Raw genomic sequence first — 72,089 nt, forward strand, 5'->3', positions numbered from 1 at the left:
ATGTGCATTTGAGAAGAATGGTAGTCTGCTGGTTTTGGATGGAATGTTCTCTCTCTCTATATATATCTATTAAGTCCATCTGGTCTAGTTTTTCATTTAATTCCACTATTTTCTTGTTGACTTTCTGTCTGGATGATCTATCCATTGATGTAAGTGGGGTGTTGAGGTCCCCTACTGTTATTGTTTGCCGTTAATTTCTCCCTTTAGATCTGTTAACAGTTGCTTTATATATTTTGGTACTTCCGTGTTAGGTACATATATATTCATAAGTGTTATGTCCACTTGGTGGAATGTCCCTTTTATCATTATATACTGCCTCTATTTGTCTCTCATTGCCTTTTTTATCTTGAAGTCTGCTTTGTCTGATGTAAGTATGGCAACACCTGCTTTCTTTTACTTGCAATTTGCTTAAAGCATCATCTTCCATTGCTTCACTCTGAGCCTCTGTTTGTTTAGAACTGAGATGTATTTCCTGGAGGCAACGTATTGTTGGATCTTGTTTTTTAATTCGTCCAGGCACTCTGTGTCTTTTGGTTTGAGAATTCAATCTGTGTACATTTAGAGTGATTATTGATATCTGAGGGCTTAATACTGCCATTTTATCTCTTGTTTTCCAATTGTTCTATATTACCCTTGTTTCTCTTCTCGTATACTTCTGACTGCCATTTCAGTTTGGTGATTTTCTATGATGGTTTTCTCACTTTTGTCTTTATTTATCATTTGTCTCTCTGTTCTAGTTTTTTATTTAGTGGTTACCATGAAGTTTGTATAAAAAATCTTGTAGACAGGATAGTCCATTTTCTGATAGCCTCTCGTCTCCATTAGCCTAAGCACGTTCCATCCCTTACCTTTTCCCCTTCTGAGTTATTTTGTCACAAATTATTCCATTTTGTGTTGTGAATTTGTGATAAAAATAAAGTGTTTATAGTTATTGTTGATGCTTTCTTTCCCTTTATCTTTAATGTTATGGTTAAGTGTTTGCTATCCTCTTCTGATAGAGAGCTGCACTTTTCTGATTTTGTCTGTCTATTTATCTCCTTGATCAAGGCTTTATAAATCTTTTCTTGTTTGTTTCAGGTGTGAGGGCATTCTTGATAATTTCTTGTAGGAGTGGGGGGTTTTGTGGCAATGAACTCCCTCAGCTTTTGTGATATCTGGTAAACTTTTTGTTTCTCCATCATATCTGAAGGATAGTTTCACTGGATAGAGTATTCTTGGCTGTTTTTGACTTTCAGCATTTTGAATATCATTCTATTCTCTCCTAGCCTGTCAAGTTTCTGCTGAAAAGTCTGCTGAAAGCCTGATAGGGGTTCCTTTGTAGATTATTCTCTTCTGCCTTGCTGTCCTTAATAATTTTTCTTTGTCATTGACTTTGCCAGTTTTGCTAAAATATACCTTGGAGAAGATCTTTTTACATTGATTTTATTAGTAATTATATTGGCTTCATTTACTTGTAATTCCAGTTCCTTCCACAGATGTTGGGAAGTTCTCAGCTATTATTTCTTTGAACAAACTCTCTGCTCCTTTCTCCCTTTCTTCTCCCTCTGGAATATCTATAATCCTTATGTTGCATTTCCTAATTGAGTCAGATATTTCTCAGAGAATTTCTTCTTTTTTTGTTTTTTTAAGTCTTAGTTCTCTCTCCTCCTCCACCTAAAGCGTTTCTATATTTCTGTCCTCTAAATTACTAATTCTATCCTCCATAATATCAGCTCTGTTTTTTAAGGTTTCTAGATTGTTTTTTTTATCTCATTCATTGTGTTCTTCACCTCCAGCATTTGTTTGGGTTTTAGTTTTTTTATTTTAAGAGTTTCAATCCTTTTTATGAAGAATTCCTTCTGCTCATTAATTTTATTCCTGATTTTGTTGAACTGTCTTTCTGGGTTCTCTTTTAACTCATTGAGTTTCTTTATGATAGCTATTTTGAATTCTCAGTCATTTAGATTGCAAATTTATGTGACAACAGGATTGATTTCTGGAGACCTGTAATTTTCCTTTTGATCTGAAGTGTTAATGTATTTCTTCTTGGTGTCTAATGAAGTGGACTTTTGCTCATGCATGGTGGTAGTATCTGGTCACAGATTCCACCTGCCACCATTGTGGGAGTCAGGAGCTGTTTTCTGAACATACTGTGTTCACTGGCACTTGTGCCCTTCAACTGGAAGTTGTGCCAATAGGGCTTATCTGCATCTGCCCACTGGCCACCAATGCCTGGTGGATCACACACAGATCCACTGCGCCGGCCAACTGGCTGAGCTGGTGTACTAGGTGGGAGGAAAAGGAGATTTCTTTCATGTGTGTGCCCACTCTGTACTCACTAGTAGACTGCCTGAGCTGCTGGGCTTGGTGGGATTACCCATGTGGTGGCTGAGGTGCCTCGGTGTGGAGTATTCTCATGGGCTGGGATGCAACTCCAAAAGCAAAAGCATTCACGCCGAGGCCTGCCTGTTCCCCTGCATCCTCTTAGAGTCATGCATCAATCACTGCATGAAGTCCTGCACTCTAGGTCGCTGCCACAGGGGAGAGGAAGGAGAACTACTGACCTCCTTCCACTGCTTCCCAGGGATCCAGTACCACCACTTTCAGATGTAAGGCTGTGTGGACCTCTCAGACTTCCTATTGTGCTATATGGATATCCTCTGTTGGTTCATGAATGTCCTATTGGTTGTATCTTAGAGGGGAGAGACTAAGGGAACAGCTCACTCCACTATGATGCTGACATCACTTGACATGATTGTAATCATAAGTAAGGATGTTTGGAATGGTGATTTGGGAAGAAAGAACACATAGATGATAACAAATTAAGTGAGTAGCTGAGGTAAAGTAGGTTATTGGAGCTCAAGAAATGGGGAGGTCAAGGAACAGAGAGTCCAGATTATGGAAAGGTAGTCTGCTAGAATAATGATAATAATTCTAACATGATGATAAAGTTCCAACATGATGATAGAACTTGAAGCATAAAGGAAGGCTGTGTATTCAAATGTCTAATTTTTAATAAATGAGGGAGAGTGATTAGAATGTCAGTAGTTGACAGTTACAAGGATGAAGGAAAAGTGATACAGGCAAATGGCATGAGCCTTTTAAAAAGTACATAAGACTTTTTACAGAAGCCAGTTGGAATAATGATTTTGAGTAAAGGAGAGTGTCAACAATGATATTTGGATTTTGAAAGAATAAACAGTCACCACTTGAAAGTGATAAACCTTTTTTGAAGAACCAGGTTTCAGTAATAGCAAAGATGTGGAAGGAATGCTTGGAGAAGAGTTTGGAAATAGAGGCAAGTATGCTGCGTTTAGAGGGGAAGGGGAAGAGGATGGGAATGATGGTGCGGTGGAGTATTACGGCAAATGGCAAGTTGGGAGTGGGCAAGTAGTACTGAGTGGGAAGAGTTACAGGGAGCTGTCACTTTGGATGTTGACTGTGATGAATGCAAAGTTAAGAATTATTGCAGATTTAATCTCAGTGTTTTTGAGGAGTTTGGATTCTGGGTTCAATGATCAGGGGACATGGCTCACTCAGCCTGAGTGAGTAGCTATTGCACTTGCTATAAGTTTTGATAGCTGCACCTATATGGCTTGGAGTTAGGAAGGGGCACGGGTAGTGACGCCAGCAACTAATGACATCAAGGCTAGGGTGAGAGCATAACCTATACTGAGTAATGAACTTTATACACTCAGCCTTACATTCCAGGGATAAATCCAACTTGGTTGTATCTTATCTTTTACATATACTGTTGGAGTCAATTTACTAGTATTTTATTTAAAATTTTTGCACCCATACGAATAAGTGACATTAGCCTGTAGTCTTCCTTTCTCATTTACTTTCCTTGTCTAGTTTTGGTATCAAGATTACCCTAGTTTAATAAAATGAATTCATGATTATTCTCTCTGTTTCTGTTGTCCGGAAAAGCCTATATAAAATGATCTGTTTCTTGTTAGTTTGATAGAATTAACTTGTAAGTACATCTGGACTTTTTTTTTTTTTAATTTTTATTTTTTATTGCATTAAAATTGGGTAGTAACATTATATAGCTTTCAGATGTAAGGACCTTGGTTTGTTGAAGGTAATATTTTATAACTACTTTTCTGGTTTCTTTGCTTGTTACAGGATTCTTCAAACTTTCTATTTTTCTTAAGTCAATTCTGGTAAGTTATATTTTTCCAGAAATTTTTCTATTTTGTCTGTTTTCAAATTTGTTAACATTAAGTTGTTCATTGTGTTTCTTTTTAACCCCAGCCGTCTGTATATATGTTTTTTAAAAATTTGAAATGTTATTTATTTATGCTTCTCCCCTTGCCATCAATCTGGCAGACATTTCTCTCTTCTCTTAGTCTTTTTAATGAACCAACTTTTGACTTTGTGGATTCTATCTATAGATCGAATTTATATTTTATTTATTTCTGCTCGTATCTATTTCTTCATTTTTCTATTACATTGATTTACCTTATTTTTTAACTTATTAAGTTGGATACATTTATTTTTTCTTTCTTTTTTTGTAATTTATATTTTTAAGAATATAATTTTCCCTGATATAGCCTTTTGCTCTATCCCAGAAGTTTTGACGTATTTATTATTTTTCAGTTTTAATAATTTTGAATTTCCAGTATAATTTTATTCCTTGACACAGGAGTTATTTAGTAGTATATGTATACATTTGTCATTAGTAACAAATATATATTTGTTATTAATTTCCACTTAATTGCGTTGTGGTCCTAAAATGTAGTCTGTCTTATAATGTCCTAGTTTTATTAACTTTTGAAAATCTTCTTTGTGTGCTAGAGTGGGAAAAACGGTAAGTTCACTAATGATTGGTTGTAGCGTTTTATGCATGTCCCTTAGCTCAAGCTTGTTAATTGTATGGTTAATATCTACATAAATACTAATTTTTTGTTACTTGATCTATTAAGGGTTGAAAGAACTGTACTGAATTCTCTGATGATGGATTAGTCACTTTCTTCCTGTATTCTATCAATTTGTACTGTGTATATTTTATGACATTTTTTAGGTATATATAAATTTAAAATTGATAGATCTTCCTAGTGAAATGTACCATTTTATCATTATGTAATGACCATTTCTATATTATTAGATGTAATAGTGAATATTAGGTGTAATTTTTTTCTCCTTAAGCTCATTTGTCTGATATTAATTTAATGATACTTGCTTTAAAAAATTATTTGCTTGTTACAGCTTTTTCATCACTTTACTTTCAACTTTTCTGTATTCTTATGCTTTAAATGTATCTCTTTTAAACAGCAAGTACTTGGATTTTTAAGTCTATTTCAAAAATATATTCCTTTAAACTAGTGAGTTTAGGTCAGTTATGTTTCTTGTTACTGTTGTCACATTTGGAACTATTTCTACTTCAAATTTTCACTGTGGAACTGAGAAGAGTAGTAAAATAACTCTAGTTTCAAATGGATAGCAATTCTCTGCTGCTCCACCTCAGGAAAAGTCAAATGGAGATTTAAAATTTCTCCTCATTTCCCCACCAAAATAAAAGCAACAATAAAATAAAATGAAAAATTCCTTTTCTCCTGAAATGCTCAAAGTAGGAAAAATGATGAGCAAAAATGGCATCTGTATTTATTTTTAAGAAAAGGTAAATGTAATGGATAGCCATGGTCTTGTGCTTCTAAACTTCTATGGGACTTAACACAATGTTTTATGTAAGCCTCTAAATCTCTGTAACTCAAGTTACCTGGCAAGTTCAGTTTCAAGTGTGATTATCATTGCCTGTTGAAAGTGCATTAATTTGTTAGAACAGGAACCCTGTAGGGGAGATAATTATGTGTGTCAACAATGAATAAATGACAGACTTTAAAAATGAATTATTGTTTTTGAGATAACATGATTAAATCAAGCTAGTATGTGCTCAGGGATTGGGAGTGGGGAGGGACTCTCTGAGAAATAAAATAGCCTAGAGTGAAACACCTGGTTTTATGAAAACTAATTTTTAGAAGTATATTATGGCAAAAAAGAGCCCGGAAAGATAAAACGACTTTGATACTTGTTATAGCTGAGAGCCTCAATTAAAGATAAAAACCATGTTTTCCTTAAATGCTATTGCCCAAATAAGGAAAATCCATAATTGACAATTGAGATTACTGTATACTTAGCTCTGTTGTCTCTGCCAGAGCTGTGGCCACTGCATTAGTTGTTGAAATTTTAAGACTTACTGAAGCTTCATCTGTATTCCAGGTAACTTTGTTGTTGTTCTTTTTTCTACTGAATTGACATATGGACATGAAATATATTAAAGACAGATCTTCTAATCTTAAAGAATCACAAATTTGGTTGTTAATATATTCTTTGTGTTGGTGACTGCTAGGTAAGGAGTATGATGTAATGAGAAGTGTAGGCATTGGAATTGGGAGGCCCAAGGTTAAGTTCAAGCTCTACATCTTACTAGCTGTATAAACCTGGGCAAGTCACCTAACCAGAAACACTTCAATTTCTCCATCCTCTGTGTTAATTAATTCAATTGTGGGGCAGGGGCGATCCTTTCACAATGTATATGTATATCTAATCATCACATTGTGCACTTTAGGTGTCTTACAATTTTATTTGTCAATTATACCTCAATAAAGCTGAAAAAAAATGTTCTCCATCCTTGAACGGCACGTATTAAAACCATTGCTCTGCCTACCTCATAGGCACTTGTGAGAATCAAATGAGGTAATGTATGTGAAATTGTTATATTTCATAACACACATAAAAATGTTAGCTATGTTATTTGGGATCTCCAAAGCTACTCTTCCACAGCATGGGTGACATTGCCTCCACAGGAATTCTTTAATTATCATGACTTACATTGTGTTTTGCCTTTATACATGTTCCAGAAACTTAATATATAACTTCTTTGTGAAGTGTTTTATTTTCATAACAGGATATACAACCAATGCCTGTGACAAATGTATTTTTTTAAATAGCTGTTCAGAATTTTCTTATTAAAGGCACAAGTGTTATTGAAACAGCATATACATATATATAATTTTTCCAAGTCTAATTGCTGTAAAAAGTAATAACTTTTATTATAAAACCAGCATATCTTTATCTAAATTTATGTCAGTACCATAGTAGTCTTTATAATCTTTTTAGGTTTCAAACTTGCAATTAAAGATCAAACTCTTGAAAATTGACTAGAGAGAGATTGCTGTTAAGTTTATGTTCTTTTGAAAGAATATGTTTTTCTAGTAATTGGAGGTACTGTCTTTCTGCACACACAACCACTTCAACCCTAAAAGTCATACGTCATTAAGAAGAGTGTCTATAGTACTGACCCCGTGGCCGAGTGGTTAAGTTTGTGTGCTCCGCTGCAGGTGGCCCAGTGTTTCATTAGTTCGAATCCTGGGCACGGACATGGCACTGCTCATCAAACCACGCTGATGCACCATCCCACATACCACTACTAGAAGGACCCACAACGAAGAATATACAACTATGTACCAGGGGGCTTTGGGGAGAAAAAGGAAAAAAACAAAATCTTTAAAAGAAAAAAGAAGAGTGTCTATATCCCCAAATGTTATATGTAAAGAATCTTTACAATTATACTTCTTTTTATTTGTCTCACAGATGTTCTAAGAAGACTTTCAGTTGCATGGCCTGAGAGCCTTGGGATTCCGTCACCCACCCACCATCCTTTATGGATCATTTTTGTGTCAATGTGAAGTCTGAGAGTCATGGAGCCCAGTTAGAAAATGAGTCAGTGGTCCAGGTGAATGATGATGGATAAATAAACTTCCATCACCATGGAACTCAGGAGACAGAAGGTATATATTTTGTATGTAGAGGTAGGTGGTTCTTGGCTAGGGGTAATTTTACTTTCCAGAGGACACTTGGCAATGTCTGGCAATAGTTTTAGTTGTCTAACTGGGGTATAGGTGCTACTGACATCTAGAGGGTAGAGACGAAGGATACTGCTAAACGTCTTACAATGTATACAACAACTCCCTACAAGAAAGAATTATCTCACCCAAAATGTTAATGGTGGCATCTTTGAACAGCTAAGTATATGATCATAAGTATATTCTGCAATAAATTCAGTTATAAAACTCCTAAAAATTCTGTAGATCTCCTTCTTATTTGTATGTTGTTTATTCTGCATTTTGGTTTTCAGAATTAATTTAACTTATGTTTATTGTGGTTTCTACAGTCAGTTTGGAATGGCAGTTTTTAAGGATCTCTCTTTCAATTCAAATATGTAGAATTCTTAATATGGTCCTTATATAGAGGAATATGAGTGGTGTGTTTGGGATGGATGAATTTCATCCTAACTTTTTCATAAATTAGCTTCTATTTACATAAGCATATCTCTAAGATCTTATATCTAAGTACTATATGCACTATTTTACTTTATATATTTCTATTAGTAATGATAACAATAAAAACTGACATTCGAGTAATACTAATTATGTGACAGGCACTGTTCTATGTAGTTTACACAATTTACTTACTGTTTCCTCATAACAACCCAATGAGGATATGCTATTATTATCCTTATTTTACAGTTGAGGAAACAGGTACAGAGAGGTTAACTAACTTGCCCAAGATTACAAAATTAGTGAGTGGATTCAAACTTAGGAAAGCTGGCACCAGTGCTCAGGATATTAACCACTACTGTTAATATAGACATAGATATAGATAGACATATAGATAGACATATAGATGCATTTATCATCTATTGCTGTTTAAAAGTCTATTTTCTTTACTTTGAAGTCCCTAAGGTCAAGGACACTGCACGGCACATTGCAGCTGATCAATAAATATTTCATTAACAAACGACTGAATGAGTTTCTCACTTTCCAAGATAATTTTTCTATTCCCTAGAAATTTTCCTATTATTTTCATATTTTACAGCTAACATTCTTGTCTTTTCTTTCAAGTCTATTCTAGTTATTATTGTTATGAAACATGTTAAGACATTTTAAAACCTTTCCACTTAAAACTTCATTTTTTTGCTGAGACAAAAATCGTCTCTTCCTCTCCTCCTGTCAAATATAAGAACAGATTAAGTGTTTACATGAGGGGAGTTTATAATCCTGGATTTCTGCAGCAGCAGGTTTCAGATATTCTAGTCAAATCCTGCCTTTTGTCTGACTCTTCCTGATGAGTGTTGCCATCAAAGCTTCATTCTGGCATCCATTAGTCACCAAGTGCTTATTTTGAGAATGGTTGCTATCATCACTTATTCCCTACACAGGTGCCACCTAGTTACTTTTGTTTTGGCAATTATGGGTTAAATACATTCCTGGGTTTAGTCCTGCTTAAGCTTGCTAGCTCTCTATTTTAAATTAAGGCATTATGGGTTATTTCTTATAAGAGTTAAACTTTCATTGAACAGGAATCTTTCAAAGCAATCATTTTTATTCTTCTTTTCCATAGATGAGTCTTTTTTTCACTGTTTCGCTATGCTTTTCTACCCCTGCCCTACAAAACTGCACTACATTGCAGCTAATAATGACGAGTGATGGAAAAGTAATTATATTTTATTCTTAAAATATTGTTCTCTTTGAGATACATGTTTGACTATCATTCCTCACAGCCTTGCCATCATTTTTTTAAGTATTTACTTCCAGTCCATGGAATTAGTGTCAATCTAGAGTTGTTCCACTAAGGAGTTTTAAATTATAACTATCTTGTATAAGGATCCTGTCTTTTGCTATGGTTTTTTAAATTCAGTAATTCCCTAGCAGAGAACTCTGTGTGGGATTAATAAATTTGTTAAAAATTACTGGATAGGAGAAAACATGTTAAAGTATTTTTTTAAAAGCTCCTTATTTTATGTATAATTACCCTGCATGTCTCCCTCCCAGCACTTTTTCTCCTTGTGATGTGTCTAGTATTCATCAACCTAGAAATAGGCCATAGGGCATTTAAAATGCCTTTCCCAGTTCATAAAGAGAAATAGAAAGTGGAATTTTAGATTCATGAGCAGAAACAGCACCTGTTGCAGCAACTAGATGTTAAGGACTGGTCAATGTAAGCTGGCCATAGTTAGGAATTCTGTCTCACCCATCTTTGTATCACCAATATCTAGCACAATTGCAAACCTTCTTTTTCTTTCCCATTCTTTTCCTTCTTTCCTCCTTTTCTCCAGTTGAGACAGAGGATTTTTGAGTCTAGGAGAGAGGTAAAGCTAGAAATGTGAATTTGAAAGTGATCTGAATATAAATGGTATATAAGACTGTGGACATGAGGGGATTAGGGTGAGTGTTTAAAGACGAAGTCAGCAAAGGAGACTTATAAGGAATTGTCAGTAGGATAGAAGTCAAGCAAGCAGAGTGTGTTTTCAAAGAAGCCAAAAGAAGTGACACAAAAAGAGAAGAGGTAGTCAGCTCTGATCTATGCTTATAGGAGATAGAATAAAATAGGGAATGAGAATTGGCCACTAAGTTTGACAGGATGACTACAGCTGTAATTAGAGTGCTTGGAACAAAGGCCTGATTGGAGTGGGATGAAAAGAATTCGAAATGAGGAGTAAAGATGATGACTTTAGATACTTCTTTTGAGAGATATGATTGTAAAGGGAAGCAGAGGAGTGAGGGATAGCTGGAAATTTAAAATTATAGGTGGGCATATTTTAAGTAGTGGGCAATTTAAAAACTATTTACAAGCAGTATGAATAATATGACAGAGAGAAAAGGAGAAATAGATGATACAGAGAGAGGGAAAATAATTGCAGGAGAAAAATTACTGTGAGGATGAGAAGGATAGGATCCACAACAGAGCTTGATCAATTGGCCTTAGACAGCTGCATGGTCATTTCTTCCGTTGTCACATCAGTGGAAACAGTGTTTACATGCAGATGCACATTTTAGGTTGGTGACAGAAGGATGAGGTAGGGCTCATCTGATAACTTCTATTTTCTCAATGAGGTATGAGCAAAGTGAAGTGTTTGGATCAGGGAAATAGGGTATAAAAGGTTTAAGAAAAGAAAAGAAGCTATCAAATAGTCTTTTAGGAGAGTGGAGACTAGAACTTGTGACAAGCGTTTGGTTTTAGCATTGGTCCACCGGGGGAAAATGTGCAGACCTGTTTTAAGCACCCTTCTCACAGGAAGCCCATTTTTAGTTACTTATCAAGGACCATGTCTTCAAGGCCAAAATTCAAGCAATCAAGGCCAGATTGCTGCAGCTCTAACTCACCATTATTTTCCACTCTGATTCAGACGCCTAGACATTTCTTTTATCGCACTCTTCAGCTCATTCATGCATTTAAAAACACTTTTCAAATTATATTGTATTTTGCATTTCCATGTGTTTGTGTAGGAGAAGTGTTTTCAAGGGAAATAAAAGTAGAACGTATGCTTCGCTCCTCTTTTTTTGTTTCATTATTTATAAAATGGGAGTAATATTATCTACTTGGAGAATTGTAGTTAAGAATTAGAATGATATGTATAAAATACTGGCCCATCATAGGCCATCAATAAATGATCGTTGTAATTATTGTTACTACAAAATATTATTTTGTCCAAAGAATAAAAAGACCTTGCTTATATTCTGCCTTTTTTCCTAGATAAGGTTAGCTTTTGAAATTGTACTTTTTAAACAAATACTCATTTTTTTCCAGTAATTTTCTTGAGATCATAATGGTTTATAGCCTTGTGTAATTTCGGGTGTGCATTATTATTTATCAATTTCTGAATAGACTTCATCATGTCACTACCAGTAATGTGGCACAATGTTTTTGTTTCTTGTGCATTAGTTTGGTTGCAATGTAAGATGCTTAGTGAATGATAATTTTTTTGTATTCTGGGTTATATAATGTTTTGGGGGCCTGGATTATGTAATATTTGAGAAAAAACAGACTTCAAATAGAAAATTTATTTCCTCATGAGACTTTATTTTTATTACACAAGCAAAGTTATAATTAGTAATATAATTTGAAAAGCCCAAATAATAACACTGAGGAAAAAACAGGGAGTAAAAAAGTCAACACATAACTTGAAGGGGATTTTTAAAAACTGTCACAATGTTATACATATCCTCTGTCTACTAATATGTTGGTGAAGACTATAAGTTTTGTAGTAAAACATTATATCAATTTGAATAACTAAATACTAAGAAATGCTAATCACATAATTTTAGTGTCAATCTGATTTCTTTTCCAAGTTAGAATAGCCATGGCCGTACTTGGTGTTCTCTAAAAGAATATGGATACTACCAAAATCAATGTTCATTGTGTAAAGGAGAAAGGTGAGATATTGACAAACCGAATCTTTATTCAACATCTTCTTCCATGCTGGTCTGCTCTAGGGCATGTATCTCTCTTTCAGGTAGTAACCCATATTCATTTAGGAAAGACTCCACATCCCCAGCAAAAAATTCTTCAGCAAACTGTTCAGCAACACTAAGAAAATTGCTTATGAGTTCCCCACCTTTGTAGACGAGCAGGGTGGGGAGTACGTCTGAGGAAAAGCGATCCCCAGCACCGGTATTTGAAGCTTTTATTTTGCAAAACTTGACCATAGGGTATTCAGCTGCGAGGCATGCTAAGCTACTGTTTAGAGCATCACAGCCCTTAATGCCATCTTCATAAATGTGAACAACGATTGTCGTGATCTTCTGCTCCTTTTCAATGGTTTCTAGGAATTGCTCCCCAGTTTCTAGCTCATACACAAACCCATATCTAGGCCCAAAACTCAGCTTCTGGTGCATATCCTGCATACACTGTCTACGGTATTTACGAAGGCAATTTTCATCTTCTTTGTCTTGGTGGATTAGTTCATATTCTTGAATGCTCATCTGGGAGTAGAGAAAAGAAATGGTAGACATCATTCAGTCAGAAATTCATGTACCTTACACACACCACAGCCGTTCTCAACTCAAGGGGTTTACATTTGCTGTCTTCTACACGCCCTTGCCCCCACTCATGATGTGGGCTTCTCCTTCACCTCCTTCAAGCCTTGTTCAAATGTCACCTTTTTTGATTATGCTACCTAAAAGAATCCCCACCCCATGCTTTCTATTTCTTTTACTAGTTTATTTTTCTTCATAGCAATAAACACTACCTTATATTGTATTATACATTTATTTGTTTAATTGTTTAATAGTTTTTATAAGTGATGTGTTCCACGGGCTCAGGAATTTTGTCTCAGTCGTCACTCTTCAATATCTGGCACATAAAAGGGATTCAGTAATTATTTCATGATTAAATGCATGCATTACTATTTCCGAATATAGTTGAGCCATGAGATGGTTGTGATTTCAGTCAGAAATGTGCCACTTGACTCCCCATCACTTTGGGTGAAAAAACCCTAGCAAGGGCCACTCTGGAGTGACTTTCATTAAAAAAAAAAATGTATACAAACACACACATGCACATGCACACGCATTTAAATGTGTCCCCAACAAATGCCTTTGGACATTAGTGTATCCTCCACAAAAGCTATTGAAAAGATTGTATCTTATCACTTACTGATTTTCTGGAATATGTAGGATGGAATACAAGCAAGACAGCTTTTACTACTATTTGGAGTTTATCAAATTAGCCGAGAGATTAATGCTGGACCAGGAGCATCAGGATCACCTGAGAAGTTCTGGGCACTGCCAATTTTGGGGCACCACCCCAGATCTACTGAATCAGACCTGTAAGGGTGAGGCCGAGTGTGCCATGTCTAAACAAGCCCTCCAGGTGTTCTTATCCACTGGCTTAGGCTAGAGAAAAGACCTAACTTCTATCTTCCAAGACAGCTACTTTTCACTACAGCTGGCATATAAAATTACCTGTGGAACCTTTCTTCATAGCTATACCATAGTTAACTTATTCAATAAAATGTTGAACACCCTTAAAGACAAAAAGATATAAGGGAGCAAAGATGGGACATAGTATGGTTAAGAGAAGTGGAGCAGCCCAGAACCATGGAAGTTGGACGGCTCCCCGGGGGGATCAGCTGCCACTGATTTATCAAGTAGCAACTGCTGACAATTTTTAAAGTAGAGAACCAAGAAGGCAAGAAATTAGTATTTATGGAAAACCTATGTTTTAGGCACTTTACATAGATTATTTTACTTAATCCTCACAACAAACCTATGAAGTAGGTACTTTGACTCTCATTTTGCAGAAGATACTAAGATTCAGGTTAAGTAGAAATATCTGGTGCTTTTACTACTTCCTTTTGTTTCTGCCTCACATTTATTTTTCTAATGTCCTCTTTCTTTTTCTTATATTATTTTTTCTGCTTTAAGATTATGGTCCCAATTCAATTTCTTTTAACGCTAAAAATTGTTAAATGTTTCGTATAATTTTTAAGTTGCTGCCATTCTTCTGTTAATTTAATAGGCTGAACTATACAGATATTAATTTACACATGCATTTGAGCATTCTTATGAAAACTTCTTCCATTCACATAATCAGGCAGCTAGACATTTAGGTGTTCAGATGCATTTCTAAAGCTTAACCGTAGAACGATAGCTTTAATAATTATAATGCCTCTCATTTGTATAGCATTTTACATGTTTCCAAACACTTTTCACATTTATTTTCCTTCTTCTCTTCACATCACTTTAAAACAAATGGAGGAGATTTTGTTACAATTCCTCAGATGGGAAAATTCAATTGTTTCACCACTCTAATATTCTGAGATAATCTCTATTAACATTTTAGAGATCACCTTTAACGTATCTCTTTATGCACATAGGCATACGTATTATATGACAAGTAAATAAGTGAGATTTTTTTTCTGAATACTGCTTTAAAAAAAAATCATGGATGAGGCCTGGCCCTGTGGCCAACTGGTTAAAGTTCAGTACACTCTGCTTTGGCAGCCCAGGTTTGCAGGTTTGGATCCCAGTGGCAGACCCACTCCACTCGTCAGCCATGCTGTGGAGGCATCCCATGTACAAAATAGGGGAAGATTGGCACAGATATTAGCTCAGGGTGAATCTTCCTCACCAGCAAAAAAAATCATGGATATGTTTTTAAAAAAAGTGTGGCTTATTCTGCTTACTTTCTCCCTCCTCCTTGCAAAGTGGAAGTTGAGAACTCTCAACCTATCCCACTCTTCCAAATAAATGATATTCTCAACTTAGTGAGAATCTTTCCATACCTTTCTACATACATGCTCATATAATCACATAAGCATAATAACATATTCAGTGGGGTATTTTTTTCATTGCTGTAGAAAATGGGATCATATATGTAATTTAACATTCTCTGTATCTTGCTTTCTTATAGTGTGGAACTGCCTCTAAGTCAACTCATGCATTTGTAACTCGTTCTTTAATAGCTGCCACATATTTCTTAGTATGGAATGCCTTCATAGGCATTGACTTCATTTCTACTTTTTTTTTTTGCCAGTACAAACAATACTGTAATAAATATCTTTGAAATGTGTCTGTATTTTATAATGTTTCTAAAGTGATTCTTTAGAGTTATTTACACTAAAAACACATTGTAAATTATTTACTATTGGTTTTTCCTTATCTTACCTTTCTGCTGAATCTTTCTTTTGAGTCTTTGTCATCTCTGCTCTGAGGAGAGGACATTTGTTTGAGAATCTCCTTCTTGCAAGGTGGAATTGAATCACTATCTTCACTCTCTAATTTAAACTTTCTCCAATCATTTATTACTCCTTTGGGTCCTGGAATAAAATTAAAAATAAATTGTTTCCCTTTTTATTTTTAAAGGGCTACTTATACAACTGAAATTTGTGTATGTATCACCATGGAAATAGACTTGTCATCTTCTGCATCAGAAACAAACATCTTGTTTGGGCTAGAAATTTCTAACTGCCCTGCTCGTAAAAATGTTCTCCCACATTAGTCTTGTTAAATGGGTTTTGGCAAAGAATGTTTCTGAAACATCTGCATTAATGAAAATACAAATTATGCACTTTGAATTATTGGCAAAATTTGGGAGTAAAGATATTTAAAAATTAGAGTATACAGAGAAAACTAGAATTTTAGAAAATAGCATTTTTATTCAAGAAGAAGCTTCAGCAATAAACTAAAATTGGCACCACACTATTAACAAAGGAAACTAGGATTGTTGAGGAAGCAAATTGAAATGCTATCAAGTTTCAGAAAACAACAGTAACAATAGCACATGAAAAACAACCAGTGAGAAGGAGGCCTGACCTCAATTAACAAAACTAAAATGGCTTTAAGAAAATTGTAACATAATCATTCAATTCCTTCTAAGATTCTAAGAGTCTTTTACAAATATAGAAAGAGTGGGATTTGCATATTTAAGAAAATTAGTTAAATCAAGGATGATCCAGCCATAATTCTGATGTTCAGTTGCCTTGATAAATAATAATAATGCTTGGAGGAAGGTCTAAATTCTTGAAAATATGCAGTTTTAAATATTTTTCACTAAAGCTTAACCATATCCATACTTTAATATTGCATTATATTTGTGGGTGTAGTCTCTCTCCTACATATTACCTAATAATTTTTAACTTATATAATATATAATTTTAAGATAAATTTATGTATATTAATTATATTCAGCTAATCAATTTTTTTGTTTACTTGTGTAGTTTTTGTCTTCTAGATATTTCCACATATACAAAATATGCATGTGTAAAGCATGTGTTTATGTGTGTAGAAAATAGAATCTTTTTTTATTCCTGTTTTTTGCAAATGGTAGTATATTATACACACTTTTCCTCACCTTGTCTTTCCTCTTACTTCATTATATATCTTAGAGATTTTTTCACATGCATACGTAAAGAGATTCCTTCTTTCTTTAAAAATGGACGCGTGGTATTCCACTGTGTAGACATTAATTTACTTAGTTTCTTATTGATGTACATTGTTGCTTCCACTTTTTTCCTATGGCATATAATTCTGAGTGAAGAACCTTGCACGTACATTTTTTTCTATCTGTGCAGGTCTATCTATAGGTTATGGTAATAAAATTGTTTGGTCAAAGAGTATATACATTTCTAATTTTGATATCGCTAAACTGCCCTTACAGAGGTTGTACCAATTTACACTCCTACCAGTTATGTATAAGGATGTCTCTTTCCAAAATGTATTATTAAACTTTTTTACTTTTGCACACTTTTGCAACTATAGTTCTAACTTTGTAAGTGCCATTTGTTTTTTCTGTGAATAGTTTGTTCTGTCTTTTGCCCATTGTTCCATTTGGTTGTTGGGTTTTTTTCTTATTGATTTGTTGGAGCTTTTAGTATGTATTAGGAAATTAACCCTTTGTCTGTCAATTGAGTTGCAAAGGTTTTCCTCAATTTGTTAAATGCTTTTTGGATTTTTTTCCTAGATGATTTTTAACAGACAGCAGATGTTTCCTTCCTCCCTTCTTTCCTTCTTCCATTTCTATAGCTGAATTTATCAATCTTCCTTTATAGTTTCTTGGTTTTGTGTTATACTTAGAAAGATATTCCTCACACTGCCATCATAAAATGAATTCCCATGCATTTTGTCTAGTACTCAGATGAGTTCGTTCAAACTTCTGGCTAAATTTAAAGGTTCCAATTCATATTATTAAAAGAGAGAAGGAAATGTTAGTCAAGATTCAATAGAGTTAAGAGAAACCTGATTTTAAAAACGTAAGCCATGCCGTTTGACTTTTAAAGTCTCAGTAGTGGTATATAGATAGCTACACACAATTTAACAGATTAAGAAAACAAGCTCTCGATGAAATGAATTGAAGTCTTAGGTTTTCTGGAGGAATATCGAAATCCATTTGATTTAAGAATGTTGTATCGCTCCCCTTATTTTTTTCAGATTCAAAAAATTAAAATTAAAAACTCAATTTGTTTATTTTCCTTTTGGTTTATTTTGTTTACGATTGTGAGGAAAGTCCATAGTGTTGGGAATGAGGAGAGAGGAAAGTGGCTTAATTATAGTGTAGATAGAGAGGTCATGTGATAGATGGACAAGAGGAAATTTTCAATAATCAGTGGTTTTCTTATTCTTTGACATCTAAATAAAACTGTTTTAAGAGTATCTGATTTCAAATTAATTTACCCACTCAAATATTTTTCAGATGATTCTGTTAAATCATTCAAAGATATTACTTAAATTTTAACTGGATAGTAGCCATAAGAAAATTAGAGATCTCTGGATTTAATTTTAATTTAGCAGTGACTTTTTTCTTCTAGCTTTGCTTACCTGTATGTGTGGCCTGTCCTTCGAAGTCTTCCTCCAAGCTTTGTCTTCTGGCTTCTTCCATTTTAGGGGTTGGATTTCATATAATCTATAGGAGGAACAAAGAAGTAATGATGATAGATGAATTCTAGGATACAAAGACATATATACATGTATATATATACACACACACGCATACATGTATATACTCCTGTTGCCGGGTTCCGTGGTAGGTTAAGGGTTATCACTAAGTGATGAAATGTTTAGAATGTTTCTGTCTACATCATAAAACAGCATTAATTTAATACTTATATTATTAAAGATTTCTGAACCTAAGGATTTTACATAAGTCATAGTTTGTTTTTCTTTTACTTAAAAAGCCTTCAGTTTAGGTCTGTGTACTTAGTGAACATTTTTTATTCACCTTTTAAATTTTTTTATTACTGTTAGTTACCAAATTTCATAAAATTATATCCCAATATTTTATATAATAAAAATGTTTTAATAATTATATACTACTTACAGTGTAATATTTTTCTTTTTTATTACTTTTATTTACCTAATTTCATAAAATTACATCCAAATATTTTATATAAGAATGTTTTAATTATTAATAGTTATATACTTACTATGAATACTTACTATGTGCCAGTCATTGTTCCAATTATTCTATGTGTCAAAATAATTTAATTCTCACACAGACATATGTGCCAGGGACAGTTGTGAATGCCATTTTACAACTGAGGAAGCTGAAGGACAGGGGATTTAAGTTTCTTGCCCAAGATCACATAGTAAGTAGCAGAACAAAGATTTGAATCTAGATTTGATTTTAGAGCCAAATCGTAAACTATTACACCATTTGGAAGTTACCATACTATAATAGAGTCATTTTTCTCGATCTAGTTGGACAAATCCAGCTTCTAAATTGGCCTTAAACAATGATGATCTAAGGAACAGTCTTATGATAAATCTACCACCACAACCTCTTTCCATACCATAAAGCAAGTTTTGGTGATGTTATCCACCAATCAAATGAAAAACTACAGAATTTTGAGAAGCTAAAATACATCACGAAATCTACCAAAAGCACATGAAGTTTTATTCATAGGAAACTCCTTGATGCCCTCATGTAGAATGTATTTGTTCTTGGTTCACACTAAATCTAAGCTATTTATTTTTCCATTATCTGGAAAACTCTATTATTATTTATACTAGCATATTGCCTATGGGGTCCACAGAGTTGTGATTTTCTTGAAATTTCCAAGTCAGGGAGGATATACTGATATATATCTTTTTACTCTTCCTTCTTCCTCCACCTTTTCCCCTTTGCCTCTTTCGAAGTCAGTTTTAAGCAATGATATCGTCCAGCTTGTGCTTTGATTCCATCTTAGTTTTTTACTGATTTGCACTTCAGCCTTGGACTTGGTCTGTTTGGTGCTTTCCCAAGGCACAGAATGGTAAACCAGAAATCTTTGTCTTGATTCCTTTTTACTTTGACTTCTGCTCCCAACATTTGGACTGGTCTCATAATTTTATTGTTTCCCTCACGACAATCCCTACCTGGAATCACTAGAGGTCAAATGTCTTTGCCAATTTGATTTTACTTCCTTGAACAAGAAAAGGGTTTTAAGAAAAGTCTGTCAAGCGAATAACAATCCATTCTCCAATATTTATGTTAAGTAGAAGTGCAATGAAGAATATTGAATTTAAATGGACTTAGTAATGAGAAAGAATAAAGGAAAAGGGAATAAAGGAAAATGGAAATAAGTAAATGTTGGACAAGAGAAGCTACTTAATTGCTTACTGAAATTATTTAAAAATAATTTTTGCATCTAAGAAAAATGAATATTATTAATTTGCTTCAAGAGAAGACTAAAGAACAAAGTAATGGAAACTTATTTGATAACTTCAATAGCTGCTTAGTCCCTAGGAAAGTGGACACTCAGCCAGTCTTTTTTGTTTTGCAAGAGTAGATAGTTAATTTAGCGTAGCTACTATTCAAAATAAATATACATAAGGTTTAAGAAAATCTAAAAATAATTTCATTTCAGATGTTGAAGAGACAGAAGCATAGCTTGCTTCCTGACTTGCTTCGTGCCAATGTATTTGGAAATCTGATGAAGAAAAAAATTTCATTTTTCAAAAAGGCTTTTGCCAATTTCAAATACTCTTTTTACTGAAAAGGTAATCCAGTTACTTGGGAAAAAACCTGATTCATTGATTAATGTATGTGATATTAGTATATGTCAAGAATAGACTATGTGCTAGGCATTTCCCTGGGCTCTAAATTACAAAAACAACACTCATCCAGTATGGCACTCACAAATACTAAGACATGTCAGCTGAGTTGCCTAGTTAGTAAAGACAGAGTCCATCCTTACCTAATGCCTTCATTTGAGTTAGGGCACAAAGATTGGTGAAATTTACTACTGTTTACTACTAGGAGAACCTGTGAACAGAGACAGAAATTGGAAGAAAAATCTTGACACATGGAGCATATTGCTTGCACTGCTTGAAGACACTAGAGGAAGACACAAGTTGAGTGTAATTAGCTGTTGATATATTTGATATATCCTGTTAATATCCCCTGTCATCAACTCACTCTCAAATATTATTGTTCAAATAATTTATCTTCTTCAGTATTTGCATTAGTATCCTAGAATTAATCGAATTAGTACTTGGAAGGTGCTTAGATCCTGACACATAGTAAGTGTTATGTGAGTTTGCAAAATAAAGTAAAAATATATCTTTTATGTTTGTATATACAATATAAAAGTCATTTAAAAAATATGATCAACATTTGGTTTGCAATGGTATTATTAGTGGTTAAAAAAATACCATGTCTGCTTTAGGTTAAAGGATTCAAAATAACAATAGGATTATTACAAGACTTTGGGTGATAGTAAACTCATCTGTGTGTGATTGGAAATTGGTGATAAAGTAGGGCAAGAAGATAAAAAAACTGCTACCTTCACCAATATTTACTGTGGTTCAAGAGTTACTTTATTTTCCATCTTACGTATTGTAAAAATCTGTGATGTTGTTCTTTTGTGATTTTAGACAGTTATAATATTGTTTCAATTAATAAAAACTGTTAATTTTTGGATGACCTCTGACAGAATATCATTCATTCAAAAGGGTACTACCAAACTCTTCAAAATAAAAGTAAAAAGTTAATATTGGCTGAGAAATATAGTTTAAAATATAGTTCTACCAAGTTAAGGTTTTATTTTCCTCTTAATTTGGGATTTTTATAGTAATTTAAAACAATGACTTATATGGGATAACATTTCTCAGACTTTGTCCTCAAAACTTTAACACCTTCCAACCGTAGTTTAATAATTACTAAAAAATAAAATGAGACAATTTTAATCAATTCTGCTTATAGTTCCTGTTTCACACATAATAGTGATGATCTAGAGTAGAAAAGGAGTGAGTAAAGTTCTTAAACATTAGTTTTAAAGGACTCTTTAAAAAAACCCAAATCCACCCCTAAAATATTTCATTATCAACATTATCCTTGTTCACATGATACTGTGATGACATTTGTTAATCATTTCAAATATGTTGATCTAATCTAATCAGAATATCTAGTTTAGGATTGACTTGTAGATTCTCAGTGTTCCTGAACTAGAACTGTTGTAGTTGACTGGTAAATTTTCAAATAACGGGATCATCTCATCTCTGTACCCTAGACTGACTTCTCTCCTAGCATCCGCAACAATTTCTAAGACTTATGTTTACAGGTCTTTTTCTCCACTACTGTAAATTCTTTGAGGACAGAGTTTTTATTTGTCATTGTCTTACTTCTTATAATTGTTTCACATGTTATAAAAACTACACAAATGATAGGAGCAATTTATAAAGTACCTACTGTGTTCCAGGTACTTTATATACACTATTTTTAATTCTCACAAGACTATTATCCCTATTTTTCAGATGTGGATTTTCAGGCTCGGAGAGATTAAGTGAGTTGCAGAAGCTCAGAGAGGTAGTATGGATTTCGTAGAGGCAAGTTTCAAATTCAGGTTTCTCTTACTCTGAAATCTCCAAAATTCTTGTTTTTTTTCCACTGTGCCATCACCTCTTCAGTAAAATACTTAATGAATGCATCAATTATCAAAACAAACAACCTAATTTTTGTATAAATATTAAAACCAAGATAAGGATATGGAAAATAACAAATCAATAAGTCACCACGTCCCTAAATTCCTTGAGATAGTACTTATTTGAGTGACATATTTCTCTATTAGGAATTAAACTTCATTAGTTTATACTGAATGTAATAGAAAAGTCTGTTAATTTCAAGTTATCTGAATTAATTCTGAATGACTGCTAATGGCTCTGGAAAGTTAATACAAAGGAGAATATGGCTTTGCCTGCTGTTGGTTCTTGACAATCATACATATTGATTGAGAATTTATCATCAGTCCTATGTCTCTGGATCATTTATAAAAGCAAGTGTAATAGGCAATATATATCATTTATGTATCAAAATAAAATTAGGAAATGCTCTTTATAGAACTACTCTTGCATGTGTAGCAAAATTATGGAAACCTTACCCTGAGCTTTGTGTGGAGATTTCTGCAGCAAAGTGAGATATTTCACTCATGGGCTCACATCAACCACTTAAAAGAATTAATTCTATACTTAAATTCTATACTTAATTCTATACTTTTACATCTATACTTATATATTTAATTGTATACTTAAATACTACACTTAAAAGAATAGTAATTGAATTTTTAAATGTAATCGAAGTAACAATTTTATGGCTGCAGCAATCTTTAAGATCAATTTCTAAAATTAAGCCTATTTTCTTTGTCCCATTATTATGTAGCCTATTTTATATAAAAATCTTCTCAATGTGTGGTTTATCTTTCAAAACTGACATTTCAGTCTTTCAAACTTTCTGCCACTTTTCTATTTGTCAAAAATCACATAAAACACAGTTTCCTGGTACATTAGTCTGCTTGGGCTGCTGTAACAAAATGCTACAGACTTCGGTGCGTAGACAACAGAAATTTATTTTCTCACGGTTCTGTGGGCTAGCAGTCCCAGATCAAGGCCTGGCAGGGTTGGTGTCTGGTGAACCTTCTCTTGCTGGCTTGCAGCCAGCCGCCTTCTCACTGTGTCCTTACATGGTGGAGAGAGAGGAGGCTCTCTGGTGTCTTTGCTTATTAGGACACTAATCCTATGGATCAGGGCGCTACCCTTATGACCTCGTTAAACCATTAATTACTTCCTTATATTAATTACTATCTGAAAATACCATCACATTTAGGGTTAGGTCATCAACATACGAATTTGGGGGTACACAGTTCAGTCCATAGCACCTGGCTCTGACTTTTGTAAGGAATTATCTAAATTATGTAGATGCTGGCTACCATTTCTGTGCTCTGGGCCTATATAACCTGCCTTTTCCTTAATTTCTAAAGCTTTGGAGCCTCTGGAATTCTCAGGGTTCCCCATCTATGCTCTAAGAATTGCAGTTGGGGAAAAGAGGCATACCTAGGATTAACTTGTCCATTTTTTGGATCCTTCACTAGTTCTTTGCCTGCTTCTGGACCCTATTGCTGGGATACCACAGAAGGTCCTACAAAAATATAGGCCAGAAAGCCCCTACATGTCAGGTTATACAAATGCCAGTTATTTCCTTGGCTAGTCACTGGGTGGTTCTGATGTCCTAAGGAAAATATTGGTGTCCTATACTAACTGCAATAGAATCTAGACTATTGCTCTAAAACTGTAAATCAGGAGAGTGATACATAGACATTGGATAGAGTATATGGGTTCACCTTAGTCTAGGTTAGATGAAGTAACTAGTAGTACACCCAAGAATACATCATATAGCAATATTTTCTGCACAGAGGAAAAAAAGTTGTTTTAAGCATTTCAATAACTGTTATTTTCCATTGAGAAATAAAAGGTGTAAGTGCCAGGGAGAAAAAAGCTCACTAGAAGTATTCTGTTTTATTTAGTAGTGCTGAGGTTCAGGTAAATGTTTTCATTCCTTTTTTTAAATTTTTAATTGTAGTTAAAGGTTTTACATGCCATATTCTGATACTGGTTTCGCTGAGTACAAAGTGAAGACGTTACACAACCAAACGTTAAAATTACCTCTCTACCCGTGACATGCATGACATCTTTCCATGGACATAATGCAGAAAATAGAGAGCATTGAAGTGGATCCAATGTAAAATTTTCAAAATAAAATAATTTTTTTTGTTGTGCAATTTAAAACAAATAATCTTCCTTCTCTTTTATACCTGAATGCATATGTTTCCTTCTGGAAACACGTGGAGTAGGAAGCTGTTTCAGAGAAGTTACTGTACTAAAATGACTTTATTGTGTCTGAACATGATTAACCATGGGATATAAATAACTGACTGGGAATCACATACTGAAGTGCTTGATTAAAATAGTTCTTTAACTCAACTAAAGTAGAATTTAGCAAATTATCTACCTTTAAGGCATACTTGGAATATATTGTATTATTGGATGGCTGAAACCAAGCAAAACTGCGAGGTGGAGAAAAATCTATAGAAATTCTGCTTCACCTTCACTTTTAATAGAAACTTGGATTCTGTGTCTTGGTCTGTGCTCCATAGGGTATCGCACTGTATGCTGCTCACTTTTGCAGGGCTTCATGTGCTATCCTTTTCCACCTCTGAACGTACATCTCCTTAGATCTCTGCTCTGCTGTGTTTTCCAAGGTGACTGCGAGCTAATCTGATCAACTAAACCAGGCTAATGTTCTCACCAGTGCTAATATATTTACGTCAGACGTTTTAACCCCTGCCATGACTGTCTTCCCCAGTGTCACATTGGGCTCCTGTAGAAAACGGTTCTGCTTTTTCTTTCTTAATAAAAAAAGTGATTAGTGGTGGGAATTTCTCATCAGTAAGGTCTGACAGCACCATGTCAGATCTTGGGAGTTATTACTGAGCTTGTGGAGCCCTCCATTGTCTCTCAAATCATAAAGGTAGCTCTAATGATTTCACCCAAACTGTAATTTCCTCTTTCTTTACCCTACCCCACTATTTTATTTAGTGACTTTGAGAACTAGAGATTTTTAGTAAGAGGAATGTGGTCTTAGGTTTAATATCAATATTGAGAGGATTTTATGCCTCATAATATATCAGTTAATTTCTCAAAGTGCTAATTGATGTTTATATGACTTCTCCTTCAAGGAAAAACTAAGATTCTTGTGGGCAGGAACCATGTATTACATTGCTTGCAAGTGGGAGGACAGCATAATGGTTAATATATACACACTTGGGTTCAAATCTAGCTCTGCCAGTTATTGGCTGTGTCACCTTGAGCAAATCACTAAAACTCTCTGTGCTTTAATTTTCTTATCTGTGAAATTGGAGTAATAATAATGTTGACTTCAAAAGGCTGTGTGAAGATTAAATGATATAAAACGTATTATGTAAACTCGACATTATTTTGTGGTAGAAACAATAGTTATTGATTGAAAATGATAAGTAATAAAAATTTAAAATACTAAAACCAAATATTTAAAATTAATAATAGATGTAGTCAAACTAATCTAAGTTTTATTAAGGAATAAATACATATATGCACTGCTTGTGCCTAATTAACTCCCCACCCAAAGAATATATATGCGTGTGTACATAGTCACATATATTATACATTTATCTCAAAACTGTTTTATATTCTCCTATCTCATTACTGACTAAGGTCCTTTATCATAATACTGTGATTTGCTTCTAGTAAGGTCTGTTTGCTACAAGGCATTTAAGAATCTGAAACCTGAAGGGGAGATTAATTTGGAGTCATGAAATATAGGCTAATAAAATGTACATGAAATGTCTGGATAATAATAGTAAAAAGATTTTCTGAAGATGTGTGTATAAGTGGAAAATGGGCGGTGAAGATGTAATTTGAATGTAACATACTTGTTTTCCAATGAATTTACTTTTCTACCTATGATTTTACGAATCCTAAGTGATTTTCTGTTTGGTTTTCCTTTTAGCGTTTATGTCATAGAGGTTTATATATGTTTTCTGAATTTCAGTTGTCTAATGGAGTAGGATTTTGCAGAGACAAGTAACAACATTCAAGGATTTCTGTTGCCATCTTTTGTCATTCTAGTTGTTAATTTGGGGGTAGGTCAACTTTTACGTTTTTGTATCATAATGAGTTGTCTTTAAAAATAAATCCCCAGAAGCATGAGTGGACTATAGGACACACTATCCTCAAAATGGCTGTAACAAATAAATGCTAGGCAAATGGTTGGCACTAAGCAAATGTTAGTTTTCTTTCTTGTACATATAAAACACACTTTGATGCTATTAAAAACATCCCTTACTTTACTTTTCCCCTCTCTAGTATCTAAAGTGCATAACTTTGATAGAAGAATTGTGATAGAAACTTTGATATAAGACATTGCAGAGCAGATATAATATTTTCTTAGCTTCTACCCTTCTCAAATAATTTTACTTTTTCAACAAATCAGGCTGGGCAGATGGGAGAAGTAGGGAGCCTTTTAAACAATTTGTATGTCAGGAATGCATAACAAATACCAATCCTCTGTTTGTCAATCAGTATTATCAGTAAAAACTATTCTTGGAAAATATGAACTTTCAAATTATAACTGAATTCTTTCTTCTAATAAAAGAAAAAGATATTAACCTATCCAGGTTTGCTCTTACTACATACAGATATTATCTTACTTATTGTAAGAAAACAGAAATGTCAGTATCTTGCAGAAAATTCAGAGCAGATATCTTGTTTTGAATATCTCTCTGTCTTGTAAATTCCAGCACATTTTGTTTGAATTCCGTTAAAGACATTGTCATGAATGGTTCATATATATTTTGATAGTAACATATAATATCAAATCCAGTCTATAAACATTGTATTTAGACAAAAATTTCCATGATGAGTTAGATGATCTCTAAAATTTTTTTCTAGCTTTAATATTAGGTGATTCTAACTACCATGTATAATGGTCAAAAATATATATATTTAAAATAAATTCTATAATTACAAGCTATTTTTTCAGTTCATAAAAATATTTTGTGACAAAACCTGGGAAAACCCTACCTCATTCATTTTCATGATGAAAACTGTAAGGCTTATTATTATCACCTCTATGGGAGAGAAATAGAAGAAAAATAAACAATTGAAAGAAAAATTTTACCTAATTTAGAAAATATCAACAAACTGTTTGTATTCTTTTACTTTAAAACATTGTTTTCTGTCCCATTAAATTTTTGACATAATCTTCTGAAACAGACATTATTATCCCACTTTAAAGATTAAAAAAACGAAAAACACACAAAAATACAAAATTAAGAAAAAAGCCCAAGGACACACAACTGGTTAAGTGTTTGGGTGAGAGGTCTGAGTGCTTTAGTACAGAATGTAATATGCCCTTTCACAGATTGGGAGTCAAATTTTCAAATACAAAGTACAAGGAATCATCATTTCTTTCCTTTAGTTATCCCTTCACTCAAAGGGAGTATTGAAAAATTTTGAATTTCAAAATTAATTCTCTATTCATGGTTTTATTTTAACTTTCTAGAAAATCAGACTCCAAATTCCATGTTTGCCCTGAATTTACATTGGTGATGATAACCTGTGCAAATCACTTTAGGAGGAAAAGATACACAGTATTTAATTGTCTTTAGAATAGATAAATCCTTAGTCAGTGTTACTTTGAAATAATTTAAAACAACACACAATGATAAATAAACAGTGAAATCATTATTCTTTCCCCTAAGGTAAAATTTTTTAAATTATATTATTAAGAAGGACTCACAGTTTGGTTCTCTGTTCCCGGTGTCCTTGATTATGTTCCTGTCTACTGTCTACTGAACTCCCCTTGAGCTTGGACAGATTTAAGCTCAGATTTAAGCTCCCTGGATATTGATGACCCTGGCAGAAATAGCTCTGAACAAGTAATAGGATTGACATAAGAGAATTAACAAAGCCTATTCATTAACAGTAAGGCAAAACCAAACAAATAAACTAAAAAAATCAAAGAACTTGAAATCCTTATTTTGTGTCATTCTTTGTCCACTTATTTTATGTTATTCGAGAAAAAAATTTTCTCTCTTTCCAGCATGGACTGATATCTGTTCTCAGAAAGTCGCTTGCCATTTTCTGAATGAAAATTAGTTTTTCTCATCAAGAAATTTTTCTTGATCCAACTGTGATAACTATCCATCTCAATAACTTCACTGGTGTAGTCCATTTTTTCTTGTAAAATTTACCGAACAGCTATTTACTTCTCCCTTTTTAAAAAGTGCCCTGAAATGTCTTGTGTATTAAAGCCTCTGCTATTCCTTAATTTTTTTGTTTTGGCAAAAAAAAAAAAAAATCCTGGAAAAGTTTGAATATAGTCTTTAGTAATGTTAATGACCTCTGCCTTGTTATTAATCTTCCCTCTGCTTTATTGTATTTTTTTTAAGTCTTGGTTGTTTCATTATGTTGGTCATTTCACTTTTCCTCCATGTGCCATTCAAAACAATGAACTTTTATGCAACAACAATTTATTGACTGACTAACCTTTGCTAGGGGATGCTTTTATAAAAAGTGTTATTGAGTCTTCAGAAACAAGACCTTTGCAATAGGACTATTGGTTCAAGGCTACCTCGTAGAATGTATATTCTATGATCTAAGTGTACTCAGTTTATAGTTTATAGAATGCATCAAATGGGCAAGAGACAGCAATTACAAGAATATTTATTTATTACAGTAAAATGAGTATGTGTTCATTAGTCCCATACTATGTTATGAGCACCTACTTTGTGTCAAGCAAGCAGTGGCTAAGCACTGAGGATATAAAGAAAATTAAACCCTATTCCCTATGTCATGGGGCTCACAGTCCAGTGGAGGAAATAGGCAAGTAAAAAGATAATCACAGGGGCCGACCCCATGGCCAAGTGTTTAAGTTTGCGCGCTCTGCTTCGAGGCCCAGGGTTTCGCCGGTTTGGATCCTGGGCGCGGACAAGGCACCACTTGTCAGGCCACAGTGAGGCAGTGTCCCACATACCACAACTAGAAGGACCCACAACTAAAATATACAACTATGTACGGGGGGGCATTTGGGGAGAAAAAGCAGAAGAGAAAAAAAAGAAGATTGGCAACAGATGTTTGCTCAGGTGCCAATCTTTAAAGAAATAAAAGATAATCACAATGCAGTGTTATAATTACTACAACATTAGGAGTATAAAAGAGATATTCTATGGCATAGAGTTAGTTTTCATCTTTTCCCACTACAGGCTTTTAATAAATCTTTTTCAGATTGGCCAAGTCATTTATGGGTCTATTTGCTTTCTGAATTTTAGAGCTTTATTGGTATTTTCTTCCTTTCATTTTTCCCCATTGTTGATGGCTTTTACCATTAAACATTCCTTTCTTGTTGTTTTTAACGGAGTGTAAGAATGCAGAGAAAGTAGATGGATGTATTCAATTTGCCATCTTTTCCTAACACCTTGAATTCTCATGGCAAAGTCTCTCACCTAACTTTGCCAAGGTAGGGAATTTAACTTACTCTAAGGTTAAAACTGGAAATTTGAAATTGCCAAGAGGACAAATATAAAGTATTAATGGCAATTAATACAAAAACATCTAAATTTACAAATTATAAGGCTTAATCATATGTACCTTCATCTAAAAACCTCAAATGGATCTTTGTGCAATTTTAAAAGTGACAGTGTCTAAACCCACTTGAATATTTATGTTTTATTATTCTAAATTAATTGGGAATTTATTTATTCTTTTTTAGCATGAGGGAAACATATCATGTTTCAGAAATTTGTTGGTTTGTATATTTCATGTGTGCTATGTATGGAGGTCACTACATTCCCTTTATAAACATAATCTTATGAACAGGGTGATTTCCAGCAGAGTTTCTCAGGACAATTCACATTTGGTTGTATGAACTGAGTGTTTTCTCTCTGGCTAAAGAATCTGGAGTGTAATTACATGCAACAGCAATGTAGATTTAAAAGATGCCTCCTGATGGAAAATGTGCAGAAATTTTGTTTCAGCTTATTGATAAAAATGTCATAATTAATAGTTTTAATGTTCAGAGAGTATTTAAGTTTCTGTCAAATTTAACTTGGAACTCATATCCGAATATGTAACATTTGCACAAATACAGAGGCTTATGGTAAAAAAAATAAAAATAAAAGAGTTACTATGGTAATTCCTATCCCCACCTGCCAAACACATGTATTTCCATAATTTGCTTTCTACTTTGTGCTAACTCTGGTACTTGTTTACTGGAGGGATTTGGGAGACATTATTGACGTCACACAGTTGCCATCAATTTTGACAGCATGTTTGGTTCAATTGCCTCAATCATGGATCGAGCAATTTTTGTAAATCATGAAAACTTGTCAGAAAGAGTCAAAGGCCATGAGGTCTGTTATTTCACACATATGATTCTTGATTGATGTAAAAATATTTAAAAGTAGTAGAATTACATGTTGAGATTTTATATTCAATTTTAAGGATGCTGGAATGCTGTCACTCTGCAAAGCAAAATAATTATAAACTAGCTGAAAATGTCCTACAAAACAGGAAAAACTTTGATAATTAGTGCGTTGTCTAAGTACTCACCATGCCAGGTGAGGTACTAAATGTTTACCTCCCTTAGTCTTCACAACAATCCTCTGAGGTATAATTTTACAGATGAGGAAACAGGCTTTCAATATGTTTTGTGACTTATTCAATTTATTTCCAGATATTTGTGGAATGCCTGCTATGTGATAAGTATTCTTCTGTGGGCGAGGTATATAGTAGCGAAGAAAAGTTTTTGTGTTCGAAACATTGACAGTATGTCTATGAAAAAGCCAGGTTTGGAGCTCAGGTGTGACTAGTTTCCAGGCTCACACTATTAAGCAGTGAACTCTCCTGCCTAGGGCCAATTAAACGTCTTTTAAAAAAATGAAATTACAGGATGTTCTTTAAATCCTAAATAGTCTCCAGTGCAGGTTTTCTGGTTCCAGAGCCATCATACATATCAACCTTCCCTATCTTATCAAGTATAAGAAGGTTCATGGAAGGAGAAAATTGATGAAAAAGCATAGATTCCTTAGGAACTCAAGGACAGCTATACACTCTGGCCCTAGGAGAACAGAGTGGTAACTTAGAGAACTACCTCTGAGGCAGGCCAAGTATGATTACTACATGTTATGCTTGTCTAAACACCTTAGCAACTGATATTCCCAGTAGGGCTCAACTACCAAGGTTGCAGTGGTTTTCCCATGGTTGATCCTTGCTGTCCCTAATAACTTATTTATTTATTTTTTTGAGGAAGATTAGCCCTGAGCTAACTACTGCCAGTCCTCCTCTTTTTTGCTGAGGAAGCATGGACCTGAGCTAACATCCGTGCCCATCTTCCTCTACTTTATATGTGGGACGCCTACCACAGCATGGCTTGCCAAGCGGTGCCATGTCTGCACCCAGGATTCGAACTGGCGAACCCCAGGCCGCCGAGAAGCGGAATGTGTGAATTTAACTGCTGCGCCACCAGGCCAGCCCCTGTCCCTAATAACTTAGACTTTTCTTCAGGTTCATGTATCTTTTCTCTACTTTACAGTCTCTGCTTACTCATAGTTTAGATTTTCTTATTTGTTCAGTTTGCCATGACTCCCTCATGGCCTTGATTCTACGCTGGAAAGTCTGTCTATAGGAATTCTTTAAGCATTAACATCTATTGATAACTGTTATCAATATGTTCAAGCTTCTGAAATAATATTATGAGATAATCTGATTGGTTTAGCTCAAACCATTTTGCTTCAAATTACTTCATTGTTCAGCCAATGGATTGGCGTAATTTGGCCAAGGTCACACCCTTGGCCTAATCAGAGTTATCCAGAGGGCAAGGTTATGTGATCTAAATAGGGCTACCTCTTCAGAAAGGGCTAGGATGTTTTTAGTTATAAAGGCTATAGGTGACGCAGGCACTGTGATTGACATCATTTTTACTAAAAATAAATCTTCCTTATTTTGAGCTCAAGAAAATCTCTCTTACTCTTTAAATAGCAGAATAAAATTTGCGGCTAGGAGGAAATGTTGGGAACTAGGAAGTGACTAACCAGAATGAGACAATGCTGCAATCTCTTCTGTTTAGGATTTTATTTCCCTCTTCCAATATGTGTTCTACTCTTTCTTATTTGGATTTTACTCTCCTTGATTGAGAAGATGAAAGCAAAGTAAGCATTCCTTAATTTCTCTTTCTTTTTGCAGCTTACTATTCTTCTAAAGAGGAAAACTACATCTTCCTTCATTGTCTGGCTCTGAACATAATTCTGAATCTCCTTCTGTTCTTAGCATTTTTCAGAAACCTAGTCTATTTTGGACTGTAGTGCTCTTAATATTATTATTATTTTAAATTTCAGGTGTACATTATTATTTATCAGTTTCTGTATAGACTGCATCATGCTCACCACCAATAGTCTAATTTTTATCTGTCACCACACATATGTGTCCCTTTACCCTTTTCATGCAACCTCCAACCCCCTTCCCTTCTAGTAACCACTAATCTGTTCTCTTTATCCATGTGTTTATCTTCCACATTAAGAGTGAAATCACGCAGTATTTGTCTTTCTCTGTCTGGCGTATTTCACTTAACATCATACCCATCTATCTATGTTGTTGCAAATGGGACTATTTTGTCTTTTTTTTTATTGCTGAGTAGTATTCTATTGTATATATACATACCGCATCTTCTTTATCTGTTCATCAGTTGATGGGCACTTGGGTTGCTTCTGTGTCTTGGCTATTGTGCAACAATGCTGCAGTGAACATAGGGGTGCATAAATCTCTTTCAATTGTTGATTTCAAGTTCTTTGGATAAATATCCAGTAGTGGGATATCTGGCTTGTCTGGTATTTCTGTTTTTAATTTTTTGAGAAATCTCCATACTGTTTTCCAGAGTGGCTGCACCAGTTTGCATTCCCACCAGCAGTGTATGAGGGTACCCTTTTCTCCACAACCTCTCCAACATTTGTTGTTTTTGTCTTGATAATTATAGCTGTTCTGACCTGTGTAGGGTGACATCTCATTGTAGTTTTGATTTGCATTTCCCTAATAATTAGTGATGTTGAACATCTTTTCATGTGGCTATTAGCCAAGTATGTCTTCGTTGGAAAAATGTTTTGAGTTGTATGAATTCTTTACATATTTTGGAAATTAACCCCTTGTCGGATATACAGTTTGCAAATATTTTATCCCAGTTGGTGCATTGTCTTTTCGTTTTGTTAAGAGTTTCCTTTCCCTTGCAGAAGCTTTTTAGTCTGATGTGGTCCCATTTGTTTATTTTTTCTTTTGTTTCCCTTGCCTGAGTAGACATGGTATTCGAAAAGATGCTGCTAAGAGTGATGCCAAAGAGTGGACTGCATATATTTTCTTCTAGAGATTGTATGGTTTCAGGTCTTACATTCAGGTCTTTAATCCATTTTGAGTTAATTTTTGTGTATGGTGTAAGATAATAGTCTGCTTTCATTCTTTTGCATGTGGCTGTCCAGTTTTCCTGACACCATTTATTGAAGAGTTTCCTTTCTCCCTTGTGTGTTCTTGGCTCCGTTATCAAAGATTAGCTGTCCATAGATGTGTGGTTTTATTTCTGGGCTTTCAATTCTGTTCTGCTGATCTGTGTGTCCATTTTTGTGCCAGTAGCATGCTGTCTTGGTTACTATAGCATTGTAGTATATTTTAGAGTCGGGGATTGTGATTCCTCCAGCTTTGTTCTTTTTTCTCAGGATTGCTTTGGCTATTTGGCATCTTTTCTTGTTCCATATAGATTTTAGGATTCTTTGTTCTATTTCTGTGAAAAATGTCATTGGGATTCTGATTGGGATTGCATTGAATCTGTAGATTGCTTTAGGTAATATGGACATTTTAACTATATTTGTTCTTCCAAACCATAAGCGTGGAATATCTTTCCATTTCTTTGTCTTCTTCGATTTCTTTCAACAATGTCTTATAGTTTTCAGTGTCTAGGTCTTTTACATCCTTGGCTAAATTTATTCCTAGATATTTTATTATTTTTGTTGTGATTATAAATGGGATTATATTTTGACTTCTCTTTCTGCTAGTTCATTTTTAGTGTATAGAAATGCAACTGATTTTTGTAAGTTGATTTTGTATCCTGCAACTTTGCTGTAGTTGTTGATTATTTCTAATAGTTTTCTGGTGGATTCTTTAGAGTTTTGTATATATAGAATCATGTCATCTGCAAACAGCGAGAGTTTCACTTCTTCCTTTCCAATTTGGATACCTTTTATTTCTTTTTCTTGCCTTATTGCTCTGGCCAAAACCTCCAGCACTATGTTGAATAGGAGAGGCAAGAGTGGGCACCTTTGTCTTGTTTCTGTTCTCAAAGGGATGGCTTTCAGTTTTTCACCATTAATTATGATGTTGGCTGTGCGTTTGTCATATATGGCCTTTATTTTGTTGAGGTACTTTCTTTCTATACCCATTTTATTGAGAGTTTTTATCATAAATGGATGTTGGATTTTGTCAAATGCTTTCCAAGTCTCTATGGAGATAATCACATGATTTTTATTCCTCATTTTGTTAATATGGTGTATCACACTGATTGATTTGTAGATGTTGAACCATCCCTGCATCTCTGGTATAAATCCCATTTGATCATGGTGTATGATCCTTTCAATGCATTACTGTATTTGATTTGCCAATATTTTGTTGAGGATTTTTGCATCTATGTTCATCAGCAAAATTGACCTGTAATTTTCCTTCTCTGTGTTGTCCTTGCCTGGTTTTGGTATTGGGTAATATTTGGCCTCGTAGAATGAGTTAGGAAGTGTTCCATCTTCAATTTTTTGAAATAGTTTGAGAAGGATGGGTATTAAATCTTCTTTGAATATTTGGAAGAATTCTCCAGAGAAGCCTTCTGCATTTTGGGAGGTTTTTGATTGCTCTTTCAGTCTCTTTACCTGTGATTGGTTTATTCAGATTCTCTATTTCTTCTTGATTCAGTTTTGGGAGGTAAGAGTCTAAGAATTTATCCATTTCTTCTAGGTTATCCAATTTGTTGGCATATAGTTTTGCATAGTATTCTCCTATAATCCTTTTTATTTCTTTGGTATCTGTTGTAAGTTCTCCTCTTTCATTTCTTTCCTTTTTTTTTTTTTTTTTTGAGGAAGATTAGCCCTGAGCTAACTACTGCCAATCCTCCTCTTTTTGCTGAGGAAGACTGGCCCTGAGCTAACATCCATGCCCATCTTCCTCTACTTTATATGTGGAACGCCTACCACAGCTTGGCTTTTGACAAGTGGTGCCATGTCCGCACCCGGGATCTGAACCGGCGGACCCTGGGCCACCGAGAAGCGGAACGTGCGAATTTAACCACTCTGCCACTGGGCCAGCCCCTCATTTCTAATTTTATTTATTTGCACTCCCTCTTTTTTTCTTAGTAAGTCTGGCTAAGAGTTTGTCAATTTTGTTTATCTTCTCAAAGAACCAGCTCTTAGTTTCATTGATCCTTTCTACTGAATTTTTAGTCTCTATTTCACTTAAAATTTTTATGTATTTTACTTTTTTATTACAATAACATTGGTTTATAACATTACATAAATTTCAAGTGTACATCATTATATTTCTATTCCTGTGTAGATTACATCATGTTCACCACCCAAAGACTAATTAACATCCATCACCATATACGTGTGCCATCCTCCCTTCACCATTCCCCTCTGGTAACCACCAATGCAATCTCTGTCTCTATGTGATTGTTCTTGTTTTTATCTTCTACTTATGAGTGAGATCATATGGTATTTGACTTTCTCCCTCTGATTTGTTTCACTTAGCATAATACCCTCAAGGTCCATCCATGTTGTCACAAATGGCCAGATGTCATCATTTCTTATGGCTGAGTAGTATTCTGTTGTGTATATTTACCACATCTCCTTTACCCATTCATTCCTTAATGGGAACCTAGTTTGCTTCCAAATCTTTGCTATTATGAATAATGCTGCAATGAACATAGGGGTGCATGTATCTTTACGCATTCATGTGTTCGTGTTCTTTGGATAAATACCCAGCAGTGGCATAGCTGGATTGTATGGTAGTTCTATTCTGAATTTTGAGAAAGCCTCCATACTGTTTCCCGTAGTGGTCACTCCAGTTTGCACTCCCATCAGCAGTGTATGAGAGTTCACTTCTCTCCACATCCTTTCCAACACTTATTGTTTTCTGTCTTGTTAATTATAGCCATGCTGATGGGAATGAGGTGATATCTCATTGCAGTTTTGATTTGCATCTCCCTGATAGTTAATGATGTTGAACATACTTTCATTGTGCCTGTTGGCCATCTGTATATCTTCTTTGGAGAAATGTCTGTTCAGATCTTTTGCCCATATTTTAATTGGGTTGTTAGTTTTTTTGCTGTTGAGATGTTCATGAGATGTTCTTTATATATGTTTCATATTAACCTCTTATGAGATGTATGGTTTGCAAATATCTTCTCCCAATTGTTAGGTTGTCTTTTCATTTTGTTGATGGTTCCCTTTGTTGTGCAGAAGCTTTTTAGTTTGATGTAGTCACATTTGTTTGTTTTTTCTATTCTTTCCCTTGCCCAGTTAGATATGGTACTTGAAAATATGCTGCTAAGATTGATATCGAAGAGCGTACTGATCTTTTACCTCTGGTTAAGTATGTTCTTAGATATTTTGTTCTTTTTGTTGGAATTGTAAATGGGATTGTGCTCTTGGATTGGAAGAATTAACATAGTTAAAATGTCCATACTTCCTAAAACAATTGACAGATTCAATGCAATCCCTATCAAAGTTCCAAAAACCTCTTTCACAGAAACAGAACAAAGAATTGTAAAATTTATATGGAACATCAAAAGACCCTGAATAGCCCCTACGTCACCAGGTTTGCTCTAGCTATTACTTCTTCAGATAGATTCTCTGCTCCTTTGCCTCTTTCTTCTCCTTCTGGGACACCTATAATATGAATGTTAGTGAATTTGATGTTGTCTGAGAGGTCCCTTAGACTGTTCTTGTTCTTTTTTTTTTTTTTTCTTTTTAAATTTATCTCACTAATAGTGAGCTTGTTTTTTTTTTTTTTTTTTTAAGACTTTATGTTTTCCTTTTTCTCCCCAAAGCCCCCCGGTACATAGTTGTGTATTCTTCGTTGTGGGTTCCTCTAGTTGTGGCATGTGGGACGCTGCCTCAGCATGGTCTGACGAGCAGTGCCATGTCCGCGCCCAGGATTCGAACCGACGAAACACTGGGCCGCCTGCAGCAGAGCACGCGAACTTAACCACTCGGCCACGGGGCCAGCCCCTGTTCGTGTTCTTTTTAATTCTTTTTTCTTTTTATCTTTTCAGCTTGGGTAATTTCCTCTAGTCTTTTGTCCAGTTTGTGGATCCATTCTTCTGTATCATCTACTCTGTTATTGAGTCCCTCTAGTGAATTTTTCAACTCCAGTATTGTATTCATTTCTTATTGGTTCCTTTTTAAGTTTTCCAATTCTTTTTTTATGTTCTCACTGAGTTCATCCATTCTTCTCCCAAGATCATTGAGCATCCTTATGACTTTTTGTTTGAACTCTTTGTCAGGTAGATTATTTATTTCTGTTTCATTTAGTTCTTTTTCTGGGGTTTTGTCCTGTTACCTTACTTGGAACATATGCCTTGCCTCCTCATTTTGCTTCTTTCTCTGTGCTTATATTTATGTATTAGGTGGGTCAGCTTGTCTCCTGATCTTTAAAAGGTGGCCTTATGTAAGAGATGTCTTATGAGGCCCAGCAGTGTGCTTCCCTGTTGTCACCAGGTCCAAATGTTCCAGGAGTGACCCCTTTGTGACCTACGTGTGTCCTGTTGTGGCAGGGTTACTCTTGCTGCAGGTGCCCAGGGAGTCTAGGCTGCCCCCCTGGCTGGCTGGTTATAATTCTCAGCTGCATGTGGCTGCTATGGACCCTTCAGTAACTTTATCATGTGTGGGGAGCCCTAGCACAGTTGTCTGCAAGGTTTAATAGCACATTCCTGTTGCAGGTTTTCTGTGAAGTGAGTAGGCCCCTAGCATGGCTGGTTGCTAGGCTCACGGGCTTACAATTGCTGTAGGCCTGTAGCCTGCAAGGCTCTTGTCAGCTCTCTCAGGATTGTAGCTGAGTGGGGCTGGCCCCAGGGATGGGAGCACCCAATTGTTTCAGACTTTGGAAGGTGGGTCCAATCCCCTATGTGGTTGTTTGAGAAGCACAAATCTCCTGCAGTTTACAAGTCCCAGAGCCCACAGGGCCGCACACACTGGCAACATCATCCTGCCTTGTGTGTGCATCCTGACCCCCTGAATCAGATCCAGTCCACCCCACTGCAGAGGCCCCATGCATGCCACCAATGCCCCACACACTCCACCCGCTCCTCGTGCATGCCCTTCTCCATACAGGTGGACCCATTTGCTGGGCTGCAGAGGATCTAGACACCTAGCCTGTGCAGGCCCACAAGTTGCCTGAGGGCTTGCTGTTGGGTGGGGCCCATCCCCAGTGCAGGCTGCCTGCCCTGGCTGAGCTGGATTAAATTGGTGCTGTAGTGAGTGGGGCAGACCCTGGGCTAACAGGCCAGGGGAAGAACTCCAATGGCGTCTGCCAGCATCTGTGTCAGCAGACCTGTACTAGGTGACAATAATGGCTGCTGCCAATGTCTCAGTCCCTGGAGAGGTCTCACCTCTCACTGAGGTGCACCCAGAGCCTATCAGGTGAGTCTCGTTTCATGACAGGACCATGCACCTTTCCTTTTGGTGGTTTTAGGCTGCTTTCTGAAATGGGTAAATATGTGCTTGGGCCCTTTAAGTGTTGCCTTTTTTCCCCTTATGTCTGATAGCTTTTCTGGGGGTATTCCCCTTTTTGGTTAGTGGCCAGCAAAGCCAGATATTATGATGCTCGTCTCAGTTGTGCTGAGTCCAAAGGATGCTTATAGTGGTAATGCTCCCCTACTTAAGTCCCCTACTCCTCCAGGGAAGGCTGCATGCCTTAGGATTGCTCCTGGTCAGCCATGAAGCACCATAGCTTGCAAAGGTGGCTTTTTTTTTGTTATTCAGACAGGAATTTCTGCCTCTTCCACCTCAGTCAGGACTGTCCCTTATTGCAGGGGTTCTTTTTACCTAGTTTTCAGTTCTCTCTCCAGGGCAATTGTTCCCAGAGTAGTTGTAAATTGATTGTGTCCATGGGAGGAAGTAAGTTCAGAGTCCACCTATGCCACCACCTTGACCAACAGCTCTCTGTTTTCATTGTAATTTTTCTGTTTTTATGTATTTGCAGAAATTGTTGTCCTACTCTGAATTCTAATCCTCTTTCCCTTACCTATTCAGAGCAGGTTTTGATGAAAGCAAGGATCCTGGCTACATGACTGGGGCTTGCATGAAGAGGAAAGCTCAGAGATATGAGGCTCAGGATCTGGAGTCACTGCACCTAGTTCAGAATTTAGCCAGAAATTGTATTCTAGAGTGGACCAGAATCCTGAAACTTCCTCAGGTAAAACACCAGCGTTGAGGTTGCATATTATTCACCCTGACACTCTTTCTGAAAGTGTAGTTCTCAACCAGGGACATCAGAATCATCTGGGTGCTTGTAAAAAAATGCAGGTGCCTGGACAATATCCCAGGTCTACTGCATCAGAATTTTATGGGGCGGGTCCTAGGAATCTGTGATTTTTCTAACTATTTACCATTCACCATTAAAGTTTGAAAATCACTACCTGGAGCACAGGTCAGAAATTCATATTAAGAATAGAGGAGAATGAGAGGTGGAATGATATACTACCTCTCTGGTTTGCTATGGGAAGGAGAAATAGAACAACATAATCATAGAATCAGAGCTAGAGGCATCTCAGAAATCACCTAATCTAGTGGTTTTTATGCATCAGCATCACCTGGAGAGATGCACCCAGGCCAATTAAGTCAGAATCTCTGGAGGTTGGGTCAGATATCAGTATTTATTAAAAGCTATATCATATGTCATGCGCCCAAAGTCAAGAACCACTAGCACAAACCAAACCCCTGTTTGTTTGTTTTTTTTTGAGGAAGATTAGCCCTGAGCTGACATCTGCTGCCAATCCTCCTCTTTTTTGCTGAGAAAGACTGGCCCTGAGCTAACATCTGTGCCCATCTTCCTCTACTTTATGTGTGGGACACCTACCACAGCATGGCTTGCCAGGCGGTGCCATGTCCACACCTGGGATCTGAATCAGCAAACCCCAGGCCGCTGAAGTGGAGTGTGCGCACTTAACCGCTGTGCCACCGGGCCAGCCCCTAAACCCCTTTTTTTTATAGAACAGGAAGCTCAGGCCAAATGAGTTTACATCATTTGTCTAAGGGCTCATATGGTCTGGTGGCTGAGAACTGACCTGTTCTGACTGGATGTCAGGTACTCTCTCTGTTTAACAGTTATTCTAGAAGGGCTGATTTTGGTTGGAAAGTGTTAATGCTGAAAATACTTTGAGAACAGAGTGTTTTCATAATATTGGTAAATGTTCTTTTCTTTAAAAAAATTTTCGTATTTAGTGGCTGTTTTTCTATAAGAACTAAAAGGAAAAAGCTTCCAGGCCTCTGACTATAGCAGTGTTATTGGCAGGAAACACAGCTATAATTACACAAAGTTCTTCCCATTATCTAACTTTTTCCTCAAGTGGTTTTAAAAACCAACCATTACACATCTCTACATGAGTACTCAGTCAGGACCTGAATATTTGTATTTTTTTACAGCCTCAAACTAGTAACCATCAAGGTAACGTTTCATTCAGGTAGGAATTATCAATGCATGCTAAAACTACTGTGTGATAGTTTGATGAAAGCGGGATATCTACACAGTCTCAAAGTATCTCCCCACAAATTATGCATTAATTACAAAGAGAAAAATAACAAGTTACAGTGGAGAAATCTGATAGAAGCCACCCAATCAAGTGATAAATTAACATCACCAGCAGTGAGGCAAAGTGACATCATGTACCTTCTGATGCTGGGAAAGACACAACATCACTCATAGAATTCTAACCAAAGATGTGTAGCCTGAATCTCATCATCAGGAACTATCAGACAAAAACAGAATTGAGGGACACTCTACAAAGTAATTGGCTTGTCAAGATAAGGTTGTGAAAGACAAAGAAGCAACTGTTTCAGATTAAAGGAGATTCAAGAGATGTGGCAGCTGAATGCAATATGTGATGCTGGATATCAGGATCCTAGATTGCAATACTTCTTGGCTCTATTCTTGACATTATTAAGACAATTGGTGAAATTTGAATAAGGTTTGTAGATTTGATAATAGTATTGTATCAATATTAGTTCTCTAATTTTGACAACTATACTGTGTTTATAAAAGAGAATGTTCTTGTTTTTAGGAAATACTCATTGAAGTATTTTGAGGTAATGAGGTATCATGGCTGCAAACTTACTCTCTAATGATCCTTCTCCCAGATTCCCCAATTGTTGACATTTTATCATATTTGTTTAATTATTCTCTCTCTTCTCCTATTCTTGCAACACCTAGGTATGCTTGAAATTTCTTCAAAATAAAAAGCCACAAAAAATTAAGAGTGAGGACTTTCTACTTCTTTTTGCTTGCTAAATAGGTAGCATAATGTAGTGGTTAAGAATAACGTTTTTAGAATAAGAGAGGCCCAAGTTCAAGTCCTAGCTCTTTTGTTTGCTGTTGTGACGTTCTTCTCTGAGCTTCAGTTTTCTAATATGTTAAAGGATAGGAATACTAACCTTCGAGCATCAGTGTGAGAATCTGATGTATGTAAATTACTTAGCACCGTTCACTGGCACACAATGAGCAGACAATACTGTTATTATTTTTATGTCCTCTATTTTGTTTCTGTGTATCCTTTCTCTTCCCCTGATGTCATTTCAAATAATTTCAAAGCTTATTTTAAAAATTTTATCCTTTCCTTTACTCCAGGATGTTCAGGACCCATTTGTTTTGTGGGAAAATAATTAAGCGCTCTCAGGTATTTATATATCTGGCCTTCGAGGGCTGGAAATACATATCTTTCTAGTGAAAGTGTTGTATTCTTTCTCTTTGGGAGTTTTTATATGATTCATCACTTTGCATTTTCAGTCTATAGTTTTGAAACTATTCATAAAATTTATGTTATTTACAGCACCTTCACATTGTTAAAAGTCAGTAAATGTTGAAAAGTAAGTAGGAAATATACTATTTGTTTGATTCAGTTGGCTTATATTTCTTTTAGCTGTATGTTTATTCTTATTCTGGCTTAAATATGTGACCAGTGTAAAAGTACCATTGAAGAGTTATTTTATTGACTTATGTGAATATTTACTTGTTATTACTATTGTAATACATTGTTGGCTTACCAGATTTACAATTTATTGAACCTCAAATTGCTGCTGGGAAAACTTGTGGGAAAAGGGCCTGTCAGTGCTGTCACAGCAACTGTATTACATGAAACACTCCACCTGGACAAGGTGGTTCCTATGTATGAGTAAAACTATTAGAAGTACCTTGCAGTTCAACTCTCTGGAACTGAGCAGACATTAAATATAATTGTGAGTCTATAAATCAGCTATTTTTACCATAGTAATTTATTCACTGAACTAATAACAGTAAAACCATTAATAGCCCTTAGATCAAATTGCTCAATGGTTTTTCTCTTTCACGATATTTTTTTCCTCCTTCTCTTCTTCCTCTTCCTTCTTTTAAGCTAAAGTATGTAACAGTTGTTTAATTGAAACAACCACGGGTAGTGGGCAATTTATAAAGAAAATGTTAGATAAAAAAATAGAGATTTATTTTTGACCCCAGCCAAGAATGATAAGAGTTAGGAAAACAAATACATTTGATATTGCTTTATAATATCTAAACTTAATGAATAAAGAAAGCATTTACTTGGAAATGATTTATCTGACATTCTCTTTGTTATACTTATTCATGATGTTTCTTTACTAGAGTATTAGTGTCTCTGTGGCTAACTCTATATTTCAATGGTGCTTTGTACATAGCACAATCTTCACATGTATTTGGTAAATCAATACATTTTAGAGAGAGTAATCTCAATTCTGTATTTCACTATAATGGAGAACTTGGAATTGATGACTATTTCTTAAATCATAGACCAATGACTTGCTTATCATCCTCACAACCAATAAACTATTGAACAGCATCAGGAATTGTTTTAGAAATAAAACAAAGCACATAATTTTACTCTTGTATAAAACCATAGTATACTCATATTGGAAGAACTGGATTTAGTTAAAAAAAGAAATAATAAAGTTGGAAAACTTCCAGAGAAATGATAATATCAAAGTGATTGAAAGCACTCATATTAAAAATATTTTGAATAGAATCTTAAGAATTAGGAAAGCATTGCCTTAGAATAGAGGACTTGTAATTTATAAAATCTTGAATGTTGTGAGCTTTATAAATATGGACTTAGTCAACATTAAGAAACACTCTTTTAAATTTGAAAGAAATAAATTTAAGTAAATTAATGCAAGGAAATTTCTTTACATGGGAGTTAGAAGTTTTCTGGGATTCAACCTCAAGAAATGATAGAAATTGAAAATTATCTGTTTTAAAAATTTCAAATAAAATCATTTTATTTGGAAAAATTGCAAGAAATTTGGATTAGAAATGTTTAAAAGGTGTAATTTTATCTTTTGTAAGCCTGAGTAATGATAGTCATTTGAATTGGTAACTCAAACTGGTACCTCAAAAAATAGCCAGTTTATATGGAAAGAGTTTACATGTTTTAGGGAGGAAAACAGTACACTTCCCTTTTAGAGTTCACTGAGGACAGACAATGCTTAGGAGTGTAGACTCTGGAGCCAGGCTGCCTGGCTTCACCACTTGTGTGGCCTTGGGCAAGTTGCTTAACATTTCCATGTCACTAAAATGGGAATAGTTGTGTTAATCCGCTTAAATGAGTTAATCCAGGTAAACAAATTTACATGTGGTAAATGGGCAATAAGCCTTAGATATTGCTATGTTCTCTCTCACACTTATGCACTGTGTCACTGAGAGGAACCACTTTTTCTGTGTAGGTGTAGAGATTCTTTTCCACGGTGAGCATCTCCTATAATCGCCCTCTGAGTTGTAGCTGTAGTTGTCATTTAAGCATCTGTAATATTTTACTGTTTAATTCAAGAAACAGTCTTACAGATGGAATATAAATGGTTCATGATCCTTAGGTATTCCTTTCTCAATTTTGTTGGTGTTTGATTTCATTCATACAGTTTTGTTTGAAAAATATATCTTCCTTTATTTTATTTTGTGTCTAATGTAAGTATTATTTGAATTTTCCTGAATGTCTTGCTTCACTTCTTTTCTCAACACTTTAGATATTTTACTCTATTCTCTTCTTGCTTACATGGTTTCTGAGGAGAAGTTGGATGTAAATCTTATCTTTGCTCCTCTATAGGTAAGGTGTTTTTTCCCTCTGGCTTCTTTCAGGATTTTTTTGGGGGTGGGGGATACATGTAAAGATTACTTTTATTATTATTATTATTTTATTGAGGTATAATTGATATATAACATTATATTAGTTTCAGGCATACAACAAAAAGATTCGATATTTATATATATTGAGAAATGATCCCCACAATAAGTATAGATAACATCCATCACCATACATAGTTACGGATTTTTTTTCTTGTGATGAGAACTTTTAAGATTTGCTCTCAGCAACTTTCAAATGTGCAGTACAGTATTAGCTATAGTCACTATGCTGTACATTACATCCCCATGACTTATTTATTTATAACTGGAAGTTTGTACCTTTTGATCCCCTTCACCCACTTTGCCCACTCCCTACCCCAGCCTCTGGCAATCATCCATCTGTTCCCTGTATTTTTGAGGGTGTTTTTGTTTTTCTTTTTTAAGATTCTACATATAAGTGAGATCATACGGTATTCGTCTTTCTCTGTCTGACTTATTTCACTTTGCACACTGCCCTTAAGGTCCATCCATGTTGTTGCAAATGACAAGATTTCATTCATTTTTATGGCTGAATAATATTCCACTGTGTAAATATAGATACCACAATTTCTTTTTCCTTTCATCCATCAATGGACGCTTAGGTTGCCTCCATATCTTTGCTATTTTAAATAATGCTGTGATGAGCATGGGGGTGCATATATCTTTTTGAGTGAGTGTTTTCACGTTCTTTGGGTAAATACCAAGAAGTGGAATTGCTGGATCAGACGCCAGTTCTTTTTTTAATTTTTTGAGAAAACCCCATACTGTTTTCCATAGTGCTGTATCAATTTACATTCCCACCAACAGTGCACAAGGATTTCCTTTTCTCCACATCCTTGCCAACACTTGTTATTTCCTGTCTTTTTGATGATAGCCGTTTTAACAGGTTTGAGGTGATATCTCATTGTGGTTTTGATTTGCATTTCCTTGATGAGTAGTGATGTTCAGCATCTTTTCATGTACCTGTGGGCCATCTGTATGTCTGCTTTGGAAAAATGTCTACTCACATCCTCTGTCCATTTTTAAATCAGATTGTTTGTTTTTTTGCTATTGAGTTGTATGAGTTCTTTATATATTTTGGATATTAGCCCCTTATCAGATACATGATTTGCAAATATTTTCTCCCATTTAGTAGGTTGCTTTTTCATTTTGTTGTTGATTTCCTTTGCTATGCAGAAGCTTTTTAGTTTGTTGTAGTCCCACTTATTTATTTTTGCTTTTGTAGCCTTTGTTTTGGTGTCAAATCCAAAAAATCATCTCTAAGAGGAATGTCAAGGGGCTTACCACCTATGTTTTCTTATAGGAATCTTATGGTTTCTGTTCTTACCTTCAAGTCCTTAATCCATTTTGAGTTAATTTTTGTGTATGGTGTAAGAGATTGGTCCCATTTCATTCTTTCCATTTGGCTGTCCAGTTTTCCCAGTACTGTTTGTTGAAGAGATTGTTCTTTCCTCATTGTATAATCTTGGCTCCTTTGTTGTAAATTGATTGACCATATATGTGTGGGTTTAGTTCTTGGCTCTCTGTTCTGTTCCATTGATCTATGCGTCTGTTTTTATGTCAATACCATACTGTTTTATTCCGATAGCTTTGTACTACAGTTTGAAATAAGGGGGTGTGATGCTTCCAGCTTTTGTTCTTCTTTCTCAAGATTGCTTTCACGGTCTTTTGTGATTCCATACAAATTTTAGGATTATTTGTTCTATTTCTGTGAAAAATGCCATTGAAGTTTTGATAGAGATTATACTGAATCTGTAAATTGCTTTGGGTAGTACGGACATTTTAACAATATTAATTCTTCCAATCCATGAGCATGGAGTACTTTTCCATTTATTGGTGTCTTCTTTAGTTTCTTTCATTAATGTCTTATAGTTTAGGATTTTTTTTAATCTTTGATTTTCTGTAGTTTGAATATGATATGCCTACGTGTCATTATTTTGGCATTTGTCCTGCATTTGTCCCACTGTTCTTGGATATTCCATTTTGTTTCTTTTCCCTGGTCTTTCTTCTCCTTGCTTTTCAGTTTTGAAAGTTTTGTTGACATATCCTCAATATGCTGAGAATGTTGAATATCCTCAGAGATTCTTTTCTCAGCCATGTCCAGTCTACTAATGAGCCTGTCAAAGGAATTTTTCATTTCCGTTACAGTGTTTTTGGTCTGTACCATCTTTTTAAATTGTTTCTTAGAATTTCCATCTCTTTACTTACACCATCCACCTATTCTTGCATGTCATCTACTTGTTTCCATTAAAGCCCTTAGCATATCATCATAGTTGTTTAAATTCATGGTCTGATAATTTCAACATCTCTGCCATATCTAAAGCTGGTTCTGATGCTTGCTCTGTCTCTTCAAACTGCTTTAGTTTTTTTTTCTTGCCTTTCAGTATGCCTTGTAGTTTTTTGTTGAAAGTCAGACATGATGTACTAGGTGAAAGGAACTCCCATAAACAGGCTGTTAGTGATGTGGCAGTAAGATGTGGGGGAGGGAAAGTGTTTTATAGTCCTATGGTTAGGACTCAGTCTTTTAGTGAGGTTTTGACTTTTAGTGAGCTTGTGAAGTTCACAAGTGCCTCTCAGTCACCCACTCCCACGTCTTAGGTGGGACAGATCGCTAGAGGGGCTGGAGTTGAGTATTTCCCCTTCCCCTACATAGAAGGCTAGCGGAGATCAGTTAAGGCTCTGAGAAAACGCTAATGGGTTAGGCTTTGGTAAAACAGTTTCACTTGAGCACAGGCCTTGTTAAAAAGAACAGAATGCTCTGGCATATTTCAAAATGATTGCTTTTCTCCTCCCCCTGCTAGAAACTCAGGGGATTTTTCTCCAGTATTCATTGTGAGAACATGGTAGAGTGCCAGAAAGTAAAGCAACCAAATCTTGGGGGCCGCCCTGGAGTTTTTAACTCTCTGACTTGTCTAAGTGAGCCTTCAGGAATTAATCAACTGCAGTTCAGATTTTCCTACCCTGGTACTGGTTCCTGGAAGTTTCTGCTGGGGGTTTCTGCTCTGGTAAGTTGTGATTCTCTCCATCTGCCTGTCTGTCTCTCCAGTTTTGGGGGCAGCAGTTTTCCCTGTGACCTCACGTCTCTGACAGATCTAAGAATAGTTATTGATTTTGAAGTTTGTACAGCTTTTTACTTGTTAGGACAGAGTGGCAACTTCCAAGCTTCTTACAAGCCCGAGTGGAAACTGGAATTTCCCTTGCTTCATTCTTACCTTTGAGAATACTGGTTTTGAAAGGTCAGTAAATTGACTTGAACATATTTGATGATAATTCTCCTTTTCACAAAATACAGCCATGTATGTACAGTGTTGTCCTAGTTTTCTATTGCTCCTGTAACAAATTACCACAAACTTCCTGGCTTAAAATAGAAATTTATTCTCATACAGATGTGGAAGCCAGAAGTCTGAAATGAGTCTTATGGAACTAAAATCAAGGTGTCAGCAGAGCTGGTTCCTTCTGGAGGCTCCAGGGAAGAATGCGTTCCTTGTCTCTTTCAGTTTCTAGAGGCTGCTGACATTCTTTGGCTTCTGGCCACATCACTGCAATCTCTGCTTCAGTAATCACATGGCCTTCTCTTCTCTGGTCAAGTCTTCCTCTACTTCCCTCTTTTTTTTTGAGGAAGATTAGCCCTGAGCTAACTGCTGCCAATCCTCCTCTTGTTGCTAAGGAAGCCTGGCCCTGAGCTCACATCCGTGCCCATCTTCCTCCACTTTATATGTGGGACGCCTACCACAGCATGGCATGCCAAGTGGTGCCATGTCCGCACCGGGGATCTGAATGGGCGAACCCGGGGCCACCAGAAGAGGAACATGTGCACTTAATGGCTGCGCCACTGGGCTGGCCCCTACTTCCCTCTTGAAAGGACACTTGTGATGACATTTAGTGTCTGCCTGGATTATACAGGAAAATCTCCCCATCTCAAAATCCTTAACTTAATCGTATCTGCAAAATCCCTCGGCCATATAAGGTAATATTCACAGGTTTCAGGGATTAGGGCCTGGATATCGTTGGGGACCATTATTCAGCCTACCACTAAGGCGTTTGGAAAAGTATTATCTCCTTTTCCGATTATTAAATGTTGAACAATTTTTATGAATTGATGGCACTGGATTTCATTGCAAGGCAGAATAAATATTACTGGAAAATTGTGCAAAAATAACTTTACAAGTGCTACCTAGGGGGCAGGAGGAAATATCTTGCTATCTCTTGACTCACCAAAATGGTGGTTTAAATTAAACTAAGGGCTCAATTCTAACATCAACCACAAAATTAATTGATGTGTACAGATTTTGACAGACAGTTAGAATAAGAGAAATTTGTATTTTTCCAGCTGGTAAAAAATTCTTTTGTTTTTAAATTGTGGGGAGCTCCTATACATATAATCAGAATATTACATGTCCTATTTTCAACAAGAGAATTGTCCCTCTTCTCTTCCATGTACACCCACTGGACTGTTGCCATTTTGCGATTTTTGCAATTTAAATTTTATTTTAAATATTGCATCCAAATAAAGTATGTTAGGGCAGGTTATGTGCAAAAAGCATGTAGAGTGATTTGCCCAGGATCTTAACTCCATTTAGCATAGCTCTAGACTTTAACGACTCTAGATCCGGCCAAAGAACCAGAAATACAAAGCTGGAAATGAATAAAGGGTGGTTTCACAAAACATAACACTTCAGAGTATTTAAGGGGAAAAGTATCTTTTAGTGGGTCTCTCTGGAATTTCAGGATAATCACGGAGAAGCAGCATTTGAGATGTCTTATGAAACAATGAAAATAACTTCAAACTTTATGAATAATTGACAGTTAGGTTTAAATGATAGCTTTGTCTCAACTTCAAAATACTGAATTTGGTAAGAGAAGTCTATAATTACTATCATCAGATGCTAGGGCCCCCAAACCATCATCGTTTAAATTAGACCCTCTGAATTCTGTGCTCATCTTTCTGCTTCTTTATGTGGTGGAGAAAGGAGAGTTTGGAGATAGTTGGAGTAAAACCTGAGTGCTCCCCTTCATTGTACACGTTTTTATTTCCGTGAGCAGGTCCAACATAAATATTTAAAACGTAAATTCTCCTACTGGAGATGGAATTTTCAAGTGAACCATTATTTACAGGGGCATTTTTTAAAGTGAGAGCCCAGACCATACAAAAAGCAATAGTAGGTATCAAACTAGAAAAAGAGAATCACCATGAAAATGGCAATGCAAATATATATATGTAAAGACTGGACAATGTGGCTGACGTGGGAAAAGCTAAAGTTTCAAAAGTATCTTATTTGGTGTGTTACCCATATGACCTTTTTAAAAAGCAAGATAAAAAAATATCCAGAACACATCACAGTACTGTCATATGGTGTGAAGTTAGTCTACCTCCAATGATGTCATTGCTGGTTTTAGACTATTCTAGGGAAAGATTATGTGGATAAACAAATGTACATTGTTCCTTCTGGTTTTATGGTATTGGAATTCAGACTACATAAATTGTAATTTGTTTATGGCTGCTCTTTGTGTTAAATTGAAGTTGGATTGCTTAGACAATGAGTGTTTTGCTTGAAAGAGTTGTTAAAAAAGAAACTAGTATTTATAATGTAATGAATCACACTACAGTTTTCCCTTTATAAAAGAAAAAGATCCAAAGCAACAGTAGATTACAGATTGAAAGAAAACAGACAATGATTAAGAGGCTGGGTTCCAGAGTCAGACAGACACAAACTTAAATTCTGACTACGTCACTTACAGTAGTGTAACTTTGGGCAAATTACCTAAACTCTTCACACCATGGTTTCCTTATTTGTATAATAATAATTAATAATAATAATAACAGCATCAATATCAACAATAATAATAACAGCAGCACCAACCTCATAGGTGTTTTCTGAAAAGTAAGAGTGCTGATACATATGAACTGCATAATTGCTCAGTGAATAGTAGTTGGTATGATTATTGTTGCTGGATGAACTTTATGGTCCAGGTTCCACAGACTCCAGTGCTCTCTTCCCAGGAAAGGGGGAGATGAATGTATTGTGAAAGATGCCGTCAGCCTCAAAAGCTAAGTAAATCTCTTTGTGATGTCGTTTACGAGACCATCATTCATAACTTTTTCCAGACAATTAATTGTTAATATATTTGTATCTTCTATCTATGCAGATATACTGGGAAATGTTTTATAAATTTATCTTTAAATTTAAAACATTTCCTTTTATTTCATATTCATACCCCTGTGAATTTGAAGCATGTCTCCTTGTCCTAGGATTTTATGATTTACAAATAAATTTAAGTATACTTTCTATACTATTCATGACTAAAAAAAGTACAAACTTGTTTGAACTCTTACTCTGTTCCAGATACTGTGTGAGGCATTTTACATACTTCACTTAATCTTCAAAATAGCCTTATGAGGTAGGAAATATTGTTCTTTAAACAGAGAGTTTAAATTTATGGATTCTAACTATATTACCTTTTAGGAACCAATGTCCTGATGTTTTTAGTCAAAATAGATTTATTTTGAGGTTTAAATTACTTCATTAATATAGTGAAAAATATTAAAGAGAGAGCCTGGCACGTAACAACACTCACTTAATGGTAGTCATCTTTTTTGATAAACATGCAATGAGCTACTGATGGATAAAACACACACATACACATACACACACACACACACACACTACTGGAGACCATAGGAGATACCAAGCTAAAAATGACATTCTTACAGTGTCTGGATTTACAATTTAGTGAGAAAACAACATGTATATGTAAAAGATATATAAACAGGGCTTTGTCAAGGTATAGGAAATAGTGATAAATTCTTAGTGTTGGGGTATACCTCTAATGAGAGGAGGTAGGAAAAATACTACCTGAATTGGGTTTTGAAAAATAAATAGTATCTTACTATTTAGAGAATAGTATCTTACTCTGTAGAGCCTTCTAGGTGCAGGGAACAGCATGACTAAAAGTCCTAAGTATGGAGCACAGTACTCCAGGAATGGTGACTATTACAGTGTGTGGTGTGAGTGGAGGATAGAGTCTGTGGAGATATCAATTTAGAAATAAGTCTGAAAGACAGATATGGCCTCGGTTGTTAAATGCCTTGCCAAGGATCTTACTGCCTTATTGTCTAGAAGACTCCTCCATTAGCAATGTGGAAAGTACATTTGCAAAGGTGAGAGAGTGAGAACAGTTAAGACATTGTACAGATGGCGTAGTTGAAATTTGATGAATCCCTAGACAAAGGCATTGGCAATAGGAATAGCACAGAGGAATGAATGAATATAAAAGACATTTCAGAGATAGAAGCCAAAGGCATTAAATAATGGCTATGGTGGGAATGAGGGTGAGGAAGGGGTCAAAGATAATGGAAAGTTTTAACCACGTGGCTAGAATAATATTTATACTATGAGATCAAACCCTCATGAAGGAGGTCTGGGGACAGTGATGTTTGTGGACATAGTGAGTATGAAGTACATTTGGGTAGTCCAGATAGATTTTTCCTAAATAGGCTTGGAAATTTGAGTCTGGAGCTTAAGTGAAGGGTCCAAGTTTGTGTGTAGAAGAATATTGTTATAATTGACAAGGAAATGTAATTTACTTTGAGATACCCTTGAAAACACCAAGTCGCCTTTTGAATTCTTAGTATAATTTCCAAAATCTGGGTGTATAAAACACACATATTCTCTGTATAATCTACAATGTATTTTAGGTGGAATATGTCTATTTAATACTAGGCTCTTATTTTTTGTTCTTAGCTGGAAGATACAATTTTTTGGATTAAGAATAGGGTGTGGGAGGGTCAGTGATTCTGGAATTCACTTGTACAAGTGCTTTGACAGAACCTGTTTTCTCAGCTCACATAAACCCTACCTGCCAGGGCTTTTGTTTGACTGGCAGGCTTGTAATCCTCTTGTGAGAATTAACTGGGCGGCTTTACCTATAAATAACATTCATTTTCAAGTGTGAGGTACAAAGGTGTAGTCGTGGTGATGAGAGATTGTCTAGCCTACTACCTTTTTAATCCAGGGTTAGTTCCTAAAGCATTTGTCAGGCTTTTACATTCTTGTCACATTCCTAATATCTTATGGAATGGTTAATGAAGAAAACAACTTTTCTTGGAGGAAATATGAACCTGTTTTAGGATTTAGCTTGTTATTAACATTATTATTATTATAATGCTTAATTAGGTAAGATTGAATCACTTTTCCACTGTAGGTTTTTGTTTTGTGATTGCCATGATGCTTACATACAACAACTTGTTTCTGTAGTAGTCTATTTTAAGTAGATAACAACTAAAGTTCAAACATATTCTAAAGCTCTACATTTTTACTTCCTATACTGCATTTTATGTTTTTACTGTCACAATCTATGTCTTTTTGTCTTGTGTATCCATTAACAAATTATTGTAGTTACAGTTATTTTTACTACTTTTTTCTTTTAACCTTCATACTAGCTTTACAAGTGATTAACCCATCACCTTTACAACATTAGATTATTCTGAATTTTACATTGTATTTACCTTTCCCAATGAGACTTATTCGTCCATATGTTTTCCTATTACTAATCAGCACCCTTTTGTTTCAGCTTAAGGAAGTCCCTTTAACATTTCTTGTAAGGCAGTTCTAGTGGTGATGAAATCCTTTAGCTTTTACTTGTCTGGAAAACTCTTTGTCTCTCCTTCAGTTTTGCTGACTAGAGTATTCTTGGTTGGCAGTTTTCTGCTTTCAGCACTTTGAATATACTGTGCCACTCCCTTCTGGCCTGCAAAGTTTCTGCTGAAAAATCTGCTGATAGTTTTATGGGGGTTCCCATGTATATAACAAGTTGTTTTTCTCTTGTGCTTTTAAGATTCTCTCCTTGTCTTTAACTTTTGACACTTTAATTATAATGTGTCTTGATGTGTGTCTCTTTGGGTTCATCTTGTCTGGAACTTTCTGAATCTCGTTGTCTGTTTTCTTCCCCAGGTTAAGGCAGTTTTCGGTCATTACTTCTTCAGATAAGTTTTCTGTCCCTTTCTCTCTCTCATCTCTTTCTGGGACTCCAATAATCCAAATGTTGGTTGGCTTGATGCTTTCCGATAAGTCCCTTAAGCTATGTTCACTCTTTTTCATTCTTTTTTTTTTGTTACTGCTCTGATTGGCTGAGTTCCACTGCCTTGTCCTTGAGATCACTCACCTTTTCTTTCACTTCATTTAGTCTGCTGTTGAACCCCTGTATTGTATTTTTCAGTTCAGTTGTTATATTTTTCAGCTCTGTGAAGTTCTTCTATTTGGAACTTTCTTATATTTTCTTTCTCTTTGTTGAAAGTCTCACTTTATTCATCCATTTTTCTCCTGAGCTCAATGAGCATCTTTATGACCATTATTTTGAACTTTTATAGGTAAATCACTTATCTCTATTCCATTAAGATCTTTTTCTGAAGTTTTGTTCTTTCATTTGGAGCATACTCCTTTGTTTCTTCATTTTCCTTGACTCTCTATGTTGGTTTCTATGCATTACATAAAACAGCCACCTCTCCCAGTCTTGAAGGAGTGGCTTCACATAGGAGATGAACCTTATCATTGAAGTCTACCCTAACTCTTGGTTGTCTTTCAAACCTTTGTGATTGTCTAAGCATCCTACATTATTTTCAGTGACTTCTAGTAGTTGAGGGTAAACATAGAATGACTTTTAATAATTTACCAAACACTTGCACTGCCATGGTTTCATTTTGATCTTCACAATAACCCAATTGGAGGGAGAGCTGTTACCATTTTAATAGATGAAGAAACCAACTAAGAAAGGCTGAGTAACTTCCTCAAGGTCCCAGAGCCAATAAGAGTTGGAACCAGGACTTGGACATTAACATGACTCCAAGTGGGTTTTTTATTCCTATTATTCATGTCTCTACTTTTTCTGATAATATTTTTACATCTGATATTGTTTTCTTCTTGTATAGTCTCAGATGGATAGACCGTAAATATTTTTGGTTTTTACCTTTAAAATGCTGAACATATCTTTAGTATGGAAAATGCGCTATTTAAATGTGATCAACACTTTGGGAAGAACTCTGTACCTTAACTCATGATGTTGATAGTGTCAAGGTTGTAGATTCTTGTTTGATTTTCCTTTTGTTTTTTTTATGTTTTGTGTAGCTGCATGACTATGTTAAGTTTAATTAAGTTACAAAGTGGGGTTTTTTGCCTATAATTGTAAACAACACATATTTTGGCTTTATTTTCAAAACATGGATGTTATTTTAAATTATGACATTTAAATTTTATTAAAATTGAAAACTAAGAATGAAATACAGAACTGAGATTGAGCAAGAGGTGTAGAAACCAATAAGGTAGCCAAATACTTGTTGTTTACATCCTGAATCTGTTCTGATTGGCCAGATGTCCTTCTTTAAAGAAAACATTTTGAATATCATCCTTAAGGATTGGAAATAAAAATTGACCCTTTACCTAAAGTATATTGTCTTCTAAATGGGGAGAAGGGCAGAGACTATAAAAGAACCCATCTTAGGATGCTGCTTTGCCATTTATTGGAAGGATCAGTGCTGCCCGCTGTGGCTACTTTCTTTGCCTTGGTTCAGGTGCTAGAGCCATTCAAGGAATCTGATGCTATTTTTTCCCCATGTCTGAATTTGTATTCCTACTGTTCCTTGGTGTCTTTCCTGGTCACAAAGGTGAAGAATTTAAGTGGAAGGTATATAAAATGGGATCTCAGAATGTTTTCCTTGTATGTTAAAGAGCTACTTAATCACTGAGAGAAACACTGATTCACCAGGAGGGGAGAACAGAACCTTTATCAACATTTCCTGTGAAAAGAGCCATTATGCTCCAAATAAGTGTGTAACCTGGAAAAGGAGGTTGCCAGAAACGGACCAGGTAACAATTACTTTTTCAGACATGCAGGAAAAAACCCTTATTTACATTATCATTTAATGATTAACTTTCTAGTGCTCATTTTTACAGTTTGGGAAGATTAGAATTAGATTTTAAAAGAGTCATGGCAACCCCTTTTCCTTATCTGGCAGTGTATTATTTTGGTTATGTTTCTTTTCTTAAAAAATTTTTTTTTCACGTGTTTAGTTCATTCTAAACATTTCAAGATATAAAGTGAATAGAATCTTTAGAAACACAATATGGCCCTTTTCTAATTCAGGCTGAGAAGAGATGGAAAAATCTGTTCAATATTTAGCAGAGGCTTTAGCATTTTGATACCATTTGGTATTTCTATGTGTAGAATGTTTTATCTTAAAGGAGTGAGAATTTATTTGTAGTAACGTCATCAATTTTAAAGTCCCTTAAGACAAATTTGGTCATTCTACCCTTTGTTTTATGTAATCTGTAAACTCTGAGGAAAAAAAAAAAATCTCTTCTTATTGGATAATTTCCATATTTTATTTTTGGCTAACTGAGCCATTCCCATGTTAAAGTCTCAGATTTTATGTTCAGCCTCTCCCCGCTTTCCCTTTCTATGTTGGGCTTCTCTTGCTTAACTGATTGATCTTCCCTTGCTCCCGCTTCTATAGCTCACACTGGCTGCTCTTCTCAGCAGTACTCTAAGCTTTGGACCATTCCTCCAGCCTCAGTCCATTAAGGACTACCTGTGCCTTCACCTTGTCCCTCTGGATCTTATTTACTGCTTTCCTTATGACAGTAAGAATTCTGGTAAATTAATCTGTGCTAAAGAATTTGTGATTTGTAGTGTCTTATCTCTCCAGATAATCTTGTATTTTAATATTTCAAAATCAAACTACCAGAGATATCATGCTGTAACCAGGAAAAAATGTATTAATGGCGGGAAGCCTGGCCTCTGGGTAAGGCCAGTTTGAGAGAGAATTTGGAAGCCTTTTGGTAGCCTCAGTTTCACAATTTCTAGGCAGCTGCCTACATCATCTAGGATGGAATTTTGATGTTCTGTTTCTAGTTTTTAATTCCACATTCAATGAGACTGTTGTTTGAAATTATGACCAAGGAGGAATTTTAGCCTCTGCCTTTGCAAACCAACAGACTATCAAGGAGAGAAGGAGGATCCTTTTGGAGATTTGCCTTGAGTTTTGTGGTAAAGCACAGTCTCTGCTGTTTTATCTAACCAACACAGGCTGTTTCAATACTCAAAATTATGAACATTTAAGGTTAATGTTCTAAATTCCATGTTTCCAAGATTAATATGAAAAAGATTTAAAAATGGCAAGCCTCGTCTGGTTGTATAACCAAATAGGTAAATTACATACACCACCGGAGAAACTTCAAGAATTTTCCAGTTTTTTAAAATATAATTTTCAGTTTAAATACCACCTTTCTCTATTAGCTTATTGAGTTCACAGGAAGAGCATTTCTAGTATTTCCTACTACCAAATTGTGAATGCATGTAATACCTGTTAAATTCATAGTATTGTAAACACTTGCGCTAATTGAATAGTCTCCCACTTTGTATGTTTCCTCTGTGAAATAAGTTAAGGACATGTGAAAACTGCACTGGCTTTTGAGGTCGCAGATAAAGATGTTTTTGAAAGTGGTCAGTGAACTTTTTTGGGGTAGCTACTCACAGCTCCTTTGAGTTTGGCTTTATAGTCTCTGCTAGGAGTATTTTCTACTTGCAGTCCCCAATGTCTGTCACGTGAGGGCAGCATAATTACATAGAGGTCAGCTGTCTGGTTTGACCTGATATCAAAGAACTGATTACAAAGGAAACCACACAGCCCAAGAACATGTAAATAGAGTCAATGTTTTTTCTTCTACACGCTGCTCAGCTGATTGAAACATAAGGTGAAAATATTAGAGAGAACAAATATACTTAAAAATATTTTTCTATGATTGAAAATCCTTATCAAAAGGATATGTAATTTGCATTAAAAATAATTTGCAAGTATGAATTTAAAATTTAACGTTTAAGAAAGAATACTACAGGAGGCAGGCCCCGTGGCTGAGTGCTTAAGTTCATGTGCCCGGCTTTGGCGATCCGGGGGTCACTGGTTCAGATCCTGGGAGTGGACCTACACACCACTCATTAAGCCATGCTGTGGCGGCATCCCACATAGAAGAACTAAAATGACTTACAACTAGGATATATGACTATGCACTGGGGCTTTGGGGAGAAAAAAATGTCAGGGGAAGATTGATGACAGATGTCAGCTCAGGGCCAATCCCACCAAAAAAACAAAAATAAAAACAAAAGAACACTAGAGAGAGAGACAGAAAGACAGACAGACAGAGAGAGAAAGAGGGAGAGAATGATCTCTTTCCTTTTGTGGATGGAACCATAGGTAATAGTTAAGCCACTGGGCACTAGTGTCAGACTACTTTGTCTTAATCCACCATGAATTGTAGGCAAGTTATTTAACATTTCTATGCCTTAGTATCTTCAAATATAAAATGAGAATAATCATAGTATGCATTCATAGAATTGTTAAGGATTAAATGAGATAATACAGGCAGACCAGTTTGAATATACTCTACAGGTAAGTGTGCTATAAATGTTAGTTTGCATTATATTCATGAGATAAATGCTGAATTTTTCAAGTTAAAGGCCTTAACTATCAGAGCCCAATGCACAAGGAAGAATTTGAGTGAGCTGTTTAGACTGTATTTTATGGTATTTAGTCACAAGAATCTTGGAAAGAATATGTTTGAAGGAGCTATTTAAGAGGAGGGAAATATTAAAGTCAGAAAGTTTAAGATTTAATGTCAACTAGGGGGGAGATCACACATGTGCTTATACAGAAGGGAAATTTTTCTTCTCAAAGACTTGATCATGACTTTCCAGTTGGTAACAAAGTAGTGACTCTCTCCTACCTAGGAACTTCTTGTCTATGAAAGCAATATCAGAATAAATAAGACCCTGAAAATGTCTTTAAAAAAAAAAGAGACAATTCAGATTAAGGAAATTCAATCTTTTGTTGAGTTTTGAATCCTTACTCAGTAAGCACTTACCAATAACTTGAGAACTTAAAAGACCTTAAACTTTCTGAAGATAGAAGCCCTGCACCAAGGAAGCTGAAACTATACAAGTGCAAAGTGAATGAGGTCAGAGCTTAGAGGAAGAAGAGAGAAAGTTGAGCTAGAATGATTAGGTGGTAGGACTAGAATAGGATTTGAATGTGGCCTGAAATATTGGTTGGGCTTTGGAGAGAAGAAGGAGGAAGAACAAACCTTAGGTAGATTTCTTATGAACTGAATTATATCCCCTCAATGAACTGAATTATATCCCCTCAAAATTTGTATGTTAAAGTCCTAACCCCCAGTCCCTCAGAATGTGACTATATTTGGAGAAAGGGCCTTTAAAGAGACAAAGTTAAAATGAGGTCGTTAGGATGGGCCCTAATTCAATATGACTGCTATCCTTGTAATAAGAGGAGATTCTAGCCTCCAGAATTGCAAGAAAATACATTTCTGTTGTTTAAGCAACTCATTTTGTGGTACTTTGTTGTGGTAGTCCTAGCAAACTCATACAGTGGGGGAAATTATGAACAAAGATGTGGAAGCAGAAATATGTGTTTCCTTGGAGGAAGACTAGTAAGAAAATAGTGGTTTGGTATTGTGAAATGTTTAGTGGGCTTCTTAGGGAAGCAAGATGATGTGATACTGTCCTGAAAAAGATGGGACGTACCCCAGCAGGGTCAAGTCAGAGGTTTGGAGCAGAGGTGGAATTATGAGTGTCCTGCCTTTGGTAGCAGAACGTGGTAGTGGTGTGAAGGTTTCCATCAGACAAAGACTGAAAGCAAAAGCCACATATGTGGTGAAAGGGATTGACCTTTACAAATGAAGTGGTGAGGTTACACGTCAGTTATAGTTTAAAGTAAGAGCAGACAGTGTTTGATGGAGAAGAAAGGATCACCTGCATACACTAAAGTGGTTTTGAGCCAGGTTGACCAGTTTGTAATAGGGATACCATTGATAATGCAAATATGCTGAAACTAGACCCTATCCCATAGGAAGTAATGAGATAGGCTGAATTTCAAGGCTAAGAAGTCATGTGTCGATGCCAGATCTAAAAGTATTGATGAAATCTACAGGAGAGTGTTTAAAAGGGCAGAGGACTGAACAGGATGGCTAAAGGACCTTTAAGAACAAAGATGTCTACTATTTAATTTTACAAAGATCCTACTATATAGTTTTAAGTCATTTGATTCCTGCACTGTAAGCATCCTCTGTTGCCCCCCAAACTACAGGACAGTTTGGTACAAACACAAATGCCTCGTGTGATTGGTTTTGGGAAAATAGAGGACAAGGGTCTGTGTTTCATGTTTCAGTCATTGCTGAAGACAGAAGAGAAAGAGAACATCCACAGAAAGTGATAACCAATAAGGATGAATATTTACTGGAAGCGTAAGCTCTGAGCCAGGGTTAACTAGCACAAAAGTGAGTCTTCAGCTCCCCTCCCCATTTAAGAATCCCTGAAGACAGCTGGAGGAGGCACACTCCAACATATAGGGATTAGAGTTCAAGTCAAATTGTATCTAAATGTCAAAAGGCAGACTGCTCACACTTGGGTTGCACTTATGTGTTGGCATCATAGAGTGTTGGCTCCATGAATTTTTCATGTCTTCATTAGGATAGATATTTTATGCATCAAAATGAGTTCAAAGAGAAGAATAGGGCAGCTGTCTTCAAGTGTCTGAAGGAATTTTCTGTGTAAGGCAGATTGGATTTGGTTCGTGTGACTTCAGAAGGAAAGCAGTAAGGAAGTAACAAGAAGGTAGATTTCAGTTCAGTATGAAAACTAAAACCTTCTTGCTGGCCTATGCTGGTGACTTCTCCACCTCATCATCACCCCTTCAGTCTTAAGCAAAATTCAGATCTTTCCATAATGGCCCTTCCTTTCCCAGAAATGTACAACCAAGTAATCTAACTACCTAGCTAGCATTAAAAAAAATGAGTAGATCAAATGAGAATAATTATTATAAGCCTTAATATCACTTTGTATATAAATTTACATTCTCGACAAACTCTTCCATATATACCTTTAGTTTCTATGTTTGTACATGACAAAAATATTAAAGAACCCTCAAGAATCAGAAAAAAAAAGACCAACATGGCAATGACTTATTAAAATACCTTTCTTTTTCAAGGAAATCTCTTGTTTCATAAGAATATTGCTAATGAATTCTATTCAACTGTTGACTTTAATTCAGAACTTTTACTTATTTACTTTTTTCCATCTCTCCCATTCCTACCCCTACTAGCTCATGCGGGTATGAATTCCTGGCATTAGAAATAACAAGCCAAATCTTCAAACTTTAAATAGATGGAGAATTACATGACTGATCGGAGGCCAAAAATCATAGTCTCTTTGTTTGTTTTTATTCTTAGTAGAATGGCCAAACAATGGACATTGGCAGTACGGGTTACTAGAAATATTACCCAAACATTTTAGCTGGAAAAACAATGGGATAGTTATTCTCTCTCACTTCAAAACTTATTATCTGTGAAACCAGTATTACAGTAAAGATCCTGGAAAGGTAAAAAAAAAAAAAAACCAATTTAATTTGGAAAGAAAAAGTAACATAAGTAGTGAGTCTCTTGATTTATAAAGTTACCTAATAGTTTTGTCATAGAGCACAGGCAAATTACAAAAAGGGAAGAAAGAAGTATCAGCAGTGAATATGAACATTTGATTCCTCAAAAAATCTTTGAGATGCTTCACCATCAAATGAAACCTAAATTATGGAAAATTCAACCTGTGAACCCAACACTGTGGGTTGATCTGAGAAAGCCTCATGAGAGGGGTGGTAGCTTAGCAGAGCCTCAAAATATGGACAGGGTTCTCTGAAAGTTGAAGACATTCTATCATTTAGCACAGGGTGTTTCTTCCTTAGCTCTATTGTTGTTTTGGACTGGATAATTATTTTTTTGTGGGGGGTTATCCTGTGCGTTGTGGGATGTTTAGCAGCATCCCTGGCCCCTGTCAACTAGATACTAGTGGCAACCCTCCCCACTACCCTGAGTTGTGACAACCAAAATTGTCTCCAGATCTTGGCAACGTCCCTCCAGATATTGCTCCTGGTTGAGTACGACTAATTTAGCACATAAAGGATAGTAATGCCTTATCAGAGAAATTGTCTTCATTTCAGTATTTTCACAAGCAAGCAAAGGAATAATAGTGCAATTTTGGCATATTTAAAGAAAATTGCCAAGTTCTTTGAAGGAACTGGCTTGGTTCACTCTAAGTCGTGTTGATCAGTCCTAGATAATGTGGATGGTGGGAATACTTTTGCTCTCACAGAAGAGGTAAAAATCCTATACCTGTTTTCCTGAGGGCCCAGTGATGACTGTACTTTTCCTGGGACTCCCTGAATAGGACATACAGACACAATAATTTCTGATGATTCATTAAAATTACAGTTTAGGAAATATGAAGCACATTAAAAATATACTTTAAAGCCTACTCATGTTTTACTTTCCCACTTCAAATACCAAGTGAATTTATACTTGTTCCATTTTCACCAATTTCAATAAACTTGTTAGACATAGTTTTAGTCATAAGCCTGGCTGAACAGTAGAGGGTATGACTGTCTTAGGTTGACTAAGCAGCTTTGCATAGCCTTTAAAATTAAACTCAAAGAATGATGAGGTGATAATGGAGACTTGAACAGAGGAAGATACTTACCTTGAGAGATTAAAACAACAAAATGGAAGGAGGGTCAGGACAGCATAAATGTTTGTGGATATGCATGATATGTACCCACCTTTATATCTGATTACACAGACACTATCAGAATTTCATAAAGGAAGTAATTTCTTCTATCTTAATTTTTTTGAATTAGAACATTCAAACTTAGAGTGAATTTTGCCAGTTTTAGCTAGAATAATATGTATCAAAACAGGAAGTCTGGCCATAGAGATCTAATGTGCAGTATAAGAAATATAGACAATAATATTGTAGTATAATCATGTAAGGATAAATAATGCTACATGAGAAATTATATTACAATATGTAAATGTAGTATCAAAGTGACACACTGTACACCTTAAACTTATACAATGTTACCTGTCAAATTTATTCATATAAAAAAAATAACCCCGGGAAGTCTGGTCCTTATGAATTAATTTAACAAACATCTCTTACGTACCTTCCATGAGTCAGGCAGTGTGATGAAAGTTAGAGACTAATGAGAATAGAGATTAGTCAAATTGGGTTCCTATCCTCAAAAACCACATAAACCAAATAGAAGGAGATTTATACAGGAAGAGTATAAGCATAATTAAATGCCTTAGGTAGTATACAATGGGGCCGCAAAGGAAGAGGAGATCAGTTACACCAGGTAGGTATTAGGAAAAATTGGGAATTACGTCATATTCCTATTAGGAGTGTGTGCTGGCTCACTGTACCCTTGCCAGTATGGAATGTTATTTTTTAGCATATTTTGTTAATTTGGTAGGCAAAACTATCTGGCTTTAGTTTGCATTTGTATGTTGGAGAGGTCAAATCTTTTCGTATACGTTTGTTTTCCATTTGTATTTTCTCTTTGTGAATTATCTGTTTATGCCCTTTATCTTCATTTAGTTTTGAATTTAGTGCCTTCAGCCTCTGCCTCCCCACCCCTACAAGTACACATGTGCACACAACTTACATACATACACACTGACACTGCTCTGGCAAACATCACCCAAAAGGACCTCATCCTAAATCCCATGAATTAGTTTCATGTCTCACCTTACTGAATTTCTGGTGCTGTTGACCCCTTTTCTTCTTTAAAAAGACCTTCATACAGGTCTTTCTCAGCTGTTTTGGTTTTAATTTTACATCTCTAACCATTTCTCCTCAGCCTTTCTTTGTGGGCCCCTCTTGCTTTGTACACCCCTTAACTAATGTTGTTTTTGAGAGTGTTGTCCTTTTTCTGTTTCTGGATCATATCCCTCCTGCTTCTTTCTTCATGCTCACTTTTACCAACTTCATGTGTTCTCATGGCTTTAACTATCACCTATGTGCTGGTGGCTCTCAAATTCTCATCTCCATCCCAGGACTCTTTCTTGATTTCTACTCTCATGTATCCCACTGACTGCTGGACAATTGCATTAGGATATCTCACATGCATCACACTTAACAGGTGTGAAATCAAAGCCACTCTATTATTATTATTATTATTATTATTATTATTATTATTGTTATTGAGGTATAATCGACATACAGCATTATATTAGTTTCAGGTGTACAACATAATGATTCGATATTTGTATGTATCATGAAATGATCACCACAATCAGTCTAGTTAACGTCCATCACCACACGTAGTTACAGAATTATTTTTCTTGTGATGAGAACTTATAAGACCTACTCTCTTAGCAACTTTCAAATTTGCAATACGGTATTATTAACTATAGTTGCCATGTTGTACTTTATATCCCCATAACATATTTATTTTATAACTGGAAGTTTGTACCTAAAGCCATTCTTACTCATATGTCAAAATTCAGCTGATTTACCCCAAATCTAAGGAAAAAAATTGACTGCTCTTATCTGTGCCTCTACAGTACCTTGTATACTCTTTATCAGAATGTTTATCATACTTTTTCTCCTGTTTACCTTTTCTCTCTCATTTACAGCCTGTAAGTTCCTTAAGGCAGAATTCCTATCTTGTCTTTGTGTCCCCAGTGCTTAGCACAGAGTAAGTGCTCAATAAATGCTCAAGAAATATATGCGTCTTTGGTTGTCTAAAGAGTATTCAGATCACAGTGAGTGATCATCCTATTGTATGAAAACACAAGTAGAATATTATGTTCAGTTAGGGGCTTCAAAAATCAATACTTTTCGGGGCCAGCTCCGTGGCCGAGTGGTTAAGTTCACGCGCTCCGCTGAGGCAGCCCAGGGTTCGGATCCTGGGCGCGGACATGGCACCACTCGTCAGGCCATGTTGAGGCGGCACCCCACATCCCACAACTAGAAGGACCTGCAACTAAGATATACAACTATGTACAGGGGGGGTTTGGGGAGATAAAGCAGGAAAAAAAAAAAAGATTGGCAACAGTTGTTAGCCCAGGTGCCAATCCTTAAAAAAAAAAAAAGAAGAAGATTGGCAACAGTTGTAGCCTAGGTGCCAATCTTTAAAAAAAAAAAAAAAATCAATACTTTTAAAAGGACATGAATGAACAGGAGTATATCAGGAGAGTGACTACGATGATAGAAATCAGACCATGTGTAATACCATCTGTCATGCCCCCAAACAGAGAGTACCACTGTACATTTTGAAGAACTTCCTTATAATATTCTTTTCTATGCATACATTTTTTTCATAGAATCTATGGTTTTATGTCCTGCTTTTTACTTAATATTATATCATTACCACTTCCCATGTTATTTATTATTCTTTGTAAATATAATTTTTAATGACTATGTGATGTTCATAATGTTCTATTACGTGGATTTATTTGGAGTCCATTTTTATCTCTCAGAATTTGGTAACTATTTTTGTGTGTGTGAGGAAGATTGTCCCTGAGCTAACATCTGTGCCAATCTTTCTCTACTCTATATGTGGGACACCACCACAGCATGGCTTGATGAACGGTGTGTAGGTCCATGCCTGGGATCCGAACCTGCAAACCCCAGGCTGCTGAAGCAGAGCATGTGAACTTAACCAGGTCTCTGGGCTGGCCCCTTTAGTAACATTTTTTTGTGTGTATCCCTTTATTTTTTTCTGAGGTTTTCATGCACAGGAACATGTATATATATATCTTTCTAATGGTTAATATATATTGAAGGCTTCATATACATTAGTTATGGTGATAAATAAGCACATTACAACTATTATTTCATGTACTTCCCATAAAAACCCTAGAAAGTGGATATTTCTAGGATATTTTTCCCCATTTACAAAGGAGAAAGCTGAGGCTTAGAGAGATTATGTAATTTGTCAAAGTGACACAGCTGTCGAGTGACTGAGGAAGTGACCGAGGAAGGTTATGAGCAAGGGCTTTATGCCTCCAGGGTTTGTATTTTGTCTGCCTACTGTGCTCCTCCACCTTACTAACTCTGCCTCTGCATCAGTTCTGTGGTTATCTGAGTAGATAAATCAAGTTATAAAACTGAATAAACACTCGTTATTTATTTAGGGCATATTTTAACACACTATTCATAAAATATGCACTCTTTTCAGAATATTTTACTTCTTTCTTCTCTCTAAAATGGAGTTCTAATTGCATATTTTCTATGAATAATTATTTTCTCTTCTGATCCTGTGGTTTAGCTCCCCAACCAAAAACTACTCTTTTTCTAGAATAAGTGAGGCTTGACTTCCTGCAGCCAATCAAAATTTAGAATTTGTAAATTTTAAGATGTTTCTACCTTTGGCAAAATGTATTCTCATAAATTGTAGTGACCTTTGTGAAGGATGGAAACTAGACTTTTGGTGGTGAACAAGATGTAGTCTATACAGAAGTCAAAATACAGTGATGTACACCTGAAATTTATATAATGTTACAAACCAATATTACCTCAATTAAAAAAACTGAAAAAAAGAATGAAATTATATTTTCTGCCTAAAGAGTATTTTTAACTCTTATCCTAATAAAAAAATGTCCTTAGAAGATAAATTAAGGCAGGCATGAGAGGTAACTAATCTAAATGATAATTTGACTATCAAAATCCAAAAGATATAAATAGTACAAATTCAAAATTTCTTGATTTGGAATTTGTGATAATTTAGAAAGGATTTGGACCTGGTCTGTTTATAGAAAGACTTTACAAAAACGTAAGGAAGTAATATTAATTATTTTTTGGTACTTTCATGTGCCTGAAAAGGATATACATGCTCACTATTAGCATTTTACATTTAAAATTTGATATCCTGTATATTATTGAAAATAATATTTTGTAAAAGCCTTAATGATCAATCTTTTTATCAATTTGGACTAGCTTTTCCTCAAGTAGCCCAACTTGGCCATGTTTTTATTATTAAATTTATATTTGTAATATGCTATAATTAAATCTTTGGCATGTACTTAAAAAAATTGTAGTGGAAAAAATGGTGGGTGAGATTCTAGAATCTTCAATTTTGCTCATGCCAATATAAACCATAGGGCAGGCGGTAAAGCAGTTATGGTTTGGTAATACAACTAAATAGTTAATATTTTCACAGTAAGATGGAGATAAGTGAGATGATTCCCTTGGATGTGTTCTTTAGTTTAGGTTATAAATGTGATCTGAATACTGTGTTCTTTTCTAATATCAGATAGAAATTTTAAAAGGCTAAAATATTTATAGATTTAAGTCTTGACCAGACACTGCTGATAACTAAGGCCTTATTCTCTCAATGTTCTTTGATGAGACAAAGAATTTTGAGAAAGATTATTGTTAGTAATTGTAATGTCCGTGAAAATAGAAAACCATCTCTTGTAAAGAAAAGACCAAGGAAGAATTTACGTGGTGTAAGTTTACTCTCCAAAGGGGGTTGGACCCTTAAATAGTGTTGGAGATGCCTGTGAGCTTAACTCACTCCGTAAGGAACAGATGACTGTATAAGAGCAGTCATAACTGCAAATAGCCCTCCCTGGCCTGACTTTCCAGCAGCAATATCAAGGATCAGAGCAGCAGTTCACAAATTAGAGTACTACATCAGTCACTTGGAAAGCTTGTTAAATATGCAGATTTCTGGGATTCACTCGTAAAGATTCTTCTTTAGTAGGTCTGAGGTGAGGCCCAGGAATCTAAAAGTTTATTTTAGTAAGCATTCCAGAGACTGTGATATAGGTGTTTCCAGAGTAAAATTTTGTGAAATGCTTGGCAATGCCATGAATCCCTGGCAGTGGTCTTTGAAGGGCAGTTATTAGCTCATTGCTGGAAAAAAGTGCAACTTTTACCTCTGCTGAAGTCTCTGCAGGAATAAAGGAGGTTGCTCGTATGGAGAGCTCTCAGCTAGAGCCACGGAATCATAGAATCAAAGTTAGAGGGGAGCTTAAAAATTCATCTGACTCTTTAAAATCTTTGGCCAGTTCATTTTCGAACATTTCCAGTAGTGGGGATTTATTCGGTTCTGTGCCTGCGCAACCTCACTTTGTACTGTTCTAAGCATTATAGTGTTTATCCATAGAGTGAGATGAAATTTGTGCTCCTCGCAAAACCATCTATTTTTTCTAAAACATGCAACATAAATATTTGCTAGATTTTTAAGTTACTATTAAAAAAGGAGGGAGAAGAGTAGAATATTGCTTTTAAGTCAAAAGACAAATTCCAAGCATTCTTCCCAAATTAAGGTTGTGCCAATGCTATAAGTTTAGTGACACTTAGGAGTTTAGACTTATGTGTTGGCAATATTGATTTCACTTAAAATCTAGAATTCATAACCTAAACTACTATTCAGAATCAAAATTCTATTCTATTTCTATATTACTCCTCTATTCCTTCTCCAAATAATCAAAGAGGAATGCAAATAAGCATCCTTTTCCAGAATTTTATTCTAGAACTGCTATATGGTTGTTAAGAATGTAAACTGAAGATTGCCTAAAACCTGACTAATTCTGTCTCCATGCCTTCTCATCCATCCCATTTCGCTTCCTTCAGGGAGCTTTCTCATATTAATTTCATAGCATTTTGATCAGTCTTTAACCCCCTTTACCCACAGCACTTTATATTCAACACAATTTTATTATTTCTTGTTCCTCTAATTATCCTTGGGTTCTTTCATATTTATATATGTGTAGACATATATATATATATTTTTTTCTCTGCTATATGTAGGTCTTCAAGAATGAAAGCCAAATCTTTAGCTTCTTTTGTTTTTTTTGTTTTATTTTTTCAGGGGAAATAATATAGTTTTGTTGATTGGGCAGCAACCTGTCTCTATTTCTGTACCTCCAGCATCAAATTTCCAACAATGCACACCCATTCAAATGGAATCCTGTACTCTGATGGGAACCCATGGAATCAGAAGGGAATGGATCTGCTGAATAGCTCCTCATGTAGTATTACTGTATTACTGTATTACTGTAGTAGTAAAATCAAATACTGCTAGCCTAGTTATGCCACAGAATACTGATTTCTGGAGAGGCAGTGTTGGCTGAGTGGTCTAGGACCCGGATCACGATGACCACAGGAAGGAGAACTGTGAGAGCAGGTTGGGGGTTGGAAGACCTGCGTGTTGAGACAAACTGGTTCAGAGAATACTCATTTCTGTCCTCTCTGAACTCAAGGCGGTTGTTTTTTCAATGTTTGCAGAACCCAAGCAGGGGTCCACGGGTTGCTTTGATGGCTATTTCCCTTGTTACTTTCATAGGTGTGTTCATGCTTCTGGCATAGGTATTTTTAAAGCAGTCTCAAAAGCCGTGAGTTAAGTATGTTGGAATGTCTAGCTTTGGTGGACCTTTGTGAACCAAGGCCTCATAGGGCTGCTACCAGAATTGGTATTTCCACTTCCCAAGAAAAATTTTGAACTCCTTATAGCTTTCCTCTCTTATGCTAATTTTATGTCTCCCACAGTGGGTAGCATATAGCAGATGGTAAATACTTGTTGAGTTAAATAGAAGTTTTCCTCTTTTGAATTTGTTATCCTCATGACAGCCTGAATTGAAAATGAGGCAATTAAGGTGGTAATTAGAATCATAATCTGCGCCTTGTAGTAGTCCAATACTAGTATTATGTATTTTTCTTTGTACTGCTTCCAAAACATTGTAGAATTATCCAGATCAAAGATATTTTCTTGGACTTTGGGCATCCTCTACTTTCATGAATCTGATCTTTCAGTCTGTTTTGCAAAACTTAAAAGATCTTTGTGAAGTAATAAGCTCAGATAATAAGTGCTTTGGAGGAACATATGATGCAGTTCTTAAGAATTCCTTAGATTTAAGTCTTTAGGCTTTGTAGAATTTATTACTTTTTCTCTCCTTGATTAATTTAACAATTTATATATTAAGACTCCTTTTTTAAAAGGAATATATACAACTGAGAAAAACTGAAAATTGTATGGCAAGGCACCAAAAAACTGGTAAATCTCATCAGATTCCATGTACTATGAGGAATGAGTGCATTAATTTCCAGAAGGAGAAGTCACAGGCCAAGGGAGAAGATGCAAAAATCATTTGTTGCCTGGAGCAGGAGCAACTTCTGCTCTTAGGGCAGGCAGTATCTCCCATATGAAAGGTTTTCTTCCCATACTTTGGAAAGGAGGGGAGGAAAAGAGGGAGTGAAGAAACGGCAAGGAGAAGCTAAAAGGAGGAAGATGGACTTGCTTCAGACTTTAGTCTATTTTCCATCTGTAAGGCAGAAACTCAATTCTGCAACTGCCTTGTATGCCCACAGGAGAGCTCAGGACAGCATCTAGACCCACAGTAAAGAGGTAATGAGGTAATGAGGCCTAAGCCTTCTCTTCTTTGGAATCTTGTTCATATCACGACTGGAAAAAATGACCTCATATATACCAAGTTAGGACAGCACCCAGACCTACAACAATAAGATGACGAGGCCTAGGTTTTCTCTTCTTTGTAATATTGTTAACATCATGACTAGAAAATTTTACCTCACACAACCTATACCTACACCTACACTTACACACACATACACATGCATATATAGCCACCCACATGCACACATACACAAAAAATAACACACCTACACACATAACACACACGCTCCTACACCTACACACAAAAAACACACTTGTACATGTACGTAATATAATACGCACATGTAGCATATTTTTGTCTCCTGTTCCATGAAACTTGCCCACAAAGAATGTTGTCCTTGCTTAGCCAAACCACTTTTCCTATTTTTAAGGTAAGGGAGAAATTCTATTATATGAATGTATATGATATATATTATACTTTGCATCAGCACCACTTTTACTAGCTGTTCTACTGATCTCAAGGGCCTGATTTTATAATATTGAACTGTCAGTATTAAAATTTTCAATTCTGGTTCCCTTTCACAATTAGTAGCTATATTTCCTTGGATTTAGAATGATGATATCACTTACAGGACAGACTTTGCCTATTTGCTGATGGGACCTTGACTTCACCTTGATTCTTACATATATTAAACAGAACCATAAGAAATTGCCAGTTTTGTGGGTTAAAAGTGGTAAAATAGGGGCCGGCCCAGTGGTGCAGCAGTTAGGGCGCACGTTCCACTTCTCGGCAGCCCGGGGTTCACTGATTTAGATCCTGGGTGTGGACATGGCACTGCTTGGTAAGCCATACTGTGGCATCCTACGTGTAAAGTAGAGGAAGATGGGCATGGATGTTAGCTCAGGGTCAGTCTTCCTCAGCAAAAAGAGGAGGACTGGCAGAAGTTGGCTCAGGGCTAATCTTCCTCAAAAAAAAAAAAGTGGTCAAATAAAAGCAGTTTCATATGGTTAAACCTAAATATTACATTAATTTTCACTTAGTGATACTATTTTTATTACTTATATTACTAAATTCCTCAGATATTCTGCTTCTTTTCTTATCCAGTTTTCCCCAGATAAAGGCTTGGCTTTTTTTAATCATCTATTGTTTATAAGGTCACTATGTATAGATAAGAGACGAGGAGATTTATTTCTTAGTTTCTTCCTTCTTGGACAGAGTCTGGATGATCTTTTCCTTCTTGGCCTGTAGCTGCTCCTCGTAGCACAGGTAGCCTCAGCATGGTCGTACCAGAGCCTCTTGTGGACTCTGTTTGCCTTCAGCCTGGAGATGTGTTCATGAGAGTCTTGATTTGAACATTCACTCATCTCTAGGTATGTGCCATGTTACACATAATGTTAGTCTTCTTGGATTCAATGTGTCTTCTGAGAAGTCCTTGCAGAAATCTTGTCTTTCTCGTCTATGTCATCTTCATCCATTTGTATATTGGCAGTAAACAGTTTGCTTGTCTGTGTCCACATAGCTGCCCTACAGTGGTCTCAAGTGCTATTCTGGCCTTGTTCTAGGAGTGGACAGTCACAAGCTTAGTTTTTATCAGTTCCTTTTTTATCAGGTTCAATATTTGCAGATAGGAGTTGTTCTTGGTGAATATTCTCGTTTTCTTTGGGGATCTAACTATACCTTTTTCTTCCACAGCACAGGACTCCCTGGAGGTGAACCTCTTTCTAAAGCTTGAGTACCTAATCTCTGGGAACGACTGTTTCATGTCTCACACATGCCACTCCTATCATTCTCATAGGACTAAACTCAGGCACTCTTTCCCGAGCTGGTTTTAACATCCTTATAAAGTGCTTTACTGAATACAGAGAAAGAAGGAAGACTATTTTCCTGAATAATAGCATCTCTCAGAGTGTGATAGTTAATTTTATGTATCAACTTGGCTGGACCACTGTGCACAGATATGTAGTCATACATTATTCTGGATTTATGGGAGAATGTTTTTGGATGAGATTAACTTTTAAATTGGTGGACTTTAGGTAAAGCAGCTTGCTCTCCATAATGTGGATGGGCCTCATCCAATCAGTTGAAGGCCTGAATAGAACAAAAGATGGACCTCCTCTGAGAAAGAGGGAATTCTACAGCAGGTGGCCTTGACACTTAAACTGCAACAAACTGGCTCCTTCCTGAGTCTTTAGCTTGATGGCCTTTTGACTTGAACTGTAGTGTTGGCTCTTCTCTGGGTCTCCAGCTTGCTGGCCTGCCCCACAGATTTTGGACTTGTCAGCCTCCATAATTGTGTGATCCTTAAAACAATCACCAATTCCTTAAAATAGGTCTC

At 35.7% G+C, this 72,089-nt stretch overlaps 1 protein-coding gene and 1 long non-coding RNA gene across 4 annotated transcripts; one reads left to right on the forward strand and one right to left on the reverse strand.

The window, feature by feature from the left end:
- Nucleotides 1-4,106: 4,106 nt before the first annotated feature.
- LOC111773471 (uncharacterized) lies at nucleotides 4,107-11,838 on the forward strand. The gene is made up of 2 exons (XR_002807926.2): nucleotides 4,107-4,145; nucleotides 7,576-11,838. It is a non-coding gene; the product is annotated as an uncharacterized lncRNA (long non-coding RNA).
- PDC (phosducin) lies at nucleotides 11,823-27,914 on the reverse strand. 3 transcript variants are annotated; one of them, NM_001081848.1, is made up of 5 exons: nucleotides 27,850-27,890; nucleotides 20,438-20,505; nucleotides 18,081-18,165; nucleotides 15,432-15,583; nucleotides 11,825-12,746 (listed from the first exon to the last, which is right to left on the reverse strand). In NM_001081848.1, exons 3-5 carry the CDS (start codon nucleotides 18,139-18,141, stop codon nucleotides 12,222-12,224), a joined length of 738 nt encoding a protein of 245 aa, NP_001075317.1. In that variant the 5' UTR covers nucleotides 18,142-18,165; nucleotides 20,438-20,505; nucleotides 27,850-27,890; the 3' UTR covers nucleotides 11,825-12,221. The 3 variants fall into 3 exon arrangements, with proteins under 3 accessions (XP_005609800.1, XP_023495980.1, NP_001075317.1); XM_005609743.3 differs by lacking the exon at nucleotides 20,438-20,505 and having other exon boundaries at nucleotides 11,823-12,746; nucleotides 27,850-27,914; XM_023640212.2 differs by lacking the exons at nucleotides 20,438-20,505; nucleotides 27,850-27,890 and adding an exon at nucleotides 18,256-18,321 and having other exon boundaries at nucleotides 11,823-12,746.
- Nucleotides 27,915-72,089: the final 44,175 nt, after the last annotated feature.

Source organism: Equus caballus, chromosome 5 (genome assembly GCF_041296265.1).
Source record: "Equus caballus isolate H_3958 breed thoroughbred chromosome 5, TB-T2T, whole genome shotgun sequence".
NCBI lineage: Eukaryota > Metazoa > Chordata > Mammalia > Perissodactyla > Equidae > Equus > Equus caballus.

Excerpts from the sequence above, each read along its gene's own strand:
- PDC (XM_005609743.3), bottom strand. The coding sequence starts at position 18,141 with ATGGAAGAAGCCAGAAGACAAAGCTTGGAGGAAGACTTCGAAGGACAG. Across the intron at positions 15,584-18,080 it reads AGGACAGGCCACACATACAG|GACCCAAAGGAGTAATAAAT; the intron begins GTAAGCAAAGCT and ends ATTTTATTCCAG. Across the intron at positions 12,747-15,431 it reads AAGAAAGATTCAGCAGAAAG|ATGAGCATTCAAGAATATGA; the intron begins GTAAGATAAGGA and ends CTCTACTCCCAG.